At 37.9% G+C, this 72,089-nt stretch overlaps 3 protein-coding genes and 2 long non-coding RNA genes across 5 annotated transcripts in view; 3 read left to right on the forward strand and 2 right to left on the reverse strand.

Annotated features, from left to right (window-relative positions):
- LOC138886842 (uncharacterized) overlaps nucleotides 1–4,909 on the reverse strand; it is a 7,447-nt gene extending 2,538 nt beyond the window's left edge. The window contains exon 1 of the long non-coding RNA XR_011405760.1: nucleotides 4,170–4,909. This is a non-coding gene — a long non-coding RNA (uncharacterized lncRNA). The remainder of the gene's footprint in view (nucleotides 1–4,169) is intronic.
- An 8,061-nt stretch (nucleotides 4,910–12,970) lies between these two features.
- LOC104228697 (uncharacterized) lies at nucleotides 12,971–13,984 on the forward strand. Its single transcript, XR_711388.2, has 2 exons — nucleotides 12,971–13,301; nucleotides 13,577–13,984. It is a non-coding gene; the product is annotated as an uncharacterized lncRNA (long non-coding RNA).
- A 15,240-nt stretch (nucleotides 13,985–29,224) lies between these two features.
- LOC104228695 (gamma-tubulin complex component 2) lies at nucleotides 29,225–39,510 on the forward strand. Its single transcript, XM_009781219.2, has 21 exons — nucleotides 29,225–29,497; nucleotides 29,570–29,625; nucleotides 29,791–29,836; nucleotides 30,665–30,799; nucleotides 32,158–32,289; nucleotides 32,778–32,861; nucleotides 32,950–33,048; nucleotides 33,459–33,550; nucleotides 34,082–34,154; nucleotides 34,229–34,381; nucleotides 34,502–34,621; nucleotides 34,747–34,800; nucleotides 35,302–35,385; nucleotides 35,491–35,565; nucleotides 35,650–35,781; nucleotides 37,666–37,791; nucleotides 37,891–37,998; nucleotides 38,359–38,421; nucleotides 38,564–38,638; nucleotides 38,925–39,127; nucleotides 39,204–39,510. Exons 1-21 carry the CDS (start codon nucleotides 29,432–29,434, stop codon nucleotides 39,328–39,330), a joined length of 2,103 nt encoding a protein of 700 aa, XP_009779521.1. The 5' UTR covers nucleotides 29,225–29,431; the 3' UTR covers nucleotides 39,331–39,510.
- A 23,118-nt stretch (nucleotides 39,511–62,628) lies between these two features.
- On the reverse strand, nucleotides 62,629–65,989 carry LOC104228694 (protein ASYMMETRIC LEAVES 2-like). The gene is made up of 4 exons (XM_009781218.2): nucleotides 65,672–65,989; nucleotides 64,834–64,904; nucleotides 63,621–64,053; nucleotides 62,629–62,971 (listed from the first exon to the last, which is right to left on the reverse strand). Exons 3-4 carry the CDS (start codon nucleotides 63,982–63,984, stop codon nucleotides 62,763–62,765), a joined length of 573 nt encoding a protein of 190 aa, XP_009779520.1. The 5' UTR covers nucleotides 63,985–64,053; nucleotides 64,834–64,904; nucleotides 65,672–65,989; the 3' UTR covers nucleotides 62,629–62,762.
- Nucleotides 65,990–66,759: 770 nt separating this feature from the next.
- On the forward strand, nucleotides 66,760–67,206 carry LOC138887052 (uncharacterized). Its single transcript, XM_070168764.1, has one exon. It carries the CDS (start codon nucleotides 66,760–66,762, stop codon nucleotides 67,204–67,206), a length of 447 nt encoding a protein of 148 aa, XP_070024865.1.
- Nucleotides 67,207–72,089: the final 4,883 nt, after the last annotated feature.

A 72,089-nucleotide genomic window follows, 5' to 3' on the forward strand; every position in this document is an offset into this window, starting at 1 on the left:
TAAAAACAAAACTAAAAAAAATCAAATTAAAATTAAATACACACTCAATACAATTATTTGCACACACACTAAAATATTTCAAAACAGGTAAAATCAAACAAAAATAAAATCACGGACGAAGATGCCTATTTATGATTTTCTATTTAACGACCGGATTACGGTTCGAATTATGCATGGCACACATATTTTTTTTTGTATTTTGTTTTAATAAAGTAAAAATGGGCAAAAAATCGTAAATAACCAACAAAGTGCCAGGTAAAGATCCCAAACTTGTACAGCAGGGCCAATTATTATTATTTTTTATTTCTCTTGGAGCGATTGTCGTGCGAAAACAAAAATCACGTGCTCACACCGATGTGGTGTACTCATGCCCTTTCTGCGCATGTTTTTCATGTGCAGATCCAAGTACCGCTACTCAGGCCTACCATCCTTGAAGGAGGCGACTGCTCTAGATACTTCGAGGTACATCTGCCGCATCTGCAGACTGAGGAGTCCCTTTTTCTATTCTAGTTGTTAAACATTGCCCTTCTGTATTTTTCTTTCTTATTAGATATTCTGGAGTTAGACTGTTAGATATTCCAAAGGCTTGTGTTTCCGTGAGTTTTCCGGGTTTTGGAATAGTGTACTTGGTTTTGAGAATGTTGTGTTGTATATGCCGAGCGGCATTATAACTATTGTTTCCATTCAGTTATTTTGGTTTTTGATTATTTCTTCCGCAAGTTTTGTTTATGTTCCGCATTTGTTAGGCTTACCTAATCGTAGAGACTAGGTGCCGTCATGATGGTTCACGGAGGGCGAACCGGAGTCGTGACAAGTTGGTATCAGAGCTCTAGGTTCATAAGAGTCATGGATCACAAGATGGTTTATTAGAGTCTCGCTGATCGGTACGGAGACATATGTACTTATCTACGAGAGGTTATGTAACTGTTAGGAAAATTTCACTTCATTTGATTTCCTTGTCGTGCGATATTTTTGACATTAAAATTCTAAACTTTTATCTTCTATTCTCTCACAGATGGTGAGGACACGCGCTACCCGAGATGATCAAGCACATGCGCCCCCTACTGCAGCCGTCAGAGGTCGGGGCCGGGGTAGAGGCCGAAGACGCGCACGTGGTGCAGCCAGAGCACCTGTGCGAGCTGCCCCCGAGGTACCACCAACAGTTCCAGCCGGAGTCCATGCACCTAGCACTCCTACTACTACTACTACTACTACTACTACTAATCCAACTCTTCAAGAGATTCTGGCACAGTTCATGAGCATGTACACCACTCTGGCTCAGTCAGGGTTGCTTCCCCTTGTTGCAGCTACATCTTAGGCCGGGGGAGGAGCACAGACTCCCGCCGCCCGCACTCTTGAGCAGCGAGTGCATGTTGAGCAGGTCCCTGAGATTATTCCTGTACCGCCTGCAGTGCCAATTCAGCCCGAGGACAGGGCAGCGGCTTCCGAGGAAGAGCAGCTGAGACTTGAGAGGTTCAAGAAGTACAAGCCTCCTGTATTCAGCGGTCTAGCATCGGAGGATGCTCTGGGATTTCTAGATGAGAGTTACCGCATTCTCTGCACCATGGGTATATCAGGATCGAGCGGGGTTTCCTTCACTACTTTCCATCTTCGAGGAGCCACCTATGAGTGTTGGCGCACCTAAGAGTTAGACAATCCGGATGAGGCTGCTTCACTGACTTAGACTCAACTTTCAGATCTATTCCTGAGAGAGTATGTTCCTCAGAGCCTCAGGGACGCATGACGTGTCGAGTTCGAGCATTTGCACCAGCGTGATATGACTGTCTCAGAGTATGCTGTTCGTTACACTAGTTTGGCTAGGCATGCACCAGCCTTGGTTTCTACTGTTCGCGAGAGGGTTCGCTGATTTATTGAGGGCCTTATTCCCAACATCAGGTCTAGCATGGCTCGTGAGTTGGAGATGGATATTTCTTATCAGCAGGTGGTGAGCATTGCTAGAAGGATTGAGGGTATGCATACTAGGGAGAGAGAGGAGAGGGAGGCCAAGAGGTCTCGAGAGTCGGGCCATTTCTCTGGTGCCCATGCCCCAGCTGCAGGTCGTCATGGTAGGGGTTATATGAGTCGCCTTGTTCATTCGGCTCTTCCAGCAGCTAGTGGTATTCCAGCTCCTTCTAGACCTCAGGAGCCTTATTATGCACCTCTGGTATCTAGCGCGCCTCATGCGCGAGGTACTTTCAGAGGTCAGTCGAGCAGACCTGGTCCGAGCCAATCACAGCCACCACATCCTCCCAGAGCTTGTTTTGAGTGTGGTAACACACGCCATATAGTGAGGGGTTGCCCCAGACTTTGGAGGGGTGCACCTCCATAGACTTCTCAGCCACATCGTGCCCCGTAGAGTTCTCAGGCTATGGTTACAACTCCAGTTGCTACCCTACCTTCTCAGCCAGCTAGAGGTGGAGATTAGGGAGGTAGAGGTCGCCGTAAAAGGGGAGGCCAGGCCAGATACTATGCCCTTCCTGCCCGTACCGAGGTTGTTGCCTCCGATTCTGTCATTACATGTATTATACTGGTTTGTCGCAGAGATGTATCGGTTCTATTCAATCCAGGCTCCACTTACTCTTATGTGTCTTCTTATTTTGCTCCGCATATGGGTGTATCTCGGGATTCATTGAGTTCCCTTGTTTATGTTTCCACTACTGTGGGAGATTCTCTTGTTGTGGACCGCATCTATCGGTCGTGTTTGGTTGCTATTAGTGATTTTGAGACTAGAGCCAATCTATTGTTGCTTAGTGTCACACCTCCTTTTTCTACCCCCGGATAGGGTATAAGGAGTTTTTCCAATTTAAGTGACAATAGAAACGAGATTATTTATTAAAATCAGAGTCACCACTTGGGATAATTTATGGTGTCCCAAGTCACTGGTTTGAAATCCTGAATTGAGCAAGTTTGACTCTATTTATGGTCTGCGAACACAAAAATCCGGGTAAGGAATTCTGTTAACCCGGGAGAAGGTGTTAGGCATTCCCGAGTTCCGTGGTTTTAGCACGGTCGCTTTGATCATACTTCGCTTATTAAATTATTTAACTACTCATTTTGGAACCTATGTGCTTTCACCTCTTTTAACTAAGAAATTATCCTAAAAACGAGTCACGCATACGTGTACCCATTTGTTTGACGCGTCAAAAATCATGCCACGCAAACGTATCCACAATTAATAACGCTTTATTATTATTAAGAAAGTTTGGCAAAGTTACGCGAACGCATACTCCAGTTTTGTTTTTTAGAATCGTAATTATGGCACATGTACACAACCACGATGGTATATTAAACGTTCCTAAAGCAAACTACGAATATCATTTTGACAATACTTAACAAAAGGGCCATAGCGATTTAATTGTGGATGGCACACCTCGAACTATATTAAGAACGATTTTATTATTATTGAGAAAGTTTGATCAAAGTTGCGCGAACGCATACATCGATTTGTTTTTAAAATTGTAATTATATCACGTGAACATGTACATAATCACGATAATAAATTCAAAACGCATCTAAAGGTTCGTCTACCCGGGCGTGGTCAGCCTAAACGTTACTAGCGGGTAAGTAATAAAATAATAGAGTAATAAATATTACACTACTAATTTCATATCAGTTTAATCCAACCCCCGCATTAACAAATGATTCTGTGTTTTGACATTTGTTTTTCCATTAGTACGTGACTTGAAGTCAAATATCAAACCACAATAGATTCGGCACATGAACTAACAATCAAGCAACGTCACAAATGAAACCAATTAGTTTAAATAAGCACCAAACTCAAACCGTGGATAATTACAGCAAATAGGGAATAAAATGTAATATTGACCCTTTTATGAACTTGAAACATATAAAGGAACTAAACATTCAAGGACACCTAAAAAACTTTTAATTATTATTTTTTTGTATTGGTATGAGACTTCTGAACATCAAGATACCGTCACTCCTGAAATGCTTTTCAAACATATTCCACTTTTAGAATTAAGATGGTTAAATAATCAGATTTTATACATAATGTGCAAAAATGAAAGAGTTTCCAAACAAACAGGCAACCTAACAACATGTCAATATTTACAATTCTATTTCAAACTAAACGAGCAAATCAATTATAAAAGACCAGATAAGAGTCATCAGCTAAAATGCTAAAATGAATGGAACGAAAATGAACGGACCTTTTATATATGAGAGTACAAAGATGGAAACTCGGCGAAAAATCTCGAGCAAAGTGGACCGGGAACGGAGAACTCGCCGACGACCTCGGGTAACAGAGCTTCGGCCTCGGAAAGCTGAAAATCTGTTTCTGTTTCGATTTCCTCCTTCAAAATGATACTAAACACAAGAAACTCTGTGTGTGTGCTGCTGATTTGCTTTAGAGATCAGGGAAAACATCGCAGATCTTTGCTCTAGGGGTGGGGGGTCCGATTTTTAGACTATGCGGCTAAAACTGAGTTCTACTGCTTTTTTGAACCAGGTTCCTTTTTTGTGAGTTCTACTGCTGATCCTCCAGAAATTAGGGGTCTGTTGGTTTTGTTTTTTCCCGAAGATGAAGAAGCTTGGCTCTTTGATAAATGAAGGAGAAGAAGATCTTAGAGTGTGTGTGTTTTTTTTAAAAACCAGAAAAGGCTCCTTCTCCCTTGCTAGCCTTATGCGTTAGTTTTTGTTCAAGAAGATGAAAAAGGAATTCAAGGTTTTTTTGGGTGCACGATTTAGAATAACGGCTGAAAGGTCTGTCGAAGAAGATGAGCTGAAGCTCTTGTGTATTGTCTCCAACGGCTGATGTGCTGAAGTCTCTAGGATGGTCGTCGATGGAGCAGGAAGGGAGATTCGCCGATGGGGTGGGGTCTCTTCTTCTCTGAAAAAAATGGCGCCTGTCTCTTTGTGTATAGGTCTGATTTTTTGTGTTTTTTTTAGCAGATCGTAGGCGTTAGGTCTAGTTTCCTTCTATAGGTTTAGGATTTTAGGGTTATATTTAGATTAAGGGGTATGGATCTAGAAATTATGGGCTTGGAAATTATGGGCTATGTCCAAAAACTAGGCCTAAAAATTGGTCGCTTGAGCCCAAATTTTATTCTTTCCCCGCGAACGAGACTAAAAATATGATCTCATTTATTAATTAATCCTACGTAAGCAAAATAACTGTTAAAATAAAACTAAACGTTAAAACAAAACTATTTTTTGGTATTTTTCAAGATTAAAAATGACTACAAAATATTAATGAAATAATTTTTTGTAATTTTTATTTTCTTGTAATAAAATAAAGTAAAATAGTCAAAATTAGTTGAAATAGCTATATTAAGCCTAAATTAAATATTTACATGCTAAAATATAAAAAAAATTGGGGAGGGTAAAAAATCACATGTCTACACTTAGTATGGTAGATTTTGACATTATCTTGGGCATGGACTGGTTGTCGCCCCATTATGCTATTCTTGATTGTCACGCCAAAACCGTGACGTTGGCTATGCCAGGAGTACCGCGTGTTGAGTGGAGGGGTACTTTAGATCACGCTCCCAGTAGAGTCATTTCTTTTCTTAAAGCTTAGTGTATGGTTGAGAAGGGGTGTGACGCGTATTTAGCTTATGTGGGAGATGTCAGTATTGATACCCCTTCAGTTGATTCAGTCCTTAGTAGTACGAAATTTTCCGGATGTATTCCCAGCTGATCTTCCGGGCATGCTGCCTGATAGAGATATTGATTTTGGCATTGATCTGTTACCGGGCATTTAGTCCATTTCTATTCCTGCGTATCGTATGGCTCCTCCTGAGTTGAAAGAGTTGAAGGATCAATTACAGGAATTGCTTGATAAGGGTTTTGTTCGGCCTAGTGTATCACCTTGGAGTGCTCCTGTCTTGTTTGTGAAGAAAAAGGATGGTTCTATGCATATGTATATTGATTATCGCCAGTTGAACAAGGCTACAGTGAAGAACTGTTATCCTTTACCTCGTATTGATGACCTGTTTGACCAGCTTCAGGGCGCAAGGGTGTTTTCTAAGATTGATTTGTGCTCAAGTTACCATCAGTTGAAGATTCGGGAGCCAGATATCTCGAAGACTGCTTTCAGGACTAGGTATGGTCATTACGAGTTCCTTGTTATGTCAGTTGGGCTGACCAATGCCCCAGCAGCCTTTATGCATTTGATGCACAGTGTGTTCCGGTCATATATTGACTCGTTCGTCATTGTCTTTATTGATGATATTCTAGTGTACTCCCAAAATCGGAAAGATCATGAGCAGCACTTGAGGACTGTGCTTCAGACCCTGAGAGAGAAGAAGTTATATGCTAAGTTCTCGAAATGTGAGTTTTGGTTGGATTCAGTGGCATTCTTAGGCCATATGGTATTGAGTGAGGGTATTCAGGTGGATCCGAAGAAGATAGAGGTTATATAGAGTTGTCCCAGACCATCCTCAGCTACCGAGATCCGCAATTTCCTTGGCTTGGCGGGTTACTACCGTCGTTTTGTGAAGGGGTTTTCATCGATTGCAGCCCCTATGACCAGGTTGACCCAGAAAGGTGCTCTATTTCAGTGGACGGAGGAGTGTGAGGCGAGCTTTCAGAAGCTCAAGACAGCTTTGACTACATCCCCAGTTTTGATATTGCCTACAGGTTCAGGGTCTTATACGGTCTATTGTGATGCCTCGCGGGTTGGCCTCGGAGCGGTGTTGATGCAGGACGGTAGGGTGATTGCCTACGCGTCTAGACCGTTGAAGATACATGAGAAGAATTACCATGTTCACGACCTTGAGTTAAATGTCATTGTTCATGCCCTGAAGATTTGGCGCCATTATTTGTACGGGGTCCCCATTGAGATTTATACTGATCATCGGAGCTAGCAGCACCTGTTCAAGCAAAAGGATCTAAATTTGCTCCAGAGGAAGTGGTTAGAGTTGCTGAAGGACTATGACATCACTATTTTGTATCATCCGGGCAAGGGCAATATGGTGGCCGATGCTTTGAGTCGTCGGGCAGAGAGTTTGGGGATTTTGGCTTATTTACTAGCATCGGAGAGGCCTATGGCGATGGATATTCAGGCCTTAGCCAACCAGTTTGTGAGATTGGATCTTTCAGAGCCCAGTCGGATTCTAGCCTGCGTGGTTTCTCGGTCTTCCTTATTTGATCGTATTAGGGAGCGACAGTATGATGACCCTCATTTGCTTGTCCTCAAGGACAAGGTGCAGCACGGTGATGCCAGAGATGTGACTATTGGTGATGATGGGGTATTGAGGATGCAGGATCGGATTTGTGTACCCAATGTTGATAGGCTTCGAGAGTTGATTCTAGAGGAGGCCCATAGCTCGTGGTATTCCATTCATCGGGGTGCCGCAAAGATGTATCAAGATTTGAGGCAGCACTACTGGTAGAGGTGGATGAAGAATGATATAGTTGGATTTGTAGCTCGGTGCCTCAACTGTCAGCAGGTGAAGTATGAGCACCAGAGACCAGGTGGGTTACTTCAGCAGATAGAGATTCCAGAGTGGAAGTGGGAGCGGATCACCATGGACTTTGTAGTTGGGCTCCCACGGACTTTGAGAAAGTTCGATGCTATTTGGGTGATAATGGATCGGCTGACCAAGTCCGCTCATTTCATTCTTGTGTGTAATACTTATTCTTCGGAGCGGTTGACAGAGATTTATATCCGGGAAATTGTTCGTCTGCATGGTATTCCAGTGTCCATCATCTCAGATAGGGGTAACCAGTTTACATCACGGTTCTGGAGGGCCGTTCAGTATGAGTTGGTACTCGGGTGGAGTTGAGTACAGCATTTCACTCTCAGACGGACGGACAGTCTGAGTGCACTATTTAGATTCTTGAGGATATGCTCCGTGTGTGCGTGATTGAGTTTGGAGGGTCTTGGGATCAGTTCTTTCCATTGGCGGAGTTTGCTTACAACAACAGCTATCAGTCCAACATTTAGATGGCACCGTATGAGGCTTTATATGGGAGATGGTGTAGATCTCCGGTGGGTTGGTTTGAGCCGGGTGAGGCTAGACTATTGGGCACAAACTTGGTTCAGGATGCTTTGGAGAAGGTTAAGGTGATTCAGGATAGACTCCGTACAGCCCAGTCCAGATAGAAGAGTTACGCGGACCGGAAGGTTCGTGATGTTTCCTATATGGTTGGAGAGCGGGTTCTGCTTTGGGTTTTGCCTATGAAGGGCGTTATGAGATTTGGGAAGAAGGGAAAGTTGAGTCTCAGGTTTATTGGCCCTTTTGAGATATTGAGACGAGTTGGGGAGGTTGCCTATGATCATGCCTTACCTCCCAGCTTGGCAGGAGTTCATCCGGTATTTCATGTTTTGATTCTCCAGAGGTATCACTTTGATCTGTTGCACGCGTTGGATTTCAGTTCACTCCAGTTGGACAAGGATCTATCTTATGTTGAGGAGCCAGTGTCAATATTGGACAGGCAGGTTAGAAAGCTAAGGTCAAAGAACATTGCATAAGTAAAGGTTCAGTGGCGGGGCCAGCCAGTCGAGGAGGCGACCTAGGAGTCCGAGCAGGATATGCGCAGTCGTTACCCTCATCTTTTCACTACTTCAGGTATGTCTATATGCTCATTCGAGGATGAACGAATGTTTAAGTGTAGGGGGATGTGACAACCCGGCCGGTTGTCTTAAGAATTAATTCCCTGATCCCCTATTAATTATTTTCGCCAAGTTTATTTCTGCTATTTTGATTTGCCGGGATGTGCGGTTTTGAGTTTCGAAAAGTTTTGGGACACTTAGTCCCTAAATGAGAGCTTAAGTGTTGGAAAGTTGGCCGTAATTGGAACAGTGTAAAGACAGACTCGGAATGGAAATCTGATATTTCCGTTAGCTCCGTTGGGTGATTTCGGGCTTAGGGGCGTGTTCGGATTGTGTTTTGGAGGTCCATAGCTAATTTAGGCTTGAAATGCCGAAAGTTGATTTTTTTTTAAGTTTCCGGTCTGATGGTGAGATTTTGATCCTAGGGTCGGAATGGAATTCCGGAAGTCGGAGTAGCTCCGTAGTATTGCATGTGACGTGTTGCAAAATTTCAGGTCATTCGGACGAGGTTTGATAGACGTTTTGATCGAAAGCATATTTGAGAATTTTGGAGTTCTTAGGCTTAAATCCATGGTTAATTCGAGGTTTCGATGTTGTTTTAGGTGTTTTAAGGATTGGTACAAGTTTGGATAGTGGTTTGTGACTTGTTGGTGCCTTTGGTTGAGGTCCTGGAGGTCTCGGGATGAATTTGGATGGTTGACGGAAAGATTTTTGGAGTTAGAGTTGCAGCTTCAGCTACTAGTTCTGTCATAACCGCACCTGCGATTTAGGTTCCGCAAGTGCGGCGTCGCAAAAGCGTCTTAGTGGCCGCAGAAGAGAAATTGAGGGAGGTCAGCAGTTTCCGCAGATGCGGGAGAATTTTCGCATAAGTGGTACCGCATATGCGAGTTGGAGACCGCAGGTGTGGAAATCGGCCTTTAAGTTCAAATGCGGAAATCGTTGGGCAGAACATATACATTCTTGCCTTCGCGAAATTTAGCCATTTTTCATCTTTTTCAAAACGGGAAGAAGCTTGGGGAGCACTTTTCAAGAGGGATTATCAGAGGGGTTCATTGGGGTAAGGTCTTTGGTCCCTAAACTCGTTGTTAGAATAATTTTTATCAATTTAAGCATGAAAAATTAAGGAAAATTAGTGGTAATTGTGGGGTTATGGCTTGTCTAATTGGAGGTCTTTGAGTGATGATTTGAGGGACAAATTGAGGTTCGATTTTGGTATTTTTGATATGACTGAACTCGTGAGAGTGCGAGAGTTCTGGAAATGTAAATTTTACCCGATTCCGAGATATGGGCCCGAGGGTCGTTTTGGTCATTTTACATAAATTCGTGTATTAACTTAGAATTTAATTGTAGAATCAGTTACTTAAAGTGTTATTTACATTATGCAATTGAACAGATTTGGGCCATTTGGAGTCGAGTACTCGTGGCAAGAACGTGCTCTCGGGTTGATTTTGAGCCAGTTCGAGGTAAGTGGCTTGTCTAACCTTGTGTGGGGTATCTTCCCCTTAGGATTGGTATATTTGGTAATTGAAATGCCTTGTACATAAGGTGAGGAGTGCGCACTTGTGCTAATTGTTGGAGATCCAGTTTTCTTTAAGAAATTACTAGTATGTTTCCTTTCTTGTTTCTATTACTTGCACTATTAAGCCTGTTGTTAGCTTAGGAAAGTATGTCTAAGTGACTGAATTGCTTTATTTGTTCAACCTGCCTTACCTGAATTCTGTGCAGCATGCTAGGCTAGAATCATTTGTTGCCTTAATATGAAATTTTGCCATTTCTGTATATTTTCTTGTTGCTGCTGTGTATTTATTTTGGGACTACAGATGTGGGATTCCGGTAGCTCCCCCTTGTCTGTTTATTTTGGGACTACGGATGTGGGATTTCGGTAGATCCCCCTGCACGGTTATATGGAACTACGGGAATACACCCAGTAGATTCCCCCAGTACTGAGTATTTATATTTGGGACTACGAAATGGGATTCCGGTAGATCCCCGTGCACTATGAGTAGGACTACGGGACGAGATCCCGGGAGATCCATTGGATATGTACATATGGGACTACAGGACGGTATCTTGGGAGATCCCCGATCGTTATTATTGGTGCTGAGCTGTAATTCTTTTTTGTGTTTACCTTGTTTCTGTATAGTTGTTGCGGTCCTGTACATCCCGTGTTATTTTACTACTGTACTTATTTATACTGTTCTGTTCTATACTGTTGATCTTTATATTTTATTCAACCTCAGTAGGGCCCTGACCTTCCTCGTCACTACCCAACCGAGGTTAGGCTTAGCACTTATTGAGTACCGCTGTAGTGTACTCATGCCCTTTCTGCGCATGTTTTTCACGTGCAGATCCAGGTACCGCTACTCAGGACTACCATCCTTGAGGGAGGCGACTGCTCTAGAGACTTCGAGGTACATTTTCCGCGTCCGCAAACCGAGGAGTCCCTTTTCTATTCTAGCTGTTAAACATTGCCCTTCTGTATTTTCTTTCTTGTTAGATATTCTGGAGTTAGACTGTTAGATATTCCAAAGGCTTATGTTTCCGTGAGTTTCCGAGTTTTGGGATAGTGTACTTGGTTTTGAGAATGTTGTGTTGTATATGTCGAGCGGCATTATAACTATTGTTTCCATTCAGTTATTTTGGTTTTTGATTATTTCTTCCGCAAGTTTCGTTTATGTTACGCATTTGTTAGGCTTACCTAGTCGTAGAGACTAGGTGCTGTCACGATGGTTCATGAAGGGTGAACCGGGGTCTTGACAGGTTATTTGTTATCGCCATTTTTAGCCCATGCAGCAACACTATTAGTTCACAGTGTAGTATGTTAGTACAAGTTATTTTTTCCATGAAACCTATTACCCAACCCCCTATTATTCCTAATAACCACACCCATGCCTCCCACCGGTCCATTTTGAAGGTTTGAACCATCAGTGTTGAGTTTATAGTGGTCCCTTTGAGGTGGTGCCATTTGATATGAATGACCAAATCAGATTTTCCCTAGCATCTTCCTGCTACATGAATGTACTCTATGGCTTTGGATATGGCATTTTGGTGTGAGACGGGATCCCTTTTGCTTGAAACAATTGTTGTTTCTAGTTATCCAGATTTTTTAGAGGCAAAAAGGGATCAACTGCCCTCCACCTAAGTAGGCTATTGAAATTATGGTTGTGCAGACTATTAATGATGCATTCTCACTTGGTTTGGCTATTGGTAAAGGACTGGATATGAATGTCGGTTTGGCTTAATTGTGAAAGGTTATCCCAGAAGTGCTTAGTATTTTCACACATGATGAAGATATGCTCAATGAATTCCTCTTTTATGTTGCATAAGAAAAAAATAGGGCTCAAAGTTACACCTCTGTGATGAAGGTGCTTACTAGTGGGGAGTCTGCCATGTGTCATAAGCCAAAAAAGTATTTGATCTTATTAGGAACTTTCCTAGTCCATATCCAATTGAACCCTCTTTCCTGTTCATTGGTCTGATGGTATATGTCCCCTAAGATGATTGAATAGGCAGATTTAGTTGTGAATAATCCATTATAGGTTTGGTTCTATGCCATTTGTCACGACCCAAACTGATGGGCCGCGATGAGTGCCCTAGTGCTACCTGTCGAACACCCTTAAGAATACGACTAAGATATAAATATGAATAATATCTGCTGAATTAAGAGAGTAACATGCACGAGGAAAATCTGTCCAAATGACATATATACATATATGCGCGGATTATAGTGGGTGAGTCGACAAGGCCACGATAGATAACTATATACCCAAAACTAAAAACCGACAAGGCCACATACTATCCAATTATACATAACTGTCTACAAACCTCTAATAGAAATACAAATGTACAAAGGTGGAACTGAGCCACGTCATACCCATATATCTATATATATAAACATATCGTACCAAAATCAAAAGCAACTCCGGATCAAGTGGAGCACACCAACTCTCGCTGATCAAGGATCCTAAGAAGGGGGACCGTCGACTTGCCTACCTGCACCTGCGGGCATGAAACGCAGGCCCCAGGAAATAGGGTGTCAATACGAATAATATACTGAGTATGTAAGGCATGAAATTCACAAAGGACATAGATGAAACATGGAATGGAGAAATCCATTTGTAAGTCTGAATAACCTTATAAATTTTGTAACATTATAATGCCATACACGTTGTGAGCAGCTTATTTTTGACCATATTTGAATTTATTCCTACTTTTCTCTACTCACTACCCACTTTCCTCACTTTCTCCACTCACTACTCACTTTCCCCATTTTCCCCAATCATGTTCCCTACTCTCCCCACTTTCCCCACTCATGTTCCCCACTCTCCCCAAAATATTTCCTCCACTCACACCATTCACAACCTTAAGACACCCCTCCCAGCGTCTTCTTCTACACAGACTTGAGGAGACCCTTCCATCTCCTCTCCAAGTCAACAACCATAGCTTTGAGCTTAACCCTCCCTCATTTTTCTTAAGAAACACACGCACACTGGACCAACCAGCAACGGCTCAGTCCAAACTTGCCAGAAGAAGCAGCCATAGCAGAGAACAAAAGACCACTCTTCTAGCACTAACTCCTTCTTCATCTAACAATTGAAATCAGCGACCATTTCCACCACAGCTAGAGCTTATTACACGAGAGATCTTGCGAGTTTCGAGGTCTGGTCGTAATTCTGTTGAGGTTTCCGGTGAAGTTCTAGTCCTGCAGTTCGAGGATGTCATCTGGTCAGCGTTTTCAGTAGTTGTTGCGACTGTAAAAGATCGATCTTCTTTCAGATTATATGTAAGTTCTTGAATTTGTAATCCGTTCGTTTTGATTGGAATTATTTTACATGTTCTGATTAGTTATTTCATTACTACTTCTTCTTCGGTTTTGTTTTGCTCTACTATTTTGTTTGAATACTTGGTTTGGTATTATTTCACTTGAGGTTGTGCTTAATTCTCCCACGAAGGTGTGATTTTAAAAGTGGTATATGCTTCAGTAGATGAACTTTGAGATATTGAGTAAAGATAAAATTTGAATGTTTCTGTTGGCTTATTCGTGCCTGTGATGAGCAGCAACACTGGAAGGAACTCATATATTGGTATATCCAACATGATGAATTTGATAACGCTCCACTACTGTCATGAATCATTCTCCAGATGCTTGGGATCATATGCAATTCAAAGATATTGTTGTGAAAGCTGCTAATGTGGTCTTTGTGAATATATATCGAGTGTTTGAGTTTTTTTTTGTTCTATTTATTTATCATTTTTCGTTCTTTCCTTCTTTTTCTGTTCGAAATTTGCGCAAATTGATTTATGTCATTTTCTGTTTGTCAGTAGTTTAGGAAGAACTTGGCATTTGGTTGAGGCACTGATAGTAGTAATAGTTTTGTTTTGGATACGTTTAATGTGTTGAAGTTATGATCTCTGTTTGTAATTGTTTAGCGGTTGAATCTATTTAATCTGTGGAAGATTTGATCTTTTTGTGATTGTTTGGTGTAAGACAATATCATAGATGAATTCTTTTCTCTTGAGCTTTAGGCATGTTGAATCTATCATGGTGATTTTGTACACGTTCGCGTGACATAATTACGATTCTTAAAACTAACTCGGAGTATGCGTCCGCGCAACTTCGATCAAACCTTCTTAATGATAAAATCATTATTAATAGACCTCTAATTTAATTTAGTTCATATAGCTTGAGGTGTACCATTACTAAATTTTTCGTGGCCCTCGTAAAGTTAAAAATGCGTAGTTACTTTAGGCGCGTCATTTTAATAACTAATTTCCTTAAACTCGGGTGTGCATTTCATGTGACCCAAATCCAAATCCTAACAACGTTAAATAAAATATGTTGCGGATCGTGGGTGCATTTCATGTGGCGTGATCCAAAGGCGTGTTTTAAATAACGTTGAATCTTCCTAAAAATAATTACAACCGGTTTAATAAGTTAAAATATACTATAGGTTAAAACATGTATTAAAATCAGATAATAGGCCAATTGTAATAGGTTAAGCGACCGTGCTAGAACCACGGAACTCGGGAATGCCTAACACCTTCTCCCGGGTTAACAGAATTCCTTACTTAGAATTTCTGGTTCGCAGACTTCAAAAGAAAAGTCAAATTTTCCTCAATTTGGGATTTAAAATAAACCGGTGACTTGGGACACCAATAAATATTCCAAGTGGCGACTCTGAGAAATTAAATAAAATAATCTCATTTCGAATAATGTCACTTAAAGTGGGAAAACTCCCTTGTACTACCTTTCGGGTGTGTAAAAAGGAGTTGTGACACACGTGCATATAAATGTCGTGTCATGCATAGGTATAGGTGTACATAATATCATCAAGCCTCTGAGGGCATCCCATCATATCGTCTTGGCCACTGTGGGCAACATCATCAACATATACCAGCTGATCAGGTGGTGGTGCATATATAACGTTGTAGCCTTTTCCCATATCCCATATACATACATATATATATATATATACATACGTATATATATATATATATATATATATATACACATATAAATACACGTATATAATGTCATCTGGTCATGGGTCAATGTACGTGTATAAATGAATGAAATGTATGAAAATATGTTAATAATCTCAATATTCCTTTTGGATAAACCTTATCAACTGTATATTATTTTAAGACCTATGAACAGAAGATATAATAATATGTCACATGGGAATCAAGAACATAGAGACCCCTAGTACTTCTATGAATATAGTCGTTTATGAAAATCGTGCATTTGCTCATTTCTTTTGTATAACTTGGATTATGCTAAAAAGAAAGAAGGTATGACCTTAACATACCTGAGTCGATTCTCTTGAGAAAGATTACACCGTACTCCGTTAATATTGCAAAATCTCACGTTAATTTGAAAGCTTGGGCGCAACTTATATGTTATATAATATGCATTTGCATATTAGAAGGTTTGAACGTGCTTTCTATGTAAGAGAATCTTGCTGGACTATTAAGTTGAAACATAATTTTCCTAAAATTTGATAGACTCTTTCAGAAGAGGTGTAGTGAATGAATTCTAATTTTTGAGATTGTTATCTTTAGTTTAGGTGGGTTCCTCATTGAAAGATTGGTGTCACCTTAAGGTGTGACACCTTTCCCATTCTCATTATTAGTCATCAAGAGAGCTTAGGAAGCTTGCCACATTGGGGGGGGGGGATTTTAATTATTATCTACTAATTTATTAATTAACTAGGTAATGTCTCGTTACCCGATAATTAATTAATTACCCGCATAATTAAGAATTATCTCAAATTACCTAAAAGTACTACTCATTTTTAATATACTTTATACGTTATACTATCACGGTCATATGGTACCTTGTATGGTACTAGTCCATAAATATCGATTATTATCGCTCGACCCGTATTTTATCCCAAATCGGTAACCTTCAACGAAACTTATTTTCTTTAATTCGTGTATTCTTTATCCTTCATGACACTTACTCATGGCTTGTTATAAATAGCATAAATACGTTAACCTCAAGATATTTTCATCCCCGAGTCTACGTCAATTAACTAAAGATAAAACTTTTAACGTACGAAAACGCGAAATGTAACACCATTCTATCAATGTTTGCATTGTTGGCACTAGGGATAGTGGAGCTGATCCCATTGGTTACACTATCAAGGAGGGTGACAAAAAGATTGGTAGTGTTCCAAATGCCATTTTGCATACAGGTGGAAACCTTCAAGGTTTCTTCCTCCTTGTTTAGTGGTCCATTAACCAAGGTTCTGATTGGCTCCAGTTATTGATCCATTTATCATTGTAAAGGTTGACTCTATTCCCCTTGTTGACAATCCACCTATTAGCCTTACTGGACACATTCCACCCATTCCTAATGCTAAGCCAAGTCCTAGAGGCCATTTGCCTAGTAGGTTGTCTACTAGTACGATGTTTGTGGAACAGATCTCAAACCCATTGGGCATTTGAGTTGTTACAAATTCTCCAAGTCAACCTAGCACGAATGGAATTATTTCTTACGTCAGTTCTGTTAGAATAGTTATATAAATAGTAGTAAATAACTCTAATCCCATATGTATTAGGAGTAAGACATGTTATGTATATATATAGGGCTCATTGTATCGTGTTTAACATATGAGAATAATATCAATAATATTTTTTTCCGTATTTTCTCACATGGTATCAGAGCATTGGTGAGAAGAGATCGTTGTGCGTCATTCCAGCGACATCCGGGAAGAAAGAACTCAGTCACCGTGAAATTTTCCGGTGACCTAAGTGACTGATTGTGTCAAAGTCACTATCAGTGTCGTGCAAAATTCAACACCACCACAAGGTTCCCAAGAGAGATCTGACCAAACCCCAGAAAACTTCATCGGAAAATACCCATCCACGCGCCCCCACGCGCCTATCAGAGATCTGCTTCCGGTAACGCGTCTATCACACGCACCGACGCGTGTTCCCTCTTCCGGTCAGATTTTGAAAAAAGTTCTTTTGAACGGCCTGCCCGCCTAGTAATTCCGAGCCTACCCATACCTTTTTCTTTTTATTCCGATCACTTTGAGTTTTTTCGGCGACTACACTGATTTTTTCTGGCAGCTACAGTAATTTTCCGGCAAAAACAGTGTTCCCTTCATCTGTTTAGCGAGTTTTTAATTGATTCTTTCTGTTATTTGGTGATAATTTTATAGACCTCACTTCAATCCAACAATGTCTTTGGGAGTCAATGCTTTCGGGTCTAAAAACCCTGGTTTTGGCAGTACTGGTGTTATGATTACCTCAGAACCTTTAATGGAAAGTTCAAACTACTTAGCTTGGGCTTCGTCAATTGAGTTGTGGTGTAAAGGTCAAGGTTTTCAAGATCATATAATCACGAAGTCTAGTGAAGGAGATGAAAAGGCCAAAACACTTTAGGAGAAGATCGATGCTCAATTATGTAGTATTCTGTGGCGATCTATTGATTCCAAGTTGATGTCCTTGTTTCATCCATTCCAGACATGTTATTTGGTTTGGGAAAAGGCTCGCACTTTATACACTATGACATATCTCATTTCTATGATGTGATATCGCGGATGACAAATTTAAAGAAACATGAATTAGATATGTCTACTTACTTAGGACAAGTACAGACAGTCATGGAGGAATTGGAGAAGTTGCTGCCAGTTTCTGCTAGTGTTGAAAAGCAGCAAGAGCAGCGACAAAAGATATTTCTAGTTCTTACTCTTGCTGGGATTCCTAATGATCTTGACTCAGTATGTGATCAGATTTTGGCTAGTCTGTCTGTCCCCACAGTTGATGAATTATTCTCTCGATTACTTCGCTTTGCTGCAGCACCAAGTCACCCAGTGATCTCATCACAGACACTTGACTCATCTGTTCTCACATCCCAAACAGTGGACAATCGAGCATCTCATACTATGGAGAATAGACGAGGAGGAGGTCGTTTTGGAAGATCTAGACCCAAGTGCTCTTATTGTCATAAACTTGGACACACTCATGACGTGTGCTATTCTTTACATGGTCACCCACCCAAAAATGCTTATGTTGCTCAGACCGATACTACAGGTAACCAGAGATTTTCTTTATCTTAAGGGGAGTATAATGAGTACCTTCAGTATCAAGTATGTAAGCAAACATCTCCACAAGTAGCCTTTGTTGCTCAGACTGATACTTCTGTTGCTGGAAATTCTTTTACTTGTGTTTCCCAGTCTAGTACTCTTGGACAATGGGTTGTAGACTTAGCTGCTTCTGATCATATCTCTGATAATAAATCACTTTTGTCAAATATTGCGTATTCAAAGTCTCTTCCCACTGTTACTTTAGCCAATGGGCCTCAAACTAAAGCAAAAGGAGTTGGACAAGCGAATTCCCTACCCTTTGTCACTCTAGATTCCTTTCTTTATGTCCATGGCTGTCCTTTTAACCTTGCATCTGTTAGTCGGTTGACTCGTGCCCTCCATTGTGGTATATATTTTATTGATGATTCTTTTATTATGCAGGACCGTAGTACGAGACATACGATTGGAATAGGACTTGAATCAGAAGGTCTTTACTACCTTAACTCACCCAATTCCTCCAAGGCATGTCTAGTTAAAGATCCTCCGGACCTAATTCACAAACGTTTAGGACATCCAAGTTTATCCAAGCTTCAGAAGATGATGCCTAGTTTGTCTAGTTTATTCACATTAGAGTGTGAGTCATGTCAGCTCGGGAAACATACTCGAACCTTCTTTCCTCGTAGTATTGAGAGTCATTCAGAGTCTGTTTTTTCTTTAGTTCATTCTGATATATGAGGTCCTAGTAGAGTCAATTCAACCTTGGAATTTCTTTATTTTGTTAGTCTCATTAATGATCATTCAAGATGTACTTGGATTTTCTTAATGAAAGATCGTTCTGAGTTATTTTCTATAATCCAGAATTTTTGTGCTGAAATTAAAAATCAATTTGGTGTTTCTATTCCCATTTTTCGCAGTGATAATGCCTTAGAATATTTATCCTCTCAATTTCAGCAGTTTATGACTTCTCAAGGAATTATTCATCAGACCTCTTGTCCTTATACCCCTCAATAAAATGGGGTTGCAGAGAGAAATAATAGGCACATCATTGAGATTGCTCGCATACTTCTCATTGAATCTCATGTTCCATTGCGTTTTTGGGGCGATGCAGTTCTCATAGCTTGTTATTTGGTTAATCGGATGCCTTCATCTCCCATCCAGAATCAGATTCCATATGCAGTATTATTTCCCCAGTCATCCTTATACTCTGTTCCCCCTCGTATTTTTGGGAGCACTTGTTTTGTTCATAACTTAGCCCCTGGGAAAGATAAGTCAGCTCTTCGTGCTCTCAAGTATGTCTTCCTTTGTTATTCTTGTGTTCAGAAGGGATATCGTTGTTATTCACTTGATCTTCGTAGGTGCTTTATGTCATCTGACATCACATTTTTTTAAGTCTAAACTTTTCTTTACCTCTTCTGACCATTCTGACCACCTTGATATATCTGAGGTCTTACCTATACTGACCTTTAAAGAGTTTACTATAGGTCCTCCTTCACCTTCTGCCACAGAAGTCTTACCCATTCCAACCATTGGGGAGTCTAGTGTGGCTCCTCTTCGACTCCCCGCCATAGGAATGTTGATACCCAATTTTTTCCTAGGTAATTTTATACCCAAAATATTTCCAAAATAGCATATACGTGCATATGTAAGCACACCCAACAGTTTTGGTATTTTTAATGATTTTTAAACCTACCTACTACCTATTATTACACCACAAAAATGCAATAATTATTCCCAAAATTATCATTTTGGTGAATAACTCATTTCGTTCTCACGTTTACGCCAAAATATAATTAAGGTAATTTTTGCATATTTTACAAATTTATTTGGCATTTTAAAGCTAAATTGTATGTAATTGCAATTATAGCCTATTTTATGATTTACAACATTTTATAATTATAAAATTACTTCCAGCATTTTTAATTTAATATTTGTATATTATTTATTAATTTAGTACCTTCAATTGGTTTCAGAAAAAACTTTTTACTATTTTTTATAAAATAAAATGGGAAAAATGGCTATTTAAAATTTAGCCCCAATTGTATTTCAATTTCAGCCAATTTGGCACCCCTAATTAACCCAACTCAGCCCCAAATTCGAGCCCAAACTATCCAGCCCAATTACCTTTAACCCAACCCAGCACCTACTCAACCGACCCAGCCCATAACCCTGTTCAATCTCGATCGTTGATCACTTAGATCAACGACCACCATTGATTCTTTCCTTTTTAATTTCAAACGACCCATAAACCTACCCCATTCCTTTAGAGACGCCGCCTTTGAATCCCTTCTTTCTCTCAACTCTCTCTCAACCCACCTCAAACCCTAGCCGCCGCCTCTCACTGAAACCCTAATCCATGGCTTCCCAGGCTCATCGGAGACCTGTACCAGCCTCTCATGGCCTCTACATGCTCGTCTTTGAGGTCCTATGACCAGATCTTGAAGGGGTTTCGACCAAGCTTTTGATTGATGACTGTTCTCCGGTCATCTTCAACCTTTGTCCAGGCCAGCCATGGCTATTTGAGTTCGATCTTCGACTTTCCTGCTTAGATCGATTGTTTTCAAAGCCTTTCTCATCGCCTGGGTTTCTTACGAAATCCTAATCTCTAAGGTTCCTTCGATTTTATTTCAGATCTGCCCCGGATCTATATGTGTTTGAACTTTCTAAGCATCTTTCTCAAAGTTTCTTTAATTTTTTGCTTTCAAAATTAGGGTTTTATGTTAAGGTATTTCGAATTTCTTCTCTGATTCTCGACATGTTTTACTGTGTTTTGCTTGTGTTGTTTTCTATCTGAGTTAGCATATTTAAAACCCTAATTCTTGAGATTTTGTTTGAGTTTCTTAGTCTGTTTGTTAACATTCATTTACCTTGTTTTTCTATCTGAGTTAGCATGTTGAAAACCCTAATTTTTGGGGTTTATTCGAGATTCTGAATTTGTTTGCTTGTTTCACTTGTTTATCGCCTCTAAACCTGATTGATTTTGAAAACCCTAGTTCTTTGGGGGTCTATTTGAGTTCCTGAAGTTCTTCGTCTGTTGAAATTGCTCAATGTGATTCCTTTACTTCAACTCTCTTTTTTCTTTATGTGACTCTTTTGGTTCTGAGTTCTTGCTACCTGTCAAACTCGACTATGATTTTCACTCGACTCTTTGCATGCCTCTGATCCTTTTCTCTATTACTAAACCACTGAAACCCGACTATCATGCTTCGAATGCTTGCTCTATGCTACTACTGTATGTTGTTTCTTTTGCCATAGTTTGGCCTCACATGTCTATTACTTGTGCATTCCTTTATATACTGAGTCCCTTCTGTGATTGATTTTCAAACTCATAACTGATTTCAAAACTTTTCCCTCTTACTCGCCTGTTAAGGGTTAATTGATTCTCTTTCTTGGTTTGGCCTTACTAAACCCTTTCCAAAAATAAGTACAATCCTGTACTTGGACTTAAATACCTATTGTATGATTTTACTACTCCTTTTATAGCAACAACCATTCTGCTTATAGACTGATTTTCTTTCCTTATTTTTGATCCTATTAGTATCCGTTTGAACAATAATCCCTTGATTAAAGGGAAGTCTTGTGTTAATTGATTCTGATTATGATCATGCCCATAGTTGTGTTAAAGCTATACTTGTTACCTTATTCTTTACTCGTTTTCAAAACTATAAATACCTATACTCTTCTCTTTCAAAGACACGAACACACATGACATAAGTCACTACTTCTTCTCTCAAATACTCTTAGTTTTTCTTAAAAGCATTCGAGTTTTTCTCTGAACTCATAAGCTAGAGTCCTCTTCTCCGATTGTGCTTTGGCTGCAAGTATTCTGCTTTTCTTCCTGCTTACTTTTCTGCAACTGGTATGTCTCTTCTTTTTTAAATTCTGCCTCTCTCTTATGTGTTTATGCTTCAGTCTTCTCTTTGTTTATTTTACTGCTTTTTGCAAGTCTGTTTATTCCTGCTCATATATGAATCCCCATCCCTAAACCCTTTGTATGTTGAGTTATGGTTCAGAAAACATGACAACACTTGATATTGTTGTTCATGTATATGGACTGGACTCCCTGAGTCCTAAACTCTTTCAATTCTCATTCCCCTTTCCCTTTATGTGTATTTTGAGCCTAAGACTTTGGTCTGGAAGTGTCCTAATCACTGTCCAGACCATAGTCTGACCTTCAATAGGTCTGTGCTCTTCTTTGTTGGCTGAACAGGCCTGGTCAGGGGTGTGCCAGCCTATCCTATGGCTAGGCATGACCACCAGCCTGCCATGGCACTCCCTAATCCCTTCTTGCACTTACACTCATTCTTAGAAACTAAGTTCTGCCCCTCTCTTGTGAGCCTTGCCTTGGGACTCCATGAGCTCCCTCTGAACTTAGACACTTGAGGGCTGGCCCTTCCACACTGCACTATAACTCTTTCTAATTAATATCTTGGGTGTAAGCACTACTTGGAGTTCTTGAAACTCCTTGGATATCTGAAACACCCTAGATAAGAGAAGGATTTAAAAATATGGATCTCGGAAGTGGTTCAATCTCATATTGTTAGATACTAAGTCTGAATTAGGCTGCTCGGATGTAGATATAATTTCTGATGTATTTTTATTTCTGTCTTATTTTTCTGGTCTATAATAATTTGTATAAACTCGGGGATCTAGTGAAAAGGGGAGGGAATTTACTTTCATGCACAAAAGAGTAGAAACCATGCCTATAGGACTTTTACTGTTAATCTATGCAATCTCACAAGTAGAAACCATGCCTATATGATCTAACTTTCTGATTTTTGCAACTATGCATATAGATACCATGCCTATAAGAATTTGCATTTATAATGACATTAGGCAAACCGTTAGGTTTAATGATAAATCAGCATATAGATATCATATTTATAAGGCTGTTAACGTTTGAAAGGTATTAAAATCAGTAACTCATAGAGATCATGCATATAGGAACTTCAAATCAGAATTGTTTCACTCGTCTAAAATAGTACTGGCACTTTTTGCTAAAACAAGCGACTTTCTGCACGTTTTCTGAACCCTTAAAACTTTTCTTGCAACCAAATCAGTGCATATTTTCTGAAAACTTACTGCTTTCCTGATAATTTGACAAACATTTTTTCAAATCAATCTGAATTCACTTCTTTATATTTATCTGATAAACCTTTTGAATCAGTCTGTAATTCAGTTCTTTTGTTAAAACTCAACAACTCTTTTTCTTAAACAAGTATGTTTTCTGAAACTCGCTTTAAACCATTTTCTTTGTATTAAGTCTGCAATCTTTTTCTGAAACTTATCTTATTCTGCAACTCCTTTACAATCAGTAGTTATGTCCCACACTTAAGGTAAAGTTGACTAATTAAAGTGGCTCAGTCTTTGACAACTGCATTCGAGTGAGCCTAATGCGGACTTCCTGTCTAAAAGTATGTGTTGAATCAGTCTGCTTATCGCTTAAATTTTTAAAGACCAAACTAGTACATGCAAGGTATGCTAAACTCTATGGCTTATCTGATTTAAGGAGGTTTACTTGAGCCTTACTTGCTTATCTGCCTCCATTTTTACTTGTATTATGTGTTTTAATTGACACCTTAGTATTTTGTCCTTTGAAACTCTCAAAAGGCCCCAAATCCCTTTCCCTTTAGGATTAGTAGTCCTAGATGCCTCCGAGACTGATAGGATTGGGACGGGTACTAGCATGCAATAAGTAACGAAACTTTCCGCGCTTTAATAACTTAACGGGGTGGGAAGAGTAGAATATGGATATGATAACCGGTGCGCTAATATCACGTGCGACCCCTCTTCTGAGGAGTGATTGCTGGATATTGCATTGAAGTGATCCATATTAATCATAAACCTAGGACCCCCTTCCCTTTATTTGCTTTCATCTCTTCTTGTAAAGCTATTCAAATCCTTTTTCATAAATTTCTGCCCTCTCTACTTGCCTTCAAAAAATTTCAACCTAATTGCAATGTTGTATGCAAGTCCTTATTTGAGTCTTGATTGTTTACTTGTAAAGTCATAATTGTAACATGGCCGGGACCACACTAGTAGATCTTGAGGGGTGCCTAACACCTTCCCCTCAAGATAATTTCTAGCCCTTACCCAACCTCTAGTTCTTCATCTCAATTCTTTTCTTAAAAGTGTCCTAATGCACTATAATCATTAGGTGGCGACTCTTCAACTTCTAAGACCCAATTCTCGAAAGGGAATAGAGTTGTCCTCCCAATGTCGTATACCCGATTTCGACTCGTAGAAAAAAGGGGCGTCGACAAGGAACACCACTCTTGACATATCATCATCGTTCGCACCGAGCATCAGGCCCAGCTAATTCACGTCTTGCACCTGACCCTGCTCCTACTGCGGACTTGTCTATTCCTAGTACACCGATTGCACTTTAGAAAGGTATACGAACTACCCTTAATCATAATCGCCATTATGTCGGTTTAAGTTATCATTATTTGTTATCACCCTATTATGCTTTTATATCTTCTTTGTCCTCTGTTTCCATCCCTAAGTCTATAGGTGAAGCATTGTCTCATCTAGGATAGCGATAGGCTATAACTGACGAGATGTCTGCTTTACATACGAGTGGTACTTGGGAGCTCGTTCCTCTTCCTTTAGGTAAATCTAATGTTGGTTGTCGCTGGGTATATGCAGTCAAGGTTGGTTCGGATGGCAAGATTGATCGCCTCTAGGCCCGTCTTATTGCCAAGGGATATACTCAGATATTTAGGCTTGATTACAATGATATCTTCTCTCCCGTGGCTAAGGTAGCATCAGTCCGCCTTTTTCTATCCATGGCTGTTGTTTGCCATTAGCCTCTCTATCAACTGGACATTAAGAATGCCTTTTTACACGGTGACTTTGAGGATAAAGTTTATATGGAGCAACCACCTAGGTTTGTTGCTCAGGAGGAGTCTCGTGACCTTGTATGTCACTTGTGCCGGTCACTTTATGGTCTAAAACAGTCTCCTCGAGCCTGGTTTGGTAATTTCAGCACAGTTATCCAGGAGTTTGGCATGAGACTTTGAGTCTTTGTATTTATCTGATGGTCTATGTTGATGATATTGTTATTACCGGCAATGATCAGGATGATATTACTAAATTGAAGCAACATCTCTCTTAACACTTTTAGACTAAGGACCTGGGAAAACTAAAGTATTTCTGGGTATTGAGGTCGCTCAGTCTAGCTCAGGTATTGTTATCTCACAACGGAAATATGCCTTAGATATTCTTGAGGAGACATGAATGATAGGTTGTAGACATGTTGACACTCCGATGGATCCGAATTCTAAACTTCTACCAGGATAAGGGGAGCCTCTTAACGATCCTACAAGATATAGGCGGTTGGTTGGTAAATTAAATTACTTTGCAGTGACAAGACCGAACATTTCCTTTCATGTGAGTGTTGTGAGTCAGTTTATGGATTCTTCGTGTGATAGTCATTGAGATGCAGTTGTTCGCATTCTTCGGTATATAAAATCAGCTCCAGACAAATGTTTATTGTTTGATGATCGAGGCCATGAGCAGATAGTTGGATACTCAGATGCTATTGGGCAGGATCACCTTCTGATAGACGTTCTACGTCTGGATATTATGTCTTAGTAGGAGGAAATTTGGTGTCTTGGAAGAGCAAGAAACAGAATGTGGTTGCTTGGTCTAGTGCAGAAGCAGAATACCGAGCAATGGCTATGGTGACATGTGAGCTAATTTGGATCAAATAGTTGCTCAAGGAGTTGAAATTTGGTAAGATTAGTCAGATGGGACTTGTGTGTGATAATCAAGCTGCTCTTCATATTGCGTCAAATACAGTGTTCCACGAGAGAATTAAACACGTTGAGATTGACTGTCACTTTGTCAGAGAAAAGATACTCTCGGGAGATATTGTTACAAAGTTTGTGAAGTCGAATGATAAGCTTGCAGATATTTTCACCAAGTCCCTTACTGGTCCTTGTATTAACTACATATGTAACAAGTTCAGTACATATAATTTATATGCACCAGCTTGAGAGATAGAGTGTTAGAATAGTTATGTAAATAGTAGTAAATAACACTAATCCCATATGTATTATGAGCACATGTTATGTATATATATATACATATATATAGGGCTAATTGTATCATGTTTAACATATGAGAATAATATCAATAATATTTTCTCCCGTGCTTTTTCACAAGTTCTATGAACCCCAAATCCTCTTTCCTCTCTAGGTTTAGTGATGGTATCCCAACCAATTAGGTGCAACTGCTCACCTGGGTAGGTAGCTTAATATATTGTATAATATGACTTGGGATGCAACCAAGAGATAATTTGGCAAGAGTGGTTCTCCCAGCCATATTCATGAATGGGGTTTTCCAGCCTGCCAATTTGGTGTGCATATTGCCTATGATGAATTGAAAGTCCCTATTGGTAGGACTTTTGTGGAATATAGGGAGTCCCAGATATTTGCCAAAGGATTTGCTGACCTTAATGTCTATTGCCCCAACTAACCTAGCTACAATATCCTATGGGCAGTTTGAAGAGAAAGACAACTTTGGACTTGAGGGTATTCACCCTTTGACCTGATTTACAACTGAACTGATGCAGGGTATTTATGATGGTATCACAGTTCTTTGTATTTGCTCTTGTAAATATGGTTAAGTCATCAGCAAAGAAAATATGGGAAATTTTAGGCCTAGAGTGACTGATTTTGATTGGGAACCAGCTTCCATTGCTAATTTTAGCCTCAATGATTCTAGACAGTTTCGCCATGCACATGATAAAGATGTAGGGAGACATAAGATCTCCCTGCGTAGTGCCTCTACTAGGGTGGAAAAAGGCAGTTCTACCCCTATTTACCAGAACAAAGATAGAGTTATTAGAGATGCATGACATAATTAGTTTAGTCATGTTATTAGAGAAGTCAAAGGACACAAGGGTATCTCTAATAAATGACCATTCCAGCCTATCAAAAGCCTTTTCTAAGTTAATTTTGAGGATCGTATTAGCATTTTTCCCTTTTATCCTACTGCAGTGACTGATATATTTCTGGACTATGAGGGCATTGTCACTAGCTTTCTTGTTAGACAGGAAACTGGCTTAACTAGGCCCAATGATGGATGGGGGGATTGGCTTTATTCTATTGACAATGATTTTAGTAATTAGCTTGTACATTGTGTTGCACAAACCAATTGGTCTGAAGTTCTTAAGAATTATGGCATTAGTATGCTTGGGAATCAGACAAAGATATGTACTATTCACATTGGGATTCATTTCAAAACTCTGGAAAGTTTGGTTGCAGAATTGAGTGATCTTGTTTTCCAAAATATTCCAGAATCTTTAATAGAAAAGAGGGTGGAGGCTATGAGGCCCAAGAGCCTTTGTTGGCTTGAAAGAGAACATAGCATTCTTGATCTCACTAGTTCTTAGTGGAGCATTTAAACTAGCCTGGTCCCTACTGGGTAGGATGTGGATGTTGTATGTTGTGCTCTGCCCTGGGTTGGGAGAGGAGTGGTGGTCAGTGGTATAGAGATTATTATAGAATTGGTAGATTGTATCCTCAATTTCTTGTTGGTTCTCTATCCAGTTTCCAACATCATCTTGAAGTACAATAATCATGTTTCTTCTTCTCCTATTGAGAGTTGAGGTTATGGAAGAATCTAGTGTTGACATCCCCTTCCATAAGCCAGTTGATCTAGACTTAGTCCTCTAGAAAATATCTTCACTATTCAAGATAGAGGAGTATTCATCCAGAAGCTCACCCTCTAACTTTTATAGGAAGTTGCTAAAAGAGTATGCTCTAGATTTTTGGATGCCCCCCCAACCTGTTCAGGATATGCTTTTTCCTATGAAAAATATTACCAAAGACATTCTTGTTCTAGGTGGAAACTTGCACTTGAAAATTGGCATTCTCTCTCTAAACTAAAGCTCCCAGCATAATATATAGATTGTGTGATGCAATTATAAATTTATTACATATTAGTCGGTAATTTTTACAAATTAGATTTGATAATTGTTTTAAAGATTTAGGAATTAATAGCCTATAAGAGAAGAAATTATAAATGATTATTTGTAAGAAGATAATTGATCCAAAGAAGGATGTAGATAATTTGCTTTAGTGTGAAAATAGAAGAAGATAATTTGGAAATTTATAAGACATTACACAAAGATAAAAATAAAAAACAAGAAAAGTCAATAAAGAATTTGAAAAGTTACAATATGATTTATGTATATGATATCTTTAAATTTAAAAGAATGGTAAAAACAAGAAACAAAAATGAAAAAAAAAGGTAAATCAATAAGGGATAATTTGAAAAATATAAATTTATAGTTAGGATAGTTTTATCTTGAATAAATTAATTTATAGCTTCTGCTTTTTGGAGGAAGCTAGAATTTTCTGCCTATTCCCAAAAGCAGAAAAACTGCTTCTGCTGCTGGCCAAAAGTACTTCTTCGTCTTGGCCAAATAGCTTAAATTAAAAATAAAAAAATTCTTTTTGGGAGAAAAAAAGTACTTTTGGCCTCCCATAAGCTTGACCAAACAGACTCTTAGATTGTTTAATGACGAAAATATACTTAAAAGAAAGTACTTTTTGTATTGCAATTATCCTTTCTTTATTAATCATCACATAATATTTTTATTATTATTAATTATCACATAAATCGTCCATGCATTATAATTTCCGCATAATTAGTAGGCGTTTGGACATAAGAAAATTTTAAAAAATGGTGAAATTTTTTTCCAAGTGAAAATGATATTTGAAATTTAGAGTTGTGTTTAGACATAAATTTAAGTTTGGGTTGTTTTTGAAGTTTTGTGAGTGATTTGAGTGAAAATTTTGAAAAATAGCTTTTTGGATTTCAAATTTTCGAAAATTTTCAAAATGCATCTTCAAGCGAAAATTGAAAATTTTATTAACAAACGCCGATTTCGAAAAAAAGTGAATTTTTTTTGGAAAAAAGGAAAAAACAAAACTTATGTGCAAACGGGAGTATCTCCGCATATAGTTTCTTAAAGCAAAAAGCAGTCTCAGTTTGATCTTTTTTTTAGGGTCGAAATACACATATAATAATGAATAAACAAAAACCGAACAAGCCATTTAAATCTATTTTTAAAGCAAAAAATAAGAAGTAAAAATGAGGAAGTATCAAATATCAATCGATAAAGCATCTTGACCAAAGTAGAAGAAAAAAAAAAGAAGCTATTTAAAGCGTAAATTGCCCACTTCGGCACAATTTAACATTTTGAATTGATTAAGTGCGTAAGCTCCCATTAGAAACCCAGTGCGCGCGCGCCTGCTATGCTTTGCTTTCCCAAAATTTTCAAAATCAGTCCATATATGCAAATTAACAAGTGAACTGCAGTGGCATTAACTGCCGCGGCAATTTGAAGATTTGAGAAGATTAGAACATGGATTCAGTATCTACTCCTGGTTGGAATGTGGATCGTCCTTTTCTCACTGGCCAATTTTATCAGGTACTCACCCATTTTCTATTAATTTTACTAAATTCTTTACTTTTTATTGCAATTTTCTGAAAATGTGTACAGGAGATAAAGGCTACACCTGGAACTGCTGAATTCAAGGGTTTTTCTATAGACTCAAGGTATCTTTAATTGTCCTTGGCTTTATGATTTCATATAATTTAGGCATTTTTGTGAATGTGTTTTAGCATGGTGTTTTTGATTTGCTATTCTAAAACCAAACTGGTGACTCCTATTTGGTAGGTCTCCTACTTACTTTCTGTTTCTGTTTGGAAATTTTTGTTCAGTTTTGGGACGGATAATGCGATAGGTACCTACCATGCTACCATTCAGGTATTGCTCTTTTGATGCAATTGGAGGTTCATCGTCCATATTATTAGAATTGTTGTTATTATTGTTATTACTTGTTAGTACCATCAGTTATTGTTCTTATTGACTATGTTGCTCAGACTCGGGGGTACCTGTGTGCGCGTCTAGAGGTTGGATTCTTCATCGCATAAATTTTAGGATTTTTGGGGTGTGGGTCCGAGTGGATACAAGTGTTGGGATACGACCAATAAATGTGTATTACAAAATATATAAGTACATATTTCGATTAACTAAGCTATTGAACTAAAACTAATAAAATTTAAATCTCTATGAACGCCTAGTAATGTTTTATAAGTAAGATATATCGTGTAATAGCAAAGCGTTCTCCTACTTTATATAACTATTTATATATGACACGAACCCAAAATCAAACCAAATACCCAGTCAACCTAGACTTCTTTGTCATAGATGTAGTTAAAACACAAAGGTAAGTTGACCAGATCGGCAAGAAGGAACATATAAGCTCGGATAATAAGTTTTAACAAGACTGTAATAGTCAACAATCAACATGCTTAATGTGTCATGTACTTCTCTTGTACATGCCAATAATTGGTTCACGTCCTTCTCTTTTTGTTTACAACCAATTTGTTTGGAATTTAGTTCCGTGTGAACTTTTGCATTGTTTTATTTAAGTACTAATTTTTAAAGGTTAGGGGGAACAGAAACTATGATGTTGTGGCTCATCTAGAAGTTTTTTCTTGTTAATATGTTATGTCATATATGGACTTGATGATCTTGGTTTCTAGTTCGGTCAGGGTCAGTCATTTATTAAAATTTTGTCGAAATATGTAGGAATTAATTGTTGTTGATGATCTTCTATCCACATTGGTTGGAATTGAAGGACGCTATATTTCTATTAAGAAAGTCCGAGGGAAGGAGGATGCCATAACTTTCCAGGTTGATGCATCTATGGATTTAGCTCTTCAGGTACATAATTTTGTTTTTCATTCAAGTTCTTTGTTTCCATCTTGAATCTGTTCATAGGCAAAAGAACTCTCGTAGTTGATTGGTACGAAATCACGATCTAGATTGTTGTGTTATATCTAGTTTAGTTTTGAGGGTGTGGACCAGATCTATTGGAGAATCCTTGCGAAAATTTAACAGAATAGGATACTTTAGGAGAATGTGAAGAATGAAGATTTGGAGACTCTTAACCTTCTGTCAACATCAGATGTCTATTTCCATGGACGAAATAAAGAAATTGATGAAGTGGCCTTGAGCATAATTTTATCAGAACATAATAGCAGAAATAGGTTAATTAATGTTTCGAAGATGTGGCTTTAGTGGAAGGGGTGGTTCTGAAGATTGGATATTGCAGGGCATTATTCTGCAGTGAACCAATATTTTTGGAGTAGGCTGACAGGTTTAGCATTTAGATTAAGTTAGGAAATGACGTTGCTCGCATGTATTCTCTAAAACGCATAACATTAAAGAACATAAAGTAGAAACACAGGAGTTGGGTAGATACCTACCAAAAAAAAGGAGAGGAGTTGGGATAAAATGAGACATTTAATTCCTGAAATGTCTTAAAGTTAATTAGGCCAAGTATGTTACATTGTCAAACTTAAGCTATTGTCTTTTGATTGAATTATTCGCATGTGTGTAAGTGCAGCTTATGTTCTTCATAAAAGAAGTCCAACATATTTCATCCAGTAGTTGCATGTGTTAATGAGAAGTGAAAGAATGTAAGCTCTTACTCCGTCCATGTTAAAATGCTGGTTAGTAAGCAGGCACTAAGCGTCTAACTGAACCACAAGAAAGTAGCGGAGAATATTAAAAGAGAAATGAAGCTAAATAAAGCAAAAACAGAATGTTAGCTTTCAGCAGTTCTCTAAATAGACAAATTTTCAATGCTTGAAATAGTTAATACTACATTCTTTACTTTGTTTGTTCTTCCTAGAAAATCCCAAAATGTTCGAGGATGTCGGCAATTTTTGGTGCAGGGAACTGTCAAGCCGGCTCTGCAACAAGTTTTTGTCTAGCAAAAAATACGGATTAGTGCAAGAAAGATGATTCTCTCTTGCTTTCTGGTCCTTTTCTCTTATTCAAAGCTGTAGGTTTAAGTGGTGGTTATTTAGCAAGCAAAAAAGTAAAAATGTTATGTTCGTGGTTAGCTGACAAATCACAGTGCAACACTTTGAAAGTCGAAGGAGAAAAATGAAGTAAATAAGTGTATTTGAATAAAATAACGAATTACTTTGAGGCCGAAATCTGAGAACAAGTGAAGACAATTTCCAAGTCTTATATTTTATAATGTGTTGAAATAATTTTGACTATTACTGCAGGAATTTGCAAAAAGACTGTTCCCGCTATGCGAAAGTTATATCTTGATTAACCAGTTTGTCGAGGCAAGGTCACAGTTCAAGACGGGCCTAGTCAATCATGCCTTTGCTGCTGCTCTAAGGGCACTCCTCCTTGTAAGTTTCTTATTTATGGATCTTTCTGGTGTTGCATGGGGTATTACACTTTTCTCCATCTGTTAATCCGGTATATTATTCATCTTATATATAAGCTCGTTTTGAGGTATATTAAATTATATATATGAGAAAATCACTTCTTGGAAGATGGTATCGTCTTCATCATTTGTTTACTCTTTTTGTGATAGATAAATTCAACTATATGAAGATTATGTCCTAGGAAGCTGAGACACCCGTCCACAACCTTTGATTTGGTTCAGCTGATTATTGCTAGTTTTTATAATTTTATTGGCCTATTGTATCATAGATTCCTGGTGGCATGAGTTGTTTCTGTAAATTTTCCTATGCTGGGCATACATGTGCAATGTAGAAGTGCCAATATTTGGTTGCTTTATTAGGCTGAAAACTAAGGAAAATGTTAGAGAAAGAAGTACTTTAAGGAAAACCAATAAAGGAGAGATAATCAGAGCGTGGAATATCTTTTCCAGGATTACCAAGCAATGGTGGCACAGCTTGAACATCAATTTCGCTTAGGAAGACTTTCTATACAAGGATTATGGTTTTACTGCCAGGTAACACTGTTTAATTTAGTTTAATTGCCTAAGCAGTCATTTACTTTGACTCGTCGTGTTTGTTGCTTAGTTAAGCTATTTCTTGCAGCCAATGATGGGTTCAATGCAAGCTCTGTCAGTGGTGGTGAAAAAGGCTGCAGTCAATGACTGTGTTGGTTCTGCAGTCCTTAACCTCTTGCAAAGCCAGGTATCGCGTCTAATTAATGTCATAACTTTAGGGGATCTATCGTCTGAGTTCCCCTAAAATTATGGAATTCTTTAGTAGTTCGTTAGTTAGTCTTTCTCGTTAGGGAAATCTTCTCTTTTTATGAAAAAGTGCATATTGTTTAATTTCAATTGAAAAAAGGACCAAGGATTTCATTCAGAATTCAAGTTATTTTGATATTGGGAAGTATACATAATCCAAAAAAAGTGGTTTTTCTTTGACCTTCTTTTTCCCAGTTATTCATGACTTGTATTGGCAAGAAAAACGGAACGCAGCAAAAAGTTTCAAGCATTCCATGATAGACACTATTTTGAGATATGTCAAATACAAACTACATATGTTCTATTTTAGGAGGATCTACATTTATTTCCAGACTAATTATTCCGTTTTAGGCAAAAGCAATGGCTGGTGATCATGTAGTGAGATCTTTGCTGGAAAAGATGTCACAATCAGCAAGCACTGCATATCTTGGGATATTAGAGAGGTATTTACTGTTGATGCCTCAATGATTTTTCAAGTTTGTTTAAGGTCTGGTTGACCCACTACTGACTGGGCATAGTTGCCTAATCAAATTTCTGGTTATGTAATCTGATAATCATCAATTTGTCATTACTTTTTTATGAAGTATAGAATGAAGTTGGTGAGACATAAATTGCTATAGTTAAAATCTCATTGCTTTCTATTTCTGCTATTTAATCTTGGTGGGTCCTCCGATAATATCTACTTTGGATATCACCTGATAGAGCTACTAGACATTGTAATAAGTAGTAACATATGTTTCCTTGAATAATGACTTTCAGTTTAAGTGGAAATGCACAAGTTTGTGTTTTTATATTTGTCCCATGATGAGAAGCAAGGAAAGTACTGGTTTTCTTGTTCCTTGTAGAGTAGCTATTAGGTTTTCATCGTAGTGCCTTTTGTACATATTAGGGTTTTCATCACTTCTCTCATATTCCACACTTGTATGCTCAACTTCCCCGTTTTTAAGGTGAATTGATATTGTTGCTCAATTTAGGTGGCTGTATGAAGGAGTGATTGATGATCCTTATGGTGAATTCTTTATTGCTGAGAACAAGTCTCTTCAGAAGGTACATCTTTGTAAGTAACTCCACTTTTTTACTTAGTTGCTGATATCTCGTTGATCTCTCTGTATTTCCCACAGGAGAGTCTTACTCAGGATTATGATGCCAAGTACTGGCAACAACGTTACAGCCTGAAGGATGACATTCCTAGTTTCCTTGCAAATGCAGCTGAAACAATTTTGATCACTGGAAAATATTTAAATGTCATGAGAGAGTGTGGACATAGTATTCAGGTTTTGACAAGATTTTATTGCTCGTTATATGTTTCACCCAATAAAGTTATTCCATATTTCTTTGCTCTACAAATCAATTAGTAATATTAGCAGGAGCTCTTGACCAAAATGAGTTGTTAGATCTCTGTGGCAGAAAAGTCAAAATTGACAAGTGTTGGCTCAAATCATCACTATTTGGAGTGCATCAAGTCTGCTTATGATTTTGCCAGTGGCGAGCTATTAAATCTTGTTAAAAACAAGGTGTGCTTGAAGCAAGAAAGTCATTCCTTCACAGTTTGTTTTCTATGTATCTTAATTCGTGAATGCAAGTGCTTTTATTTTATAAGAAACTCCTTACTGATTAAACCTTTCTTTTCTGTTGGTAGTATGATCTAATGGGAAAACTGCATTCAATCAAGCACTATCTTCTTCTTGATCAGGTATCAGCTAACGGTTAACAGATTATACATTTAAGCTTATGATAATTTCGGGAGTTGGGGTTGGATTGGGGAAAGTACCTGGTATGGAGTTCAACCGCTACATGCATGGAAATGCTGCATTAACTTTGTTTATTAACTCCTCATTCCCTTTGTATTTCATTCCGTAAAGAAGATATTTCTTGGGCTAGTAGCTGACATAAAAAAGGGTTGAAGGAAGAAGGCAAATATGAAACATTTTTAACCCTATGTTGGCCAAACAAGCATATCAGTCAGTTAAATACACAATTTCAAAGCTATTGCATGCTTAGGTTCTCCGCTCTCTAGGCCTGGTTTTGAGATTATTCTTTGGTTTCATTCTTTATTTTCTTTAGGTGTGCTCTCTGCAGATGGAGTTAAAAATAATTGTTGCCTCATTCTGTAGCCGGTTTTATATGTTTTAGGTTAGATGCATTCTGGCTACTAAGAACTTTGTCTTCGTACTCACTGCAATGGGTCATGCAGGGTGATTTCCTAGTTCACTTCATGGATACAGCTAAAGAGGAGCTCATGAAGAAGCCTGATGAGATCTCCGTGGAGAAGCTACAGGTTTTTTACATAGTTGTTTCTTTGGTTTTCTGCTTTCTGTAACATAGAGAAACCACTTGAAGCTCCCCAGTAACATGATATTCTTCTTTTCTTTCTTCTGAGTAGTCTCTTCTAGACCTTGCTTTGAGATCTACTGCAGCTGCCGTGGATCCTTGCCACGAGGACTTATTGTGTTGTGTGGTGAGTTGTTATTACCTTAGCTTGTTTAGCCTTCAAATATGGTAATAATCTGCAGGATTTATGTCAAATATGGTATTCTCCCAGGAGCGGACTACTTTATTGAAAAGGTTGAGTATGCTGAAAGATCTTGAAATCAGCCAGTCTGCTCCAGATAGCAATGATTTAGAGGAACCACTAAGCATTACTGGCTTGGAAACTTTTTCTTTGAATTACAAGGTTTGTATTCTAATGTCTCTCTTTCAACATTTTTGAAGAAATTATCCACCGTTGCACCCACCCAACAAAAAGGAAGAAAGAAAAAAGAAATGGTAAGAAAGCGCAGACATTGCTATAAGAAAGCAGTCTCTATGTCTTTTATATCGATCAGAGATCCAGATTGTAGTTGCTTCATGGTACTGGATTGTTGTTTAAAGGGCCCAATTTTAGGTTTGAAATGTAAAACATATCCAGATCTTGGCTGTTGTCCCCTTCCACTTCCTTCTTTGGGCAGTCAAAGAGTGCAAAAGAGAAACATAGTCATGTAAAATGAAAACAAACTAAAAATGCAAAGATGAAGAAAATAGGTAGGATTTAAGAACATGGCGTTAGGAAAGAAGAAAAAGACAACTACGAATTAAAAGTGTAAAAAGTGTTGGGACATATGAAATAAAAATACGTAGCAAGAAAGTAAGGGTGGACGCCAAATTATGAAGATGAAGAAATGAAGCAACTGAAATCTGAAGGTTCCAAAAGGAATTAAGGAAAAGACCTCCCTTTTTAGGAACCTGTCCACCAAGTCACCGCCAGCTACTTCCCCCGTTACAAGATCAGAGGGATCAATTGGCTTGAGAGGGGATATTATTATCCTGATCCAAGAGATAACATACCTGTTTATTAGTTTTGGTGTCTTTGACAACATATTAATAACTCCTTCGCCCTAACTATCTGGATAGACAAAACTAATATTCTGCAGATGCTCATCACTTTGATCCGGATAGCTAGAGAGAAATGCATGTATGATCATCCTTTTATATTCCCGTAAGGGAGAGAGAGAGATACTGCTTTAACACTGGATTGAAAGGAAGTCTTAGCTAAAAGTTTGTTTTAACAAAGAACGGGCTCCGACCAGCTGTAATTTTGTTTATTAGCATTCAGCTGGACTAAGTCACGGAGGGCAGCAATATCTGCATTGATTTCATGCTACTGTGGCTTTATCGGGTAACTCTATAAGAACAATCACCATAATCCCACAACCAACAGTAGTCTGTCGGCTTCTGGTGGGAGGCACTAGCATTGCCTCCACCATGTCTTGATCTTATGCTTTCTTGTTTCCTTTATGCTTACTCTTTTATCTCTTCTCTGTTTTGCATCATATTTCTGTTTTTTTTTACCAGCCTACATCATCTCCTTGAACATGTTTGCTTGTAGGCTAACATTTTGTATCTCCCCTAAAAGATCCTACTCCAAAGTCCCATTGGCAATTTCCAACCTTAAGGCTTAAGCATGCTATTTTCATATGGTCTGCTTTTCTTAGTTTTTTTTTTTTTTTTTTTTTTTTTTTTGACTTTAATTGCATTTGTTCTTTGCCTTTAAAATTTTCCTACTGAACTGCAGTTTGGGTATTTTCAATACTTGTATTTAGTTGTACGAGAAATAGTCTGCGACAATTTGGTTGTTCAATAGCTGGCCAATCTCCAAAAAGTAATTAGCTGGAAATTTCATTTTTACTTTAAGCTAAGTTAAGAAAGTGGAATGGGAATAAAGTACTCAATTCTCCCTCCTTTACATGAGTTCACATTGTCCTATACCTGGTATATTTGTTTAATTTATCAGTCTTAGGTTTTCTTTATAGTTGTGTCCAATGATGTTAATGTGTTCATCACTTCATTCAGTGCTACCTAGCAACAAGCATATTTAGCTTATGCCGAGGGAGTGCATCTTCTTCTGTTATCTTCTTTATCTGTTTTGGGCTTTTGGCAAGAATGACAATTTTAGCTGTAGCATGAGTAAAAAAGGTCCGTAATAAAAAATAAAAAGCTCTTTTAAAAGGTCATGGTGTCATTTCTGCTGGATAATTGTATTATCATCTCCTGATCCTGGTTCCATTTTAATGAGTTTCAGGTTCAATGGCCGTTATCTCTTGTAATATCTCGGAAAGCCTTGACGAAATACCAGTTGATTTTCAGATTTTTGTTTCACTGTAAGCACGTTGATAGGCAACTCTCCGGGGCATGGCAAGTACATCAGGTATGAGATTTCAGTTTCTTTTTTGATAGTAGTCAAATAGCTTCTCTTTTCCTTTCACTTCTGATAGATTTACTCATTTGCTTATTTTGTTTTTTATAGGGTCTCCGGAAACTTGACATGCAAGGGACTACAGTTTCTGTATCATCTTTGTTGTGTCGTAATATGCTAAAGTTCATCAATAGCCTCTTACACTATTTGACATTTGAGGCAAGTTTCACCCCTCCGCAGGAAACTCCAGTTATCGTATTATCTTTGTTGTGTCTACCTGCCTTGGTTACATTAATCTCTTCTTGAATGCTTTGAATTTCTAGTTGTTTTCGTTATCCTTTGTTATTTTAATTTCATGTTGTATACTTTGGTTTCCCAGTTTTTCTCATTGTTCTTTTCATCACTGTCACCACAGTGCTATTAATGTATCCTTTTTCTCCATTGCTATTCGTTTTCATTTATCATTGCTATAGTGGGCATGAGCTTTACTACATCTATCAAACTGGTGAAGACTAGTGGACTGAAACTTCTGATATGTATACGTAGTCACATTGAACTAATAGTTTGTTGTATCTTCAGGTTCTTGAACCTAACTGGCATGTAATGCTCAATAGACTTCAAACAGCAAAAAGCATTGACGAGGTAAAAGGATTATGCCAAATTCTTGCTCATGTACAAATGAACCTTGTGTGTAAACACATTTATAGGACAGTCCTGCTGGTATGCTGCGTTTTGTTTATACTTTAGTGTATCTCATTAGTTCTTTGATTCATCTTTGGGGCAGGTTATTCAATACCATGACTTTTTTCTTGATAAGTGTTTGAAAGAATGTTTGCTACTTTCACCAGCCCTTCTCAAGGTTAGTTATGATTTTTAATTCTGGTTATTGGTGGCCTTTAGTTAAGTCTTTCAAAGTGTTAGAGATTGATGACGACTAGCCTTTCTGCAATGTTCAAGAAGAACCTGTTAGTGGACACATTTCAATAGCAACTGCTACAATACGTTTTAGGTTTCGACTCTGATAATATATTTGTTGTTATTTATTTGTTTGCTGAAGTTCCTTTTCTTTTGGGTCGAATTTGGTATTTTGTTGTTCTACCTATTTTTCCTTTCCTGATTTCTCATTAATGTTTCTCTAAATGCAGAAGGTGGAGAGGTTGAAATTGATATGTCTGCAATATGCAGCTGCAACCCAACGGCTGATTACCTCCTCGTTGGATACTGCTGATACTAACATGTTGTCCGATGATTCTCCCAGTATAGAAAAATTTAAGAACCTGAAACTAAGGACCCCATCTCAGATGCTGAGATTAGCTCCTGAAAACATCACAGTATTTGAATCCGTTCTGTATGTTACAATGAAATGATACTTCTGGTTTTGATCTCTCTGTTTCTGTGTCTCATAGTTTACTTATCATTTGCAGGAAATTTGAGAGGGAATTTTCCTCTGAGCTTCATAGCCTTGGACCGATATTAAGCAGTGGCTCTCGGGCAGAACCGTACTTGACTCATCTTGCACAGTGGATCCTTGGTGTGGGAAAAGACCAGTAAGCTGATTGTATTTGTTGTCAACAAACTTAATTTTAAAATTGCAGTTTTAGTAATCTTTATATTTATTTATGTTTGTTAAGCTCCTGGTCGATTCCCTTCCAGATCATTTTCTCTTTAAACTCGGTTGAGCTTGCATAGTGTGTGTTTATTGTGAAATCAAAATCAAGCTTCTGAGGCCTATTTCCCTTTTTCCTTAATCTCTTCACTGCTCTTTTGTCTCATCAGCACCACTGTGAGGCTCTTTTGAGAGATTGCTCCCAAATATACATGCAAGTACACGTGGTCGCACAAGTAATATAATGTAAATCAAGTATAGTTCCTAACCTTGGGGTCGGTTGAATGTTGTTAACTAAACTAAAACTTTGAACTGAAGAAATGTGAAAAAATGCTCAAGAAGTATAAATTGGTCTTTGTAATTAAAAAATGTTAATTTCGAACTGTTGGCGACAATGGACACCCCCCCCCCTCCCAAATAGTACAGCACTGTAACCTTTTTTTTTTTAAATTTTTTTTTTTATATACTAAGCTTCTAAAGCATACCTCTTTTCTTTCGAAAAGAAATGCGTTCTTGTCCGATGAACCTACAAAGAATAAAAGTATGTCCAATATTATCCACAATCCTCTAATACTTGTAGCATAATATATTAAGTAATTCAACTAACAATCTCCTTTATGACAGTTTTCCTGATCCACTTCTTTCATTTTTTTTTGACTTCTTTCATAGTTTTTCACTACAGGTGCCTGAAACAAAAAAGAATGCCTGAGTGGTTAAAGTAAAAAAGCCTTTCATATATGTACTGTTTGGGTACTAAATATTAGAGAGAGTGATAAAAATAGGATATTTTTGTGCCACTATTGTTTTTTGACCCCAGTAACAGAAGTTTTGTGAAAAAAGTCTCGTATCAAAATTTTAAAATACGTGAGTAGATTTTCCCGATCACTGGAATTTTAAAGTACGCTGGTCAGGATTTTAGCAATTATGGTCATCGTCAGGATTTAGCCACAAATCTTGACAGATCACCAGAATTTTTTTAGCATTTTGACTGAAAAATCTGATGATCGTCATAATTTTTGGTGCTTCAAAATTCTTGCGGGGAAAATTATAGTGATTGTCAGAATTTTTGGTGCTTCAATTTCTAACAAGTGTGTTCTAAAATTCTGACGCGTGACTATTTTTCAAAACTTTTGCTAGCAGGGTAAGAATATAAACAATGGTTTAAAAAATGTCCATCCAGCATCATTTCTAGTAAATATTAAGGACAAACTCAATTAGTGTCAATATTTGAAGTTTTATAAAAATTGACTTTTTGTTTCCAAATTAGTTTTATTTTACTTTTTTCAAATTTTATTATTTTTCTAACTAGTAAAGTGTTAATTACTTAAAAAGTTGATTTTGTAGAAAGTTAAAGAGTAGTTTAGACAGATATTCTTATGATTTAGCCTATTGAGTATTTTTTTTATAGGTATGCGAAAAACTTGAAAGAAAGTTAACATATGGTTAACTAAATTGTTCCTAAATGGCCTTATGCAGCATGAATTTAAATTAGTCCGGCCAACAGCGCCAAATACGAGATGGTTAAACTAAAAAAAAAGAAAAGAAAAACATAAATTGTGCTTGAGAAAGAAAAGAAAATCCAAACAGAAAAGTTGAAAATTGCCAATGTCAAAACTGTTAAAAAGGGTTAATATTGACCCATAGGTAAAGAAGACAAAAAGGTCCAGTCAGGAAACAACAGGTTGTCTGCAATATGAATAGGCACCACACATGTAGTGCATAGTTATGGGTCGTACTCATGATTAGTTCTATAGGGTTCTAACTTTTTATTTCAAGGCTGTGCCATGCATGGTTTTCATTTTCAATAAAATAGTTAAAAGAAAGAGAAAAAAAGAAGCGACAAAAAGGGTTAGGTGAATGGTTTCCCAAGTGAAACTTGCTCAATTGATAAATTACCTCCACCAATGATCTTTAGGTGCTGGATTCGAATTACGCTAGAGGAGAAGTGTGAAAACACTATAGATCCTCTTAAATTGAGAGGGATTTAAAAAAGAAAAAAAGAATGGTTTCTCACGTGGGAGACCTGTGATTGATTCTCCTCACTAACAGTTTCCTCAGTCAGAGCTCGTTGCACTGGGCTCAGAGGCGGACCTAGAGTTTTTACGCGACGGGAGCACATATTCTATTCAACCAATGCCCCCTAAGGGATTTTAGTGTTCATGGTGCCAAGTGGTTTAAATTAACCATTTTCAAAGTGTATACATATATATAGTACAAGATTTCTGCCGAAGCTTACGGGCTCCACATATATATAGTACAAGATTTCTGCCGAAGCTTACGGGCTCCGATGTTCCCTCACTCTAACACATAGGTCCGCCTCTGACTAAGCTTGCATCGTGCAGTTTATATATTTTGTGTGGTTTACAGATTATTGCACAATGAATAGGTTATCCAGTGCACACCCGAATGATAACAACAACTGTGGGTTTCCTGAGAATTTTTCAAAAAAAGAAAAAGGATATGTAGCTATTATAAATTAATAAGAGAGAGACAGAGGAGAGTAAATATGGATAAGATGTTCCTGCTGAAACCTGATTGATAAGTTGTTTTCTTAACCCCTTTCTCCACACATGCACAGCAAGAGAAAAGCCAGAGAAAAAGAGCCCTTTTTTAGGTGAGTTTTCCATCTGAGGATAGGAAAGTGTAAGTGCCAAACTCCAACAAGGAATAGAATAAAGCTAAGGGGAATAGAATAGTCAAGCAGTGGGATAGAAGGATTTCTTAATTGTTTGTGTGTCTGCATTTCAGACTGAAAAGAACAAGAGAAAAATGAGAAAGAGAGGAATAGGATTAGTCAATTCTGGGGCTCTGACTACATGGAGAGAACAAGAACACAGGGTTTTGAAGGGGTTTGGGTGGAGGGGGGAGGGTAATTACCCCAAAGGCACTTAGATGAGATAAAATGGTGATTTAATTAGAAGAGGTACTTTCCTTATTAGTTATTTTAAAAAGAATAAGATATTTTTATATTTGAGAATGATTTACTTTTAAACTTTTCAGTTTACCGTTAATAAGAAATTATTATAACCACATAAATATTGTGGCTTTACTAAGTTTTTTTAACCACACAATTATCTTGATACAAATTTTAATAAAGAAATGAAGTTCAGAATTATGTGATCTTAAAGAAATCATAATATTTATATGACTATAAAACTTTTGAAACTTGTGATCTTAAACCTGTTGGAGCATTTGTGTGACTATAAATACTTTTCATTAAGAAAATATTGAAATGTGTCTAATAAAAAAATAGTGTCAATCTTTTTGTAACGGAGAGAGTAATGTGTAATATCAAAGCAAAGTCTTAGAACATCCCTACAACTCCAACCTAAACTGTAAAAGTCGAATTGTGACAATAAACTAACACGGTGTATACAAACTACACATGATCATCATTAGGGGCGTGCATAATTTGGTAAATACCAAATTACCATTTGGAAATTGAAAATTTTGGTATTTGGTATTCAATATTTTGGTATTCGGTATGGTATTTGGTTTAAGTTTTAAAAAATATTGGTATTAGATATGGTATTTGGTATTTTAAAATGAAATACCGATACCATACCGAAATATATACTATTATATTACACAATACACATATTATTAAATATAACATAAATATAAAAATCTAAAATTTTACTTTTCTTTATTCTCTAAGTTCATCAATTAGCTCTAAGCAAGTAACAAGACATTTCTAATGATCAAATTATATACAGTTTTCTCTCCATGGGTTGATATTTGCTAGTTTTGGACAAAACTTTTATCAATAAATATTTTTAGTTTTGTACTTTTGAGTAATTTAATTTAGAATATTACAGTCTATGACTCTATGCACTAATTAGTATTCAAACGAATAAACCGACGTTACCAAACCGAAGTTACTGAAATCGAAAGGAGAAAAATTGAACCATACCGAATTTAATTAGGTACGGTATTGATATTGCATTTTAAGAAACCGAATATCAAAAATACCGAAGCGAAATATCTAAATACCGTACCGTACCGATCGACGAACACCCCAATCATCACTAGTTATACGTACCATATGGGATGAGGGTGGGGTGGGGGTGTTTGTGTTGGCATTGTCCAATAAATGCGAGTTCAGAAAAGTGAGGGGGGTTGAATGTGGGGTGTGGAGGGAGAATAAGTAGTAGTAGTAGTACAGTAATTGCTGAAACCAAAAAAGCATATCTTTTGAATATTTTGCATGAACAATAGAGAGAACAGTGATAGCAGAAGTATTATCAGAGGGACAACCCGAAATTAAATGCTTTTCTACCAATCCTTGGTGTATTGTGTCGGGATATCCCCCTACTTTTAAAACTGTCCCTTTCACTTCTTCATCTCCCTACTTCCCTTTGTTTTTTAGTATCTGTCTGTATGGAAATTTAAAATGGGTCCTCTTTGTATTAATTTGGACACAATACAATTACTTTTTTTGGTTTTTCATTTGATAATCGGTATCTGCATTGGAACTCGAATAAATTCAGATTCATGCCCTATAAGATCTATTAAAATGGGAAGTGTTCTTTACCGGCCAGGACTTTTTCCAGGGGAGGAGCTAGAAGCCGACGTATGTTTGGTAGAAGCCAATAACTTTAGTATAAATTTGGTATTAAATTGAATTCAGAACCCAATTACTAACACATGATATCTCTTTCTAGAATTTAAATTTGTATGCGGTTATATTTTGGATACCAGGTGAGAGAGACAAGGATATCCATGGGTTAGGATAAACCATAGAATTAACTATCCCACCTTATATATCAGTTAATCCCACTATTTTGGTATAAATTTATTCTGCCACTGGCTAATACCCTTAACTAAACATAGTGTAATTACAATCTCATATTTTATACTAGGATTTGTATCTTTATCCCAATAACCAACTGACCAAATTTTAAATGCTAGATTCGCTTCGGAAAAGGGTCCTATTGTATATGCCAAAATCCGTCTCAGTACTTAGGGTAAAATAACACTGAGAAAAGAGTCAGCCGAGGTCGACCAGGAAATAGCGAGGCCCGTGGTCGAGATGCAAATGATGGTCAAGGTCAAGCACCGCAGAAAGAGCAATAACGGCTAGATCATTAGAATAGGATATTGAAGAGAATATTCCAGTGAATATTCTCTGCACTTGTACTATTAGGGTTTGCTGGGGGTATGTCCCATATAAATAGGAAAACAAAGGTAATGAATAGAGGTATGTAATATTCATTGTGATAAGAGCAGATTTTGCTAAAAGATTCTCTCTCTTGTAAAGATACAACAACTACCTTTTCATCAAGATTCTTGTTCATACTATTCCACACTTTTTCACTAGATCCGAGAATATTTCGAATGTTCTAAGATCTGTCTGTCTGTCTCTCATCATTGTTAACAATCACCTAGTTCACTATTTATTGGGTGAATCACTTCTCCTAGTTACTTAAATGTCATTTATTATTATTATTGCTAGTTACTTCTCCATTATTACTTATACCTCTTGAAACATTTATTGAATGTTACTGTCAAATCCCTCCTGGACCCATCTAAACGTTAGCCATAATTTCGACATCCACATCTAGAGATATTATTATTAACTAGGCTTAACCCGTTATTATACAAATATAATCGTTTTAACCGAAAGTCATACTTTCTGGTCAAACAATTTGGCGCCGTCTATGGGAATTTTCTAGTTAAATTATTAGTTTCCTCTAGATCTACAACTAACACTGATCGCTAACATAAAAAAGGGGCAAGAACATGATCGCCTTTCTTTGTATGCACGGATCTAATATGGCAGGTAACCGAGAAGAAAAAACGAGAATAATGGGTCACCTCCTAACCAACCTCATGAACACCATCAATGAGAGCTCTGAAGCAGTGGATGAGTATACAACGCCTAACTCCTCCTCTAAGAGTGGAGGGTCACCCCCGCCTCACTGCAGCATCACAAAATCCCTTGGTAAAGGATCCTCCACATCCGTGGTAGAAGAGACGCCACCAGCAGTAAAAAAGCTCCTTGAGGCTTGGCTAACTGACACGCTAACCAGCGTCCTCCAAGCCCTCTTAGGACACGGCTACAGAAAATGCAAGGACTTGTGTAATACCACCAACAGACGAGCAACATGACCAGTTTCCTCCTCTAATGACAGGTATTACTCACATTGTCGTTAATAGTACAGGTGACGATACCCTCACAACCATTCTAAAAAGGATGGAGGAAATGGAGAACGAGAACAAAGCACTTCAGGATTAAATGAGAGAACACCAAAAAAGGGTCGATAAGATACCGAGCACCCCAAAGATCTTGCCGAAGAGAGATGCCGGTCAGTTCATCGAGCAGCCATAAAGGGATGGCACCGTCCCAAATGCCATACCAAAGACCTTTAAAATGCCGTCCTATTTGAAAAAATATAATGGCACGACCGACCCTGAAGACCATGTGATTGGCTACGTCACCGCCGTGAAAGGCAATGACCTCGCCAAGGAACAAGTGTCCTCCATTTTGTTGAAAAAATTCGACGAGATCCGCACAGGAGGAGCGTTAACATGGTATTTACAACTGCCTACGCGTTCCATTGAAACATTCGAATAAATGGCTGACAAGTTCATAACGGCCCATGCTGGAGCCAAAAAGGCCGAGGCGAGAGTAAACAACATATTTGCTATTAAATAGTCTCCTGGAGAGGGATTGATGGACTTCCTCGCCCGTTTCCATCGAGTAAGGATGACCTTACCAAATGTATCCGAAGGGATGGCGGTTGCAGCTTTCCATAACGGGCTGAGCAGAAATGGTTCAAGGGCAACAAGAAAGTTATTAAGTTTGCTTACGAAGTATCCCCCAACTACTTGGGATAAAATACACAATGCATATTGTGCCGTGGTCCGAGCAGAAGAAGACGACCTCAATGGGCCGACTCATCGATTGACCTTGGTACAAGCCGAATCCAGAAAAGGTTAAAGAAATGATATTAAGAGGGACCTTTCACTCTGCAACCCAACATGGAACGACATCTACCATATGTTAGAACCGCCATTATGTCCTCCTCCCCCCTCTCCCCCCACGAAGAGGGCCCATCCAGATCAAGGACAGGGACTCACTGGAATGAAAGAGGTATGCCACCTTTATTATCCACTCACAATTTTTGTATGTCACCTACAGAAATAGTCTACGCTTGGAAAAGCTTGGACCAAAGGTGAAGTGGGCATAAAAGATGAGGTCGGGCCCGAGTACCAAAAAATTGGATGCCCTTTGCGAGTTCCACCAAGAATAAGGACATAAAACCGAGGATTGCATCGCCTTAATACAGGAGGTCGTAAATATGATACGACAGGGACACATCAAAGAATTGCTGAGCGATTGGGGAAGGAGCAACTTTGCCAGAGGACGCGAAAAACATCAGGGACTGCTAAAATCGCCCTCGCTAACCCGTACTGTCTACATGATCATCAGTGGTGGCGATGATGCTTCTATCAACATTGTGAAGTTCACCACAACCCACAAGCTCAAACGGTCGATCACCCACAAACGGTATGACGAACTCGAAGAAAGTATCATCTTCGATAAGTTAGATACCAATGGTTTGGTCTTCCCTCACTATGATGCCCTTGTTATCACTTTACAAATTTTAGATACCATTGTGAGACGCATTATGGTAGATGACGGGAGCAGCGTGTGTATTATCTACCCTCGAGTACTTGCATAAACGAAACTCGAAGATAAGATAGTACCCCATTGCATCACACTAACAGGTTTTAACAATGCAGTTGAGTGAACATCTGGCAAAATCACACTCCCCATCTTGGCCGATTGCATCACTCTAGAAACCACGTTACATATTATGGATTAGGATAGCACGTACAACGCCATAATAGGACGACCATGGATACACACTATGAGAGCCATCCCCTCCAGCTTGTACCAAGTCATCAAATTCCCAACTCTATGGGAAATATTCAATATACGAGGGGAGCAACATATATCCTGGGAATGCTACCGCATCGCCTTAGATTGCACGTTTACTCAACAAATGAAGGGATAATAAAAAGAGACGTAGCAATCAATAAGGTCGAGGTGGATATGTGATGATAACGAGGACGTCGTTAAAGACCTCGATACAGTCGAACCACAGGATCGACCGTAGAAGACCTCGACCCCGTTCAATTAGACAATAATGACCACATCAAGAAAGCTTACATCGGCTGCAAACTTTAGGAACCGTGTAAGTTTCGTCAATTCTTAACTACTAATGCAGACTTGTTTGCTTTTAGCCATATAGATATGCAAGGTATCCCAAAGGAAATCGCCACGCACATATTGAATGTTGACCTATTCCACCCCTCGGTGAGGCGGGTTAGGCGTAAGTTCAACTCCGTAATTAATGATGTAGTACGTGAATATGTGGAAAAACTGTAGGAAAATGGCTCTATCAAGGAGTCTAAATACCCCCAATGGGTCGCCAACATGGTCATGGTGAAAAAGAAGAATGGGAAATGGCGGATGTGCGTAGACTTCACGGATTTGAATAAAGCATGCCCTAAGGATTCATTCCTATTATCCCATATAGACCAACTCATCGATGCAGGGCACTAACTACTGAGCTTCTTGGACGCCTACTCAGGCTATAATCATATTATCATGGAAGAAGAAGAGCAGGAAAAAACCACCTCCATCACCCACCAGGGGACATACTACTACAGTGTCATGCCCTTTAGGTTGAAAAATATCGGGGAAACTTACCAAAGGTTAGTAACGAGGATGTTCAAAGACCAACTCGGCAAAATAATGGAAGTCTATATAGACGACATGCTGGTCAAGTCCAAAAGGAAAGAAGATCACATCGACCACTTGAAAGAATCCTTCGACGTACTCAAACATTACGGGATAAAATTGAATCCCAAAAGTGTACATTCGGCATGGCCTCAGGGAAATTTCGAGGCTTCCTAATTTCGCAGCGAGGGATCGAAGTCAACCCTGATCAAATCAGATCCATTGAAGGGATACCAGAATACCTAACCACCAAAAAATAAGTTCAGAGATTAACCGGGCATATCGCCGCACTTTCAAGATTCATTTTGCGATCATCGAACATGTGTCACAAGTTCTTCGATGTACTCAAAAAGGATAATGGCCTCCAAATTGGACTTCAGAGTGCATCCAAGCCTTGAAGGAATTAAAAACATATTTATCATTGCGACCATTACTTTCAAAACCAGAGCGGGGAGAACAACTCCTCGTCTACCTTGCTGTATTCGAAGTAGCTATCAACGCAGTCCTCATTCGAGAAAATAAAGGTACACAGTCTCCCATCTATTACATTAGCAAAACACTAGTTGATGCCGAGACAAGATACCCTCACCTCGAAAAACTAGCACTGGCCTTAATCTTAGCTTCACGTAAGCTTAGACCATATTTCCAAAGCCACCCAATCTCGGTCGTCATGACTTTCCCTTTAAGAAGCATTTTGCATAAGCTCGAGCTATCGAGAAGGTTGGCCAAATGGGCCATCCAACTGAGCGAGAATGATATCACATATCTGTCGCGAACAACAATAAAGTCTCAAGTCCTTACAAGCTTCGTCGTCAACTTTAGCATAAAAATAATGCCTGAAGTTGAAAAAGAAGTCGTCCACACTTCTCCCCAAACACAAGAACTCTGGGTCCTATACATTGACGGCGTGTCCAACATGTCAGGGCCCGGACTAGGACCCGTACTCGAAGTCCCAACAAGCAAAGTGATTCGCCAGTCCATAAGGTGCCCGGACATGACTAACAACGAGGCCAAGTATGAGGCTGTAATTGCAGGATTAACACTAGCACTTAAATACGAAGCGAAATGGCTAATACTACGCTGTGATTCTCAACTCGTGATCAACCAAGTCACAGGGACTTTCCAGATCAAGGAACAAAGGTTGCAAAAGTACCAGACCAAAATCTACAAGCTGCTTCCCGAGTTCGACGAATGTCAACTCGACCAGATCCCCCGAGCATAGAATACCGAGGTGGACGGCCTTGCCAAATTAGACGCAACCACAAAAAACATTGCTATCGGAGACGAAAGTGTAGTCCACATTCTCAACTCATCGATAGACCTAATCGAGGTAAGAACCATAAACCTGACTTGGGACTGGCGTAGACATATTATTACATATTTGCAGGATGATGTACTCCCAATTGATAAAAAATAGGCCAAGAAATTGCGAATGCAAGTAGCCCGGTACAACATCATTCACAATGACCTGTAAAAAAGGACGTACGGTGGCCCTCTAGCGAAATGCCTAGGCCCAAATCAGATGCAGCACGTCCTTGAGGATGTCCACGAAGGCAACTGTGGAGCTCATTTCGGAAATCGGGCTTCGGTCAGATGCCTCATACGGGCAGGGCACTACTGGCCCACTATGAAAAAGGAGGCCACAAATTTCGTGAAGAAGTGCAAACAATCTCAAAAGTATGCCCCAATAATTCACCAAGCAGGCGAGCACCTACACTCTGTCACTTCCCCCTGGCCATTCATCAAATGGAGAATGGACATCGTGGGCCCGTCCCAGTAGGGCGAAGTAACATGTGATTTCTTTTGGTTTTAACTGACTATTTTTCTAAGTCGGTAGAAGCAGGAGCATTCGCCCAAATACGCGAACATGAAGTGATCGCCTTCATATGGAAAACCATCATATGATGTTTCGGCCTCCCCAAAGAGATCATCTGCTACAACGGACCCCAATTTATAGGACTCTCGGTTGCAATTAAACATAGGATATGTTCAACCGTACTTAAGCTAAGTGATTACGACTAAGAAAATAAAAAATCATACAAGCACGAACCAAAGAAAAAGAATCATGTACAAATAACAAAGCTGACATGTTTCATACTTAGAATATTTTTTTATACAAAGGATCGTAAAGACGCCAACAAAAATGCACAAGTTTACAGCAAAACAAAAGAAGGAAAAAGGAAAACTACTAGTAGCCGCCAGGCCTAACAGTGCCATTGGTTTTCCCACTTGGGCCATCTCCTTCTACTCTTTCACCATCACCTTCAGGGTACGCATTCTCGTACTAGACATCGTCTTCAATCCAGTCCACATCTGCGTCTTCCTCATTGTCACCGACCTTTAGTGTGGCAGGATGATAACCACAAGCGACCCGAGCTTCACGTGCCTTAACACGAGCATCTTTGAAGACAGCTTCTGAAACGGTTCCTACCCTTATCAGATCTCTAAATATATCCAGTTGGGCCTCTGCATGAATCCACTCCTCGTACAGTTCTCGAGGAACATCAGGAAAATCAGAAACACAGAAGAGGATGGCCGAACCAGTAATTGGGCCTTCTCACCCGCAAAAGCGATAACTCGTTCAGAAGACCAGAAGCTTCTTTCTCCAATCTCCAATCCGCTCATCAAGCCACCCTTCTTTGAGACTAGCCTTCTCCAAGGCATTCTCTCATTTGGAACGAAGAACGTGGATCGCGATTTCCAAAGCCTCCGCCTTTCTCATAGCCCCAACCGAGCCAACTCCGCCTTTTCTAGGTCCTCTACCTTCTCGGAAACCTCGCTACTTAGAGCATCAGCTTTGAATTGACATTCCTCTTGCTCGGCGCGCAGTGAGACCATATGGGCTTGGAGATTGCCGCACTGGACTTCGACCCCTTTGCTGATTTCAAGCTTTTCTTCTTTACTTATAAACGTCCACTCAAGGACGCTTCACTTCTTGATGACCTTCACGAGCTCGTCATCTTTCTGCTTTAGTTCATTCTAAAAGGCCTGCAAATTGCTATCCTCGGCAAACTGCCTGCAAATTTCTTGATATTTGCCACGGTACTTGCGATACTTCCATTGCAACTTCATAAAAATGGCCTTACGCCTCTCCTCTCTTCGTGCACTTTTAATTTCAAAAATCACAGTCACAAATAAAAAAGTCAAACACTAAAACATCCCCGCTGACAGTGGCGAACCACTAAGGCGAAGATCGAAAATCTAAATAGAGCAGACAGGAAAAAGAAGCCCTGAATTTTTACCCTGAGAGCAAGGCCGTCTATGATCCTCTACAAAGGGGCATCATCCAACTCCGGGAGGGTTACACCCTCCACATCGAAACAAATGGGACCAAGGGCATGGACCACGTTCTCGATGTTTTTCAATAAATCACGGTCCGTGGGGATCGTGATTGTCCGCATGGACCCCTCTAGTCTCACATCGAGCTGGGTGAACCCCTCCTCCATCATCCTCATCTCATCAACATCGAGATCAAATCCCATCTCGTAGCCTTCCTCGGCTACACCTTTGCCTCTCTTATCGACCGTTGAAGGAGCTTTGTTAGCCGGCTGCAAAGTCGACGACCTGTCCTTTCACAAATTATCAGAAGCCACAACGGCCGACCTTTTGACTCCTACTGCCACAAAAGGAAGAGGGATGCCCTCAACAGCCTCCGATCGGAACGTCAGATGCTAACTCGACATCATCCTCAATTACTATGGTCGCTATCTCACCCATTGCTAAATCTATTGCCTAGGCAACCTGATCACCAATGTTTACCAACCTTCTCTTACGGGGCACTAAATTTTCCTCCCTTGGCGGTGATTCCTCATCTTCATCTATAGGACAGTGTAAAGGGGAATTTGGAAGCCCCCGCGGTCAAAATGTCTGTAGGCGGAGAAGAGGCCGATGCCGAATCAGCCGTGGATGGTGCCGAAGACTGAACAGACTTAGTTGCGGACGAATGGGAATGGCAATGGAAGAGCGTACATGCCTCGCCTCGTCCATAGACGGAATAGATGCCGAAAAGGAGGCAGGTTTCCCCTTATGGAATGAAGAAGGAGGAGCTTTCGTCCTTCTCGAAGGTCCTCGTCCTGAAAAAGAAAAATTAGGTTATCATTATCAGCGAAGGAAGACTGTAAGAAGTAGACGACTAAGAGGTCAAAACTAAACAAAAAGAAACGGACTAACTCACCGTTAAATGAAGGAGTTGGACCAAACTTCTTGAAAAAGCCCGACCATTCGCGAATCCCCACGGTGTGAGGGAGAACCCAACCAACCCAATCAGAAATATCCCAGAACAAAGGAGGGGGCGTAGTCTTGGATGCATAAGAAGGGGACCAGAGTTCAAAATTAACGACCAAAAATAAGCAAATTAAATGTTTTAATGGAGAAAGATTAGATGCTTACGAGTGTAATTACAAGTCTAGGCGAAGCCGTGCGCATTCACCACCACATCTTCGGTTCTAACAAGAGAGAAATTATGCCAGAATTGGCGGTTCGTCTTATCATCTGTCTTCACCACCAGGCATTTTCCCCCTCAGTGGCGAAGGTTCAACATCGTCCCCTATAGAAACTGGGGGTGAAGAGATGCATAAAATGCCGAAGTGTGATGTCGACTCCAACCAATTCAGCAAATTTGGTAAGCATCCTAATGAGTTTGTAGATATATAGAGAGAACTGAGTTGGGCAAACACCATAATAATGGCAAAACTCCTCCGCTAATAGGAGGAGGGGGAGAGTGTAGCCGACGTGAAAAGGGTAGGTACAGAACGCACAATGCCCTGGATGGTGGACTTGCACCACGTCCCGCTCTGCAGGGATCAAATCAATGCGGGTAATAATTTTGAATTTTGCTCTAAGCTTTGCTAGATTAGCCTTTTTCATCGCCGACTCAGAGGCCCCGGGTTCGTCTTCAGCCGCCTTCGAAAAGTTAGACCTAACTCTCTCGCTACGAGGAATTATTTCCTCCACCGTAGGGAATTTCTTATCTTCAATAGTAGTAAAACCAGAAGATACACTAGCCATATTTTTCGAGAGGGGATATTCAGACAAGAAAGGACTAGACGCAACAAGAATCACCAGAAAGGAAACACACAACAATGAAAGAAGGAGAAGAAGTCACAAAGTTTTGATGAGAAAAACATATAAAGAACAAATGATTGTCATCACACCCCTATTTATAAGAATTCGAACATCAAGACCGAGAAATTATGCCATCATTACCTAGCACTAGAATCGAAATGGCAGCTGCAACTGATAGTCGCACAAGAAACAACATAAAGCATCGGCAAAACGCATCGTAATGACGCATGATATCATGACATCATTCTGGTGCGAAAACGACACAACCCCAACAGTTGCGGCTCACGAAAGGTCATGCCGTCGTCTCGTCTGAAACATCACTGCCCGACTCGCTCGTCCAAATTTGCCAACAAAATCCGCTCATTAAGGTCATTTGAGGCCAGCATTAATAAGCGGAGGGACTAATTGTATATGCCAAAATCCGTCTTAGTACTTATGGTAAAATAACACCGAGAAAAGAGTCAGCTGAGGTCAAATAGGAAATAGCGAGGCTCGTGGTCGATATGCAAATGGTGGTGAAATCCAGCACCGCAGAAAGAGCAATAACGGCTAGATCATTAAAATAGGATATTGAAGAGAATATTCCAATGGATATTCTCTGCACTCGTACTATTAGGGTTTGCTGGGGGTATCAACAACAAAAACAACAACCCAGTAAAAAAGGGTTGCTGAGGGTATGTTCCATATAAATAGGAAAAAAGGGTAATGAATAGAGGTATGTAATATTCATTGTGATAAGAGCAGATTTTGCTAAAAGATTCTCTCTCTCTCTTGTAAATTAAAGATACAATGACTACCTTTTCATCAAGATTCTTATTCATATTTTCCCACACGTTTCCACCAGATCCGAGAATATTTCGAATGTTCTAAGTTCTGTTTGTCTCTCATCATTGTCAGGAGGAATAATCACCTAGTTCACTATTTATTGGGTGAACAACTTCTCCTACTTTACTAAATGCCATTTATTGTTATTTATTGCTGGTTAAATTACTTCTCTATTATTACTTATACCTCTTGAAACATTTATTGAATGTTACTGTCAACTCCCTGGATCCATATATACGTTAGCCATATTTTCGAAATCCACGTCTAGAGATATTATCATTAACTAGGCTTAATCCGTTATTACACAAATATAATCGTTTTAACCGAAAGTCATACTTTCTGGTCAAATACCTATCCATCTCATTATAACCCTCGGAGGTGACTCAATAGTGATATTAGTCGCAAGAAAATTAGTTCAGTAACGTTCTTGCAACAAAATCAAGTAAATTAAAGTTCGAAGTAAGAACCAGCAATGTTTAAATGCATTAAGCCCTAAACTTCGAGCTTGTTCTTAAATCCATTATGTCAAGTTTAACTCTGTGTAAATTGACGGGCGAATATATTTTTATATTATCAAATCATGACTCAAAAGATAATTAAGCAGTCCTCAATGATAAGATAGATTGTATAGTACAACAATATAAGATACAGTTATATATAGTGTAAAAAAATTTAAATTGATGATGTATGTAAATTAAATCCATGTTCAATTTAGTAGATAATGCACGTCTGGTTTTTGAAGTCATTATGCGAGTAAACATCTACTTATGTAACTTCTACATATATTTGAATAGATATTCTCAAAGTCCTGTGTACTAATCTTATTTGTTAAGTGTGAATTCAATTCCATCTATATTTTTTTTCTCGAGCACCAAATTTTCAAGGGTTCCTTAGGACAACAAAACCATTAAACTGAGATTAAGCAATAAAACGTCATCAAATACTTACGAATTGTTTGCCTATGGATTTTGACGTTTCTTGACCTTGCAACACTTGGAAAATATGGAATGGAATGGCATGTAAGGGGAAGTTAGGGGCGCAACGGGTTCATACTGAGTTTTCTTTTGCCGAAAAATTACACTATATGTATAAGATCTAAAATTTGTTACTAAAGTAAATTGAATTCCCTCGACACAATCCAAGAACTGTTCATATATTTAGTAACAAGCTCTTAAACGCTCCTATAGAGTAGGGCCAGTTAATTTGGACATGACCCTCTTAGTTTTGTTGGCAGTCCTTAGCTTTAGAAGTAATGTCCCCATGGAATTGTTGTCGTGAAAAGAAAAGAATCAAACACCTCAATAGTTTTAAAGATATCACTATTTTCCCTTCATTGTGTGCATTGTACAAATGTCTAGGATTGTCACTGTACAAATATATAAACAAGGTGAGGGTTGAAATGTTGAAATAAATATTTTTAAAAATAGGTTGATGATTTAAACATTTTTTCAACAATTGAAAAAAAAAAGTTGAAATAAATATTAAAACGGAGTAAATTAAATTATTCTGCACACTCATGTGACATGATTCAATTACAGATACATCCTTTTATTAAAAGAAAAAACTCAAATTTTCTACATAATATAATAGTATATTATGTAGAATTTTCATTATATAGGAGTTTACGTGTTAGGTTTCTAAATATAGAGGATGCATCTATTATTAAGTAGATTGTTAAAAAAAATAAAATTGAAGTTGAATTGCTGATGGTTGTATTATAAAACAAGAAATACATAATATTACCACCAAAGTTGTTACATGATATGAATATAGAGGATTCCTCCCTCTCTAATCAAATGTCTCGAATTTAAATACGAAAGAAAATCCTAAAAGATAATGCTTACTTTTTAATGAGTCTTTTAATCGAAAATTTTAAATAATATATTCATATCATGTAACAACTTTGGTGGTAATATTATGTATTTCTTGTTTTATAATACAACCATCACAACCTCTACCCTGGGGTAGAGAGGCTGTTTCCAAATAGACCTCCGGCATCCTTCCCTCCAAGAACTTCCCACCTTGCTCTTGGGGAGACTCGAACTCACAACCTCTTGGTTGGAAGCGGAGGTTGCTTACCATCAGAGCAACCCCTCTTGTCTGATTTAGTTATCTTTACTATTTTGCTGTCAATACTTTTTCTTCAAACGTATTTTGAAAAAATATTTTTTAGAGGAGGGTTTATCGAAAATAACTTTTTTATGTCATACAAGATAGGAATACAGCATGCATACACCTCACTACCCAAAACCCAATTGTAAGAACACATTATGTATGTTGTTGTTATTGTTCAAGGCAACCCATTCATGGCCTTAACCAGTGGTTTGGGTATAGAAAAATTCTTAATAGGGAGAAATTTTTCCGAATTGGATCTTATACGACGCGAATTCGGATATAATTAGACTACAATACAAGTATCGGATATTGGATGAAAAACTACAAATAAAATTCATGGCCATGACGACAAACGCATGGAGCTGGTTAAAGGGGGTACTTGGTGAGACTATGAGATGTGTGAGAGAAAACATACCCACCACCCTCACTGTTGACTGTTCTCTGCCAACAATATTTACATTTAAAAAAGGGCAAAATACCATCATTGCGTTGCACTCAACCAGTACATCATGACTCTGACGACAAAAGTCCTTTTTCTTTTTGCCTTTTAAAATAAAAACCCTAACCCTAATATATACTACTACTCCTTGAATGCTCCTACATTTAAATGTTTCTGGTTTTTTTGATTGTGCATTGTCCTTCACTACTTATTAATGTCTTCAACAACCTCTCATTCACTGGTGGATTTCGCATAGGCCCTCAATCGGTTTATTATCATAATTTGACTTTTAAGTCGAATATGAAATTGGGGTGAATTTAAAGTTTTGTTTTGTCTTTAACATAAATATTTACTTTTTTGTATTTATATTAGTGAAAGATAGACTCGTTACGTGAATCAGTTAGATGACAATACGTGTCAGCAAGGTACGAAGGAGGTGAAAGAATGATGTGTAAGGAACACTCGAAACTAAATATGTCAATACCGTAACTATTAGTCCCGGAACTGATCATAAGAGGATTGCAACAAATATGACACGGAAAATCGTTTATAATTACGAATGAGGAGAGAATCAATTAATCTTGTTACACGAAATTTGTATTATTACACCATCAATTACGAATTGATTATCTAACGTACAATAAATGCAATAAATAATTATAACGGGCAGATATAGAATAAGACAGTCAATTACAAATAAGATTACTATGTAAACCCCCTATTCGCTACATTGTATCCCATCTGAAAATTATTTTACCATTCTCATAACCGTAGCATTTTATTTTTGACAAATCAAGATTCAAGTGATACAAAAGAGGAGCTATTCTATCAAGATATATATTAGCATTTACTAAAGAGTATCTACGTGTCATTATATTGGTGAAAAAAATAAAATAAAGAGTATCTCCGTCACTATCCCACTCTCTGCCCCAAACTCAACACATCGAATCTGTGTAATCCCTAAACTTTAGGGTTGTGACGTATCTTTGCTTCACTTTTTTGGATGTCTTTGATGCACTGAGTCACACGTGTTATCAACCAACTATATAAGCCAATGCAAACTATATATTATTATAGTTTATCGGAGACGAATTCAGGATTTCAAGAGGATGAGTACACTGTTGTGAAGAGATTGATCTAGAATTAATATTTGACGGGTTTAATTTTAGTCTCTTACCATGAACTCACTACACTTTTGAAATTATAAGTTCAAAATAATATTCTTTTTGTAATTTTAGTAATTATATATATATATATATATATATATACACACACACACACAGACTTTGTGTCGAAAACAATACCGTTCAGAGTGGAATTTGAACCGCAAATTTCAATTGTAAAAGTGCACTCAATAATAATTGCACCATAGGAGTGTTTGAGAATAGGTGCACGCATATAAAAAGAGGCGTATCTAGAGAAAAGAGTATGGGTTCATGTGAACTCATATCCCTTGACCCAGATACGCCTCTTTTTTTTTGGTGGAAAATAAATCTTTGTTCAATCATCCCAAACCAAAACATACATATTTCTCATCATTTCTTCCTCTATCCTTTCTGACTTTCCTCTATCTCAGCTATATTTCCTATCTATCTGTATGTTTCTATACATTTTATTTCTATTTACCTATATAGTTCCTCAATCCAGCCTTCTTCTGTACAACTTCCATGCACCTATATTTGCATGTATATTGTATCTGCTCCAGTACTGCTTGTGGTCTTGGCACTTTTTTCATCCAAACTGCTTCATTTCTAGCTTTCCATACGTGATAGATAACTGCTGCCAACACTGCCAATGTGAATGATCTCCCTATTTTTCCTTGTGCTATTCTTGTCATCATTCTCCATGTCCATGTTACCTCTGTGTTCTTAATGTTCATAACTATCCATTTGAATACTTTAGCTAATCACATCTTAGAGAATGTGCATTCAAAGAAAAGGTGGTCAATTGATTTTGTTTTTCCTTCACATAGCATACAATCACTATCCTCTGTAATTTTCATTCTCAATGTTCTGTCTTTTGTCACCAATTTCCTTTGCATTGCAAGCCAACAGATGAAACACTGTTTAGAAATGTTCATTTTATTCCACACCTCTCTACTCCAAGCCCATTGTTCCAGTCTTACTCTTCTCCAGTGGTAGCTACTCTTAATTGTGTATTTTTCTGTTTTTGTTTGCCATTCATTTTCTGTGTAACCTGCAACATATGTATCGCGAATAGAACATATTTTCCTCCAATACCAGCAGCTGTATTGTGGGGGATTATATTGCCACCAGTTGTTTCTTTTAAAATATATATATATATATATATATATAGTTAATCCATTTGACCCATAGCTTATCTTCTTAATTTACAATGTGCCATACATACTTAGCTATAGCAGCTTCATTCTATATTATGCACTCCCTTATTCCCATTCCTCCTTCTCTTTTTGGTCTACAAACAAGGTCCCATGCAACTAATGGCACCTTATTTGATATGCCTTTTCCAGCCCATATATAGTTTCTACACATTGCAGTAATGTCTTTAAGAACTTTCTTTGGTAGGATGAATATTACTGCCCAATATGAATGAATGTTTATTAGCACTGAGTTGATCAATTGGACCCTTCCTGCATATGATAAGTTTTTCGATCCCCATGAATGGATTCTTGTACTAAGTTTGTCCACCAACATTTCACAGTCTCCTGCATTCAGCTTCCTTGCAGCTATTGGCACCCCTAAGTATTTGAATGGTAACTCCCCCTGTTTGTACCAAGTTATTTCATATATACCTTCTAAACATTGTCTATCCATGTTTGCACTATATACATTAGATTTCCCAGCATTAGTGCTCAGCCCAGATGCATCAGAGAATGTTTGCAAATTTATCAACATAAGCATTATACTTCGATACTCACCTTTACAGAACATCAAAACATCATCTGCAAAGCATATGTGATTTAGCTTCAAACCTTTGCATTTTGTGTGAAATGCAAATCCATCTAATGTGGATACCCATTGCATTATTTTTGTGAAGTACTCCATATATATTACAAAAAGGAGAGGTGATATAGGATCTCCCTGTCGTAATCCCCTTCTCCCCTCAATACATCCATAAAGTCCTCCTTTTAAAGCAATTGAGTACTGGGTTGTTGATATGCATACCATAGTACATTTGATGAATTTGGGAGGAAAGTTCAGTGCATGTAATATTTCTTCCACAAATCCCCATTCCACAAAGTCATATGCTTTTTTTAGATCAATTTTAATCAAATAGCTACTTGTTGATTTTTTTCTGTTATACAGTTTCACCAGGTCTTGACATATCAGTATGTTTTGCACTATACTTCCGCCTTCCACAAATGCACTTTGGTTCTCAGCTATTATTGAAGGTAGTACACCTTTTAGCATGTTACATAACACCTTTGATATTATTTTATAGACTGTATTGCAACATACAATGGGTCTATAGTCTCCTACTTCAGCTGCATGGTTGTTTTTTGGGATGAGAGTTAGGATTGTTTTGTTGATAATCCTGAGCATTTTTGCAGTGTTGAAGAACTCCATTACGCTTCCAGTGACATCTTGCTTTACCACTGGCCAACAATCCTTAAAGAATTGAGACCCATAACCATCGGGTCCTGGGGATTGTCTCCTGCAATTGACCATAAAGCTGCCTTAATTTCCTTATCTGTAACTGGAGCTTCTAGTTGTTCTCTTTGTTCCTGTTGAACCACTTGCCCTTTCCTTACAAGATTACTGCACACATGTTGCCTATCTCCTTTGCTTTTCCCTAGCAGCTTCTTGTAAAAATTTATAAAAGCATCTACTATCCCTTCAACATTTGTTATCTCCTTCCCTTCAACATCTTTAATAGAGAAAATCCTATTTGTATTTCTTTTGCCTTTTATTACACTATGGAAGTATTTTGTGTTTTGATCCCCCTGCCTCATCCATTGTATCTTACTTTTTTGTCTCAAAAATTGCTCTTTAGCAGCATTCCATTTGATACTTTCTTTCATCAATCTGACTTTATCTTCAATTAATTCAGCATTCTTTGGATCTTTTTGGATCTTTTCTTGACATTCTGTCTGGTTGACCATTGTTGTTTCAACCATTTTTTCCACAACTGAAAAAATCTTTCCTTGTTCAATCTTTTCAGTACACTTTTGGTTCTGTTCAGCTTTCCTACCAATTTGTACATCTGTGTGCCTTGTATTTCCTTCTCCCAAGCTTCTTGTACTCTTGTTTGGAATTCTGGAGTCACCTCCACATGTTGAAGTATCTGAACTGTCTTTTTCCCCCTGCATTCCTTCCTTCCCAGTTTATGATTGCTGGGCAGTGATCATAGATGCCCTCATTCATGAAATGCACCTCTGATGCAGGTAAGTCAGTCACCCATTCAGTGTTAACCAACACTCGATCTATCCTGCTGTACACTCGACTATCTCCTCCTTGTTTGTTGTTCCATGTGAATAAAGCTCATGAGGATCTCAGCTCCTTCAGACCACAAACTTCTATACATTGTCTAAAATCTCTAGTTTCAACCATAGTTACCTTGCTTCCAATTCTTTCCTCCTTGCTTAATACACAGTTAAAGTCTCCCATCATAGCCCATGGTCCATCCATTTTGACCCCTATATGATTATTGTCACCCCATAGTTTCCTCCTTGCTGCTTGTTCATTGAAGCCATATACCAGAGTAACATTAAATCTCAGTCCATTCCCCCTGTGCTTTACTGTGCTGTGAATCATTTGTTCAGTGACTTCTTTGATATCTACCTCATATAACTGAGGTTTCCACACCATCCAAATCCTACCTCCTGGATGTTTGTCTAGATTTGTTATAAACGACCAGCCTTGACAAAGATAAAAAAAGCTTTATGTGCCTTAGCTCTTTTTATCTTTGTTTCCAGAAACCCAAACAAGAAAACTCTCAAGTTGTGGATAAACAGGTTCATTTCTTTCTGCTTATCTGGCTTGTCTGGCATTCCAAAAACCAATGATATCCATTAGGGTTGGGGTTTCCCCCACCCTTCCCATGTCCAGGGCCCCCCTCAGCTTCACCTCCTCCAGGGCAGGAAGGTTTAGCTATCCCTTCATTCCTGTTGCTCTGATCACCTAATGCTCCAAATGAGTTTCCAGTATTAATTTGAGGTTCTCTGATCACTATCCCTCTCCTTGCATTACCTCTTCTGTAGTAGAAGTTATCCTGTCTTTGTTTCCCCATCACTTGCTTCCCTGCCTTTGTTGAAACTTCTTTTCTATGTCTGTACCCTTGTCAACTTCTTTGTTAGTTTATGGTTGTTCGTCTTTGTTAGCCTTCTCTTCTCCCTGCTGCACTTCTTCTTTCCTTTCTTGGGCTTTATTACTTATCTCTTCCCTTATATATTTCTTGCATTCCTTCAGCTCATGTCCATAATTTTTGCACTTAGTGTATAGTATTGGCTTCCATTCACTCTCCACCTCTTGTTCCACAATGTGACCATGCTCGTTTTCAAACATTATTATGTCTAGGAATACCTTGTTGATTGGTACTTCCACCAGTACTCTTGCATATGTCATTCTCTCCTTCATAATAGTTGCTTTGTCTGCTTTCAAAGGGTTCCCTATCAGTCATGCTATTTTTGCTATCGCTTGCTTTCCCCAGTATAATGGTAACTATTTTCTTCACATTATTATATCTAGTTTGTTTACGACCAGTTATTTTTAGTTATCTTAGAGGTAATATAATAGTATAAAGACGTTTTTACATGAGCTCATTTGGTTATCGTGATTATGAACATAATCTTTTAAATCTAAATTTAACAAGCTTATCTTATGCTTTGTAATTTGGGTGGTTTTTCATTTTCGATATAAGTAATACCGGTATAATTTTATACCATATCCAATGTAGAATAACAATTCAAGAATTAGCTTAAACCTAACCAAATAAGTAAAATTTCAAAATTCTCCTTCTGCCACCCTTTCTGTTATGAAGGTCTAGGTTAAAGTTTGAAACAAAAATTTATTCAATTTAAAAGCAAACATATGTTTTAGAATCTTGTACACTGTATAATCTATTTTTATCACTATAATGAACTAAACAGATGATAATACGTACTGAATAATTCAGGAATTATTAATCTCAATATTACAATCTGTATATATAATCTCAACATAATTTTGCCTTTAAACAAATAATTTCTCAGTGTATTGAAGTCAAACTCCAAAATTATTACTTCCTCCTTCAAATCTTCGTATAATTTGTTGTTGTTGTTGCTGATCTCTAGGGAAAAATTGATGGTGATAGAGGTGGTGGTTATGGTCTGGCCTCCCACCCCCTCCTCCTCCTCCCATAAAATTGAACCCCAAATTATGCTGATTGCCTGCTGCCAAGAGGCCATAACTGTTCGTACTAGCAATGCCTCCTGTTGAATAAAATAAATTAAACAAAATAAAATTTTATTACCTTTACTTAAATTTTAAACTAATAATTGATGGTCACACAATTCAATTTTCATTATTGAAATATTAGGCCCGCACATGAAGAAGCGTGCTGTTGATGTAAATTGGAAGGGCAATTCGGTGCACTAAGCAGGGGCGGATTTAAGGGCGCGGAAGGGGATTTACTCGAACCCCCTTCGCTAAAAATAACTGTTGCTTACCTCTATATATTATGTTTTAAATTCCCTTGACACAACTCAAAAGCATAGTTTAGTGATCAAAGAGGTTCAAAAACTTTGTGAGACCACTAGTTCAATTCCTATTGGCCGCAATTTTTTTAATTTTAATTTTTTTTATTTTTTGAACCCCTTTAGCGGAAATTCTGTTTCCGCCATTGGCACTAAGCTCTCGTTATGCGCGAGGGCCGAGGAAAGTCCGGACCACAATGGTCTTACCCTGCATTTCTACAATGGATGTTTCCGCGGTTCGATTCCGTGACCTCCTGATCACATGACAATAATTTTACCAGTTACGTCAACGCTCCCCTTGTGGTGATGATGTAAATTAAGTAAATAAAATTGTGTCTGTTTAACAGCTTAAACATTTAGATAAAGTAGTCAGACGACTGAATACCTCCTAAGTTCTGGTATTTGGAAAGCTCGGATTTGGCACAGCTAAGATCAAGTTGGAGCTGTCGAAGCTGATGTTGAAGAAGCGAAATGACGCCAACACAACCATAGACGGGGTCGCGGAGGCGCATGTCCGCTTCATAAGCGAGAGAGTTGACAGCATCTTCCCTTTGGTGAGGCTGCAATTCATTGAGCAGCTTTGTCACATTGCTGGCTCCAAATATTTTGTGAACATTTGCAAATTTCTGGGGTTGATCTGGTGGGAAATAGGGAGCAAACACGCATTCTGGCTGGCATTTTCGACGTAGGAATTTACATGCTGCACATGGTGAGTAGGATGACAATGAAGATGAAGAAGATGAAGCCATAATTGACAAGTATTAGCTACTTTGCACAAACACTTCTCTTCTTTTGTTTCTTTGTTTTCTCTTTAGTACCTGGAAATAACAACATAAATAGGATCATTTAGAAGTGAAGTATGAGTGATGCTTCATAAATAAGCCTAAGTACGACTTCGTTCATTGCATTTTATATGACGATGTTTGATTGAGCATAGAGTTGAATAACAAAGGGGAAAAAAAGATTTTGACGCACACCTTCACTACACTTAGAGCTTATGTTCTTAATCAATTATTTAACACGCCATTCATTTATTAAAATTGTATAAAAATAAGTCATTAAAGGTAAATTGAGAAACTTTAAAATTAGAGAATTTTGAAATAAGAAAAGTTGTAACTTTTTAAATAGAACATTGAAGTAACTATTAACAATTTAAAGGGGAGCCTTGGAATAATAGTAAATTTGTCTCTGTGTGATCTATAGATCACGAATTCGAACTGTAAAAGCAGCTATTGATGCTTGTATTAGAGTAGACTGTTTATATCACACAATTGCGATGCAGCCCTTCCCGGACCCTGCGTGAATGCGGGATACTTAGTTCACCGGATTGCCCCTGAAGTAACTAACAGTTTCACAATTGGAATTATTGATTATATATTTTCTCAGAAATTTTGTGAAGAGTTTGAAGAAAGCTTTATAAAGTATGTTTGAACATCCTAAAGAGCCTTTATTAGGACTAATTAATTGTTTCCTTGATGGACTGCGACATATTCTTGAATCTTGACACAAGTTAACCCCCTTCTCTTATATTTCTAACTTCTCTATGTCCGAAAGAGAGAAAACGAAATGTACAAACCAAGAGGAGGAAAATAATATACCTGCTTTTTTTTTCCTTATCCCTTTCACGATCTGGCTGCTGCAATTCAACCAAAGGAAAGAGAAAGTATCCCTACAAAAACGTTATACTGTATTTATTGTATGACTGAAAAAGATGAGGGGGTTGAAGAAGACAGGAGCAGCAGAAATAGAAAGTTAGAACTAAATAAGTAAATATTCCCCTCTTTCAAAAAAAAAGAAGTAAATATACATCTCTACATTAATATAAAAGCAATTTTCTCCATATAATCTCGAACTGTCTACTAACCAGAAACCAACCTAAAGTATACATATAAGAGGTTTAAGTGTGAATAAATAAATAAGGTGCTTAAGAATAAACAAAATTAAATAATATTCTCTATGTCCCATTTTAACTGACATTTTAGCTCTTTTCACGCCAATTACTTCATTAATATCAAGAGTATAGTTGGAAACAAGTAACAAATTTAATCTTGAATTCCTAAAATAATAATTATTTTGGATAAATATTTTTAAGCTAAAGCGACAATTAAAATGGGACGGAGGGAGTACTGTAGTATAATACTCATATTACTTATAAGGAATTTAGGGTGGTTGTTATGGGAATTATTGGATCCCGAGACGATATGAAAGGAAGAGCTTCATATTTCTTAAACCCTATTGTATCACTCATTACGATGTTATATTAGCAATCTAATTAATCACATATTGCTTGGGACGTTTCGTTCGTTGAAATACATAACACAAGTGACCTATTGGTCAAAATTTCGATTTTTTTAATTATAACCAAGAAAAACTTGGTAAAACGAATGGAACTTAAAAAATAAAAATAAAAAAAGAATGAGAAGGGAAGTTTTATACCTCGAGTTTCCGTGCCAATGTTCTCGAACTCTTCGGTCAAACCTTTCTTTTCCCTGCCCAAATTATTTTCCTTTTTAACTTTCAACGCATATTTATATTTTGACTCGATTATTGTGATTGACAGCTGAAAGTCAAGCTTTTGGATCTCGTGGAGTAAAAACTATCTTTTCGTTCAGTTCAATATTTGAGAATATACAGAGAGTTCAAACTTTTTCTAGGGTTTGGTACTGAATGTAGCTAAGATGAAGTAAGATATTAAGTAGAATTAACCCTATTTGGTAGCTAAACAGAGGGGGGGGGGGTACTTAATAAAAAGAAGGGATAAATAATAATCATGTGAAAGGGTATTTTTTGAAAAGGAATAAAATGGCAATCTTTAAGTTTCCATTTTTATGGGCAGAAAAAAAGCTGAATGCATATAGTAGTAGAAAGAAGGGGCAGGAGACAAGCATATAAAGATGGTGGACAATAAAGCCAAACGGAAAAAAGGAATACTCTTGAAGATGTTACTGCTGTTTTGGCCCTTTCTTTCAGAGGGTGGGTGGGTAAATCAGAATTTAATTTATAATCCCTCCATCTCATTTTATATGGCGGCCTTTGACTCGGCACAAATTTTAAGAAAAATTAATTTTAAAAAAAAATTTGTGGTCTAAATTAAATCGTAGATGTTATGATAAATATCACATTATGGTGGATGTATACTCTTCCTCCATGATCTTCATCTCAAATGCTTAATGACATATTCAATGACATATTTTGTATGTTCAATGACATATTCCATGACATATTTTCTTCACTTTTTATGCCTATATAAAGGCCTTGTAATAGATAGGAAAATACACACAATTGAAGAAGAAATAAGAATCTCTCTTCCTCTCTTTCTATCTATATCTCTTAGTTTGTTTTGCTTGTTCTATATTGTTATTTTGGGTTATATTTTATAACACGTTATCAGCACGAGACTCTACCATCTCAAGAAGATCTTTGAGAAAATTAAGGTATAATTTTTCTCAAATTTGTATTTTTTTTAAATGTCTGATATTATGAAAAGAAAGTTCGTTGCCCTTGAAATTTCGGGCAAGAACTATATGACATGGGTATTGGATGCTGAAATCCATTTAGATGCAATGGGTCTTGGAGACGCCATTAAAGATAAAGATAAAGCATCTACACAAGACTATGCTAAGGCCTTGATTTTCTTGCGCCATCACCTTGATGAAGGATTGAAAATTGAATATCTCACAGTGAAAGATCCATTTGTTTTGTGGAATGGTTTAAAGGAAAGATATGACAACTTAAAGTTGGTCACTCTTCCACAAGCACGATATGATTGGGCTTATCTTAGGCTCCAAGACTTTAAGTCTATTTCTGAATATAATTCTGCTATGTTTAGAATTACTTCTAGATTGAAACTCTGTGGAGATAATATCAGTGACTATGATATGCTTGAAAAACGTTTACAACGTTTCATGCTTCCAATATGGTCTTACAACAACAGTACCGAGAGAAAGGCTTCACAAAGTACTCTCAGTTGATTTCTCTTCTACTTGTGGCTGAACGAAACAATGAATTGCTTATGAGAAATCATGAAAATCGACCCACTGGGTCTACACCATTGCCTAAAGAGGATGAGGTGTATTCCCATTATGCTAATCGTGGAAAAGGTCGTGGCCATATTCGTGGTCGTGGTCGCGGTCGTGGTCGTGGCCATGTCCATGGAAGAAATTTTCCTGGTGTTAATCATCCTCCACCGAAAAATAACTTCCAAAAATGGAAAGGTAAAGATGAGAAGCGAAATGCAGAGGGTTCAGAAACTAAATGCTATCGTTGCGGTGGAAAAGGGCATTGGGCAAACATTTGTCGCATACCAAAACATTTGGTTGAGCTTTATCAAGCATCTCTGAAGAATAAAGGCTCTGAAGCCAATCTTGTCTATGATAATGAATTTGACATCACCCACTTGGATGTGGCAGATTTTTTTGAGCACCCTGATGAAAAAATAAACCACTTGATCGGTGATGGATCTGTGGTTAGAGATGATTGAGCAATTTAATTTTTATGCTTTTCTATTCGTAGTATGTAATGAATAAACATCTCGTAATTTTTATTGCACTCTATAATTCTTCTTATGTAGTTCTTAAGAATATTTTTATTTCCAAAATTTTATAAATTTCACAAACAATGAGTAATATCCTATTAATTAGTATTCTAGTCTCAGTGATCTTTTAACGATTTTAACTTTCCTCTACATTGCTTTAATTCTCTTTAAGAAAAGGTTTACAAGCATCCTGGAACAACTTTTGTTACTTCACCCTCAAATTTTTTATGAGTATGTTCTTTTCTTACACGGATCAATTATGTTTCATACAATGTGTAGGAAAATGCAAATAATTTATACTTGTAAATAAATTTGTTGTAGTTGTATTAGTCATATGTGTACTTGTATTATTTTTTTGCGTAATTATTTGTATAACAATTAGAATTTGCCAGAAAATGCATTAAAGGCTACTATTGAATTATTGGTTTAACTTTATTTCTTTTCCATTTTTCTCTAAAATACTAATATTTATTCATATACTTCTTTTGTATGTCAAACTATGGGAAGCAAATATGGATATCTTTCAAAGCAAACTTGGATCAAAGTTCAATTATAAAAATATTTGCTTAATTGATTCATGTACGACACATACAATATTCAAAGAGAAGAAATATTTCTCTCATTTAAGTATGTGTAAGGCAGATATTACTACAATTTCTGGTAGTAGTAATCTAATTGAAGGCTCTGGAAGAGCTACTATAACTCTGCCTATGGGAACAATAATTATCATTGAGAATGCAATGTTCTCCTCCAAGTCCAAGAGGAACTTGTTGAGTTTTAAAGATATCCGCAAAAATGGATTTCATATTGAGACAATAGATGAGAATAATATGGAATATCTCATCGTTACCAAGAATGTCTCTGGCCAGAAAAGAATTATTGAGAAGTTCCCATCTTTATCTTGTGGCCTGTATTGGACAAAAATTAGTGCAATTGAGGCACATTCTACCTTAAACCAAAAGGTTACTGCTTACAATACTTTTGTACTTTGGCATGATCGATTGGGCCATCCTGGATCAATTATGATGAGACGAATCATAGAAAACTCAAATAGGCATCCATTAAAGAATTTGAAAATTCTTTTAAATAATGAATTTTCTTGCACTTCTTGTTATCAAGGCAAGTTAATTATAAGACCATCACCAACAAAGGTTGGGATTGAGTCCCCTGCGTTTTTAGAACGTATACAAGGGGACATTTGTGGACCTATTCACCCACCTAGTGGGTCGTTTAGATATTTTATGGTCTTAATAGATGCATCCTCTAGATGGTCTCATGTATGCCTATTGTCATCTCACAACCTCGCGTTTGCAAAATTAATGGCACAAATAATCCGATTACGGGCACAATTTCCCGATAATCCAATTAAGTCTATTAGACTTGATAATGCTGCTGAGTTTTCATCCCAATCATTTAATGATTATTGCTTATCAATTGGGATAAAAGTGAAACATCCTGTAGCTCATGTTCACACTCAAAATGGCCTTGCAGAGTCTTTAATTAAACGTGTGCAATTGATAGCAAGACCGTTACTCATGAAAACGAAGTTGCCCACTTCTGTTTGGGGTCACGCCATTTTACATGCAGCAATGCTAATTCATCTCAGACCGACAAATTATCACAAATATTCCCCGTTGCAATTAGTTTTGGATCATGAACCTAATATATCTCATCTAAGAATTTTTGGATGCGCTGTATATGTGCCTATAACACCCCCATATCGCACCAAGCTGGGTCCCCAAAGAAGGTTAGGAATATATGTTGGGTTTGAATCACCCTCCATTATTCGTTACCTTGAAACATTAACGGGAGATTTGTTCACTGCTTGTTTTGCAGATTGTCGATTCGATGAGGCATTTTCCCCAAAATTAGGGGAGAAATTAGTGAAACAAAACGTGAAATTTTGTGGAAAAATACATCATTGTCTCATCTTGATCCACGTGCATCTATTTGTGACACTAAGGTGCAAAAGATTATTCATTTGCAGAAAATAGCAAATCAAATGCCAGATGCATTTACGGATTTGAAAAGGATAACAAAATCACATATCCCTACAGAGAATGTTCCAATCCGTATTGATGTCCCTATTGGACAATCTTCTAGTGTCATAGCTAATGAGTCAAAAGCACGCCTAAAACGTGGCAGACCATTAGGTTCTAAGGATTGAAATCCTAGAAAAAGAAAAACAAATGATCAAGATGACACTACAAAAGAGTTTCATAAAGAAATTCACGATTTAACCAATCCTGAGATTCATGAGGAAATCAATGAGCCTGAGACTCAAGAAAATAAGGAACTATCAATAAATCCAATCGATATTGAGACAAATTTGAATCGAATGGATATAGTGGCAGATTACATCTTTGCATATAATGTTGCATCTAGCATTATGCAAGAAAGTGAGGATCTTGAACCTCAATCTGTTGGAGAATGTCAACAAAGACTTGGTTGGCCAAAATGGAAAGAAGCAATCCAATTAGAGTTAAGTTCACTTGCAAAACGTGAAGTTTTTGGGCCTGTAGTCCAAACACCTAATGGTGTTAAGCTTGTTGGCTACAAATGGGTCTTTGTACGCAAAATAAATGAGAAAAATGAGGTACAAAGATATAAGGCACGCCTTGTTGCACAAGGATTTTCACAAAGGTCTGGTGTCGATTATGAAGACACATATTCTCCTGTTATGGATGCTATAACATTCCGTTATCTCATTAGTTTTGTTGTCCATGAAAAGCTTGACATGCATTTAATGGATGTAGTTACAGCCTACCTTTACGGCTCACTTGATAATGAGATATACATGAAAATTCCCGAGGGATTTAAAATGCCTAACGCACAGAATTCAAATTCCGGGAAATATTTTCAATCAAATTGCAAAGATCTTTGTATGGTCTAAAGCAATCAGGAAGAATGTGGTATAACCGTCTTAAAGAGTATTTATTAAAGGAGGGTTATATAAATGATGCCATTTGTCCATGTATTTTTATAAAGAAAACAACATCGGAATTTGTTGTACTTACCGTATATGTTGATGACATAAACCTTATTGGAACTCCTACAGAACTCCAAAAGGCAACTGATTATTTAAAGAAGGAATTCGAGATGAAAGATCTCGAAACGACAAAATTATGTCTCGGTTTGCAAATTGAACATTTGACAAATGGGATTTTTGTTCATCAATGTGCCTAAATTAAAAAGGTACTGAAACGGTTTTACATGGATGGAGCACATCCATTAAGTACTCCGATGATTGTTCGATCACTTGATGTGAATAAGGATCCGTTTCGACCTCAAGAAAAGAATGAAGAGCTTCTTGGTCCTAAAGTACCATATCTTAGTGCAATTGGTGCACTAATGTATCTTGCTAACACTACAAGGCCTGACATAACTTTTTCGGTTAATGTCTTAGCAAGATATAGCTCTGCTCCTACAAGGAGACACTGGAATATGATCAAACACATATTGCGATATCTAAAAGGGACTACCGATATGGGCTTATTTTATGGCAATGATTGCAATCCTGATCTTGTTGGTTATGCCGATGCTGGGTATTTATCTGACCCGCATAAGGCTCGATCTCAAACAGGTTATGTGTTTACATGTGGCGGCACTGACATATCTTGGCGATCGACTAAGCAATCAATTGTGGCTACTTCTTCTAATCATGCTGAGATAATTGTTATTCATGAAGCAAGTCGAGAATATATTTGGTTGAGGTCTATAATACATCTTATCCGAGACAAATGTGGTTTGAAGTGTGAAAAACTACCCACAATTTTGTATGAAGACAATGCAACATGCATAGCCCAATTGAAGGGAGGATTCATAAAAAGAGATAGGACAAAACACATTTCTCCAAAGTTATTTTTTACACATTATCTTCAAAAGAATGGTGATATCAATGTGCAACAAATTCGTTCAAGTGATAATATGGCTGATTTGTTCACCAAATCTCTACCAACATCAACCTTCAAGAAACTGGTGTACAAAATTGGGATGCGAAGACTCAAGGATGTGAGTTGATGCTCTCATCACGGGGAGTTAATACGCGTTGTACTCTTTTTCCCTTACAAGGTTTTGTCCCACTGGGTTTTCCTTGCAAGGTTTTTAACGAGGCAACCAAAAGGCGTATTTCTAAACATGTGTACTCTTTTTCCTTCACTAGGATTTTTTTTCATAGAGTTTTTTTTCCTAATAAGGTTTTAACGAGGCACATTATCTTTGGACATCCAAGGGGGAGTGTTATGATAAATATCACATTATGGTGGATGTCTACTCTTCTTCCATGATCTTCATCTCAAATGCTTAATGACATATTCAATG

This window comes from Nicotiana sylvestris, chromosome 3 (genome assembly GCF_000393655.2).
Source record: "Nicotiana sylvestris chromosome 3, ASM39365v2, whole genome shotgun sequence".
Taxonomy (NCBI): Eukaryota; Viridiplantae; Streptophyta; class Magnoliopsida; order Solanales; family Solanaceae; genus Nicotiana; species Nicotiana sylvestris.

Coding starts and splice junctions, on each gene's coding strand:
- LOC104228695 (XM_009781219.2), top strand. CDS start 29,432: ATGGATTCAGTATCTACTCCTGGTTGGAATGTGGATCGTCCTTTTCTC. Junction 30,800..32,157: donor CTATGGATTTAGCTCTTCAG/GTACATAATTTT, acceptor CTATTACTGCAG/GAATTTGCAAAAAGACTGTT. Junction 35,782..37,665: donor CTTTTTCTTTGAATTACAAG/GTTTGTATTCTA, acceptor AATGAGTTTCAG/GTTCAATGGCCGTTATCTCT.
- LOC104228694 (XM_009781218.2), bottom strand. CDS start 63,984: ATGGCTTCATCTTCTTCATCTTCATTGTCATCCTACTCACCATGTGCA. Junction 62,972..63,620: donor CAAATACCAGAACTTAGGAG/GTATTCAGTCGT, acceptor TTTATTCAACAG/GAGGCATTGCTAGTACGAAC.
- LOC138887052 (XM_070168764.1), top strand. CDS start 66,760: ATGACATGGGTATTGGATGCTGAAATCCATTTAGATGCAATGGGTCTT.